This window comes from Pseudophryne corroboree, chromosome 3 (assembly GCF_028390025.1).
Source record: "Pseudophryne corroboree isolate aPseCor3 chromosome 3, aPseCor3.hap2, whole genome shotgun sequence".
NCBI classification, from domain to species: domain Eukaryota; kingdom Metazoa; phylum Chordata; class Amphibia; order Anura; family Myobatrachidae; genus Pseudophryne; species Pseudophryne corroboree.
In genome coordinates, this window is record NC_086446.1 from 5579284 (window position 1) to 5651372 (window position 72089).

At 46.7% G+C, this 72089-nt stretch overlaps 2 non-coding genes and 1 pseudogene across 2 annotated transcripts; all 3 read left to right on the plus strand.

The window, feature by feature from the left end:
- Positions 1–20114: 20114 nt before the first annotated feature.
- On the plus strand, positions 20115–20230 carry LOC134899970 (U6 spliceosomal RNA; annotated as a pseudogene).
- A 972-nt stretch (positions 20231–21202) lies between these two features.
- Positions 21203–21317, plus strand: LOC134899916 (U5 spliceosomal RNA). Its single transcript, XR_010173460.1, has one exon. It is a non-coding gene; the product is annotated as a U5 spliceosomal RNA (small nuclear RNA).
- A 593-nt stretch (positions 21318–21910) lies between these two features.
- Positions 21911–22016, plus strand: LOC134899967 (U6 spliceosomal RNA). Its single transcript, XR_010173492.1, has one exon. It is a non-coding gene; the product is annotated as a U6 spliceosomal RNA (small nuclear RNA).
- The last annotated feature ends 50073 nt before the right edge of the window (positions 22017–72089 follow it).

Genomic DNA, 72089 nt, shown 5'->3' on the forward strand with positions numbered 1-72089 from the left:
ATAGCACTTCTGTGCTTCTTATTAACCCTATTAACTCTCACCTGTGTGCTGACCTGGGGTAGCCGACCTGTGCCGACATTATGGGGTCCTGCACCCCGGACCCATACCTAATATTAGGGACCCCCAGTAACGGAGAGGCCTTGTCGATCGGCCTGGGGGCTTAACCCTATATCTGCAGATATACGCAACCAAGACCTCCGTATTATCTGACTATTATGTAGGAATATTATTCACTCAGTGTGCATTAGGGAACCATTGTTTTTTCCTTCACAGAATTACCCCTCCCTTTTAGCACCTGAGTGACATCACTATCTGATTGAGCAGTTCACCATTTTTTTGCATTGTATTGAGAGGCATGAACGGGTCAGCATTAGGAGGGATTGCTGACTCTAGACTGCCATAGGGGGAAGTCAGGGGTATCCCCAGGTAAGCTGGCTCTCAGATGCTGTAGGAGCCATTACCATGTGGCCTTACACTGGGAATTCAACCCAGACATATTTGGAATTATTTATGGGGTGGGTGTGGGGTGTGGTGGCCCCTGTGTCGGTATCGCTGGGCTGCTTCAGGTCGGCACACCCTAACACTTTATTAACACTTATGAGTTTCCCTATCACTTTGTATATATTTTTGTATTATTTTAATCACACCACTCACATAGCACTTCTGTGCTTCTTATTAACCCTATTAACTCTCACCTGTGTGCTGACCTGGGGTAGCCGACCTGTGCCGACATTATGGGGTCCTGCACCCCGGACCCATACCTAATATTAGGGACCCCCAGTGACGGAGAGGCCTTGTCGATCGGCCTGGGGGCTTAACCCTATATCTGCAGATATACGCAACCAAGACCTCCGTATTATCTGACTATTATGTAGGAATATTATTCACTCAGTGTGCATTAGGGAACCATTGTTTTTCCTTCACAGAATTACCCCTCCCTTTTAGCACCTGAGTGACATCACTATCTGATTGAGCAGTTCACCATTTTTTTGCATTGTATTGAGAGGCATGAACGGGTCAGCATTAGGAGGGATTGCTGACTCTAGACTGCCATAGGGGGAAGTCAGGGGTATCCCCAGGTAAGCTGGCTCTCAGATGCTGTAGGAGCCATTACCATGTGGCCTTACACTGGGAATTCAACCCAGACATATTTGGAATTATTTGTGGGTGTGGGGTGTGGTGGCCCCTGTGTCGGTATCGCTGGGCTGCTTCAGGTCGGCACACCCTAACACTTTATTAACACTTATGAGTTTCCCTATCACTTTGTATATATTTTTGTATTATTTTAATCACACCACTCACATAGCACTTCTGTGCTTCTTATTAACCCTATTAACTCTCACCTGTGTGCTGACCTGGGGTAGCCGACCTGTGCCGACATTATGGGGTCCTGCACCCCGGACCCATACCTAATATTAGGGACCCCCAGTAACGGAGAGGCCTTGTCGATCGGCCTGGGGGCTTAACCCTATATCTGCAGATATACGCAACCAAGACCTCCGTATTATCTGACTATTATGTAGGAATATTATTCACTCAGTGTGCATTAGGGAACCATTGTTTTTTCCTTCACAGAATTACCCCTCCCTTTTAGCACCTGAGTGACATCACTATCTGATTGAGCAGTTCACCATTTTTTTGCATTGTATTGAGAGGCATGAACGGGTCAGCATTAGGAGGGATTGCTGACTCTAGACTGCCATAGGGGGAAGTCAGGGGTATCCCCAGGTAAGCTGGCTCTCAGATGCTGTAGGAGCCATTACCATGTGGCCTTACACTGGGAATTCAACCCAGACATATTTGGAATTATTTATGGGGTGGGTGTGGGGTGTGGTGGCCCCTGTGTCGGTATCGCTGGGCTGCTTCAGGTCGGCACACCCTAACACTTTATTAACACTTATGAGTTTCCCTATCACTTTGTATATATTTTTGTATTATTTTAATCACACCACTCACATAGCACTTCTGTGCTTCTTATTAACCCTATTAACTCTCACCTGTGTGCTGACCTGGGGTAGCCGACCTGTGCCGACATTATGGGGTCCTGCACCCCGGACCCATACCTAATATTAGGGACCCCCAGTGACGGAGAGGCCTTGTCGATCGGCCTGGGGGCTTAACCCTATATCTGCAGATATACGCAACCAAGACCTCCGTATTATCTGACTATTATGTAGGAATATTATTCACTCAGTGTGCATTAGGGAACCATTGTTTTTTCCTTCACAGAATTACCCCTCCCTTTTAGCACCTGAGTGACATCACTATCTGATTGAGCAGTTCACCATTTTTTTGCATTGTATTGAGAGGCATGAACGGGTCAGCATTAGGAGGGATTGCTGACTCTAGACTGCCATAGGGGGAAGTCAGGGGTATCCCCAGGTAAGCTGGCTCTCAGATGCTGTAGGAGCCATTACCATGTGGCCTTACACTGGGAATTCAACCCAGACATATTTGGAATTATTTATGGGGTGGGTGTGGGGTGTGGTGGCCCCTGTGTCGGTATCGCTGGGCTGCTTCAGGTCGGCACACCCTAACACTTTATTAACACTTATGAGTTTCCCTATCACTTTGTATATATTTTTGTATTATTTTAATCACACCACTCACATAGCACTTCTGTGCTTCTTATTAACCCTATTAACTCTCACCTGTGTGCTGACCTGGGGTAGCCGACCTGTGCCGACATTATGGGGTCCTGCACCCCGGACCCATACCTAATATTAGGGACCCCCAGTGACGGAGAGGCCTTGTCGATCGGCCTGGGGGCTTAATCCTATATCTGCAGATATACGCAACCAAGACCTCCGTATTATCTGACTATTATGTAGGAATATTATTCACTCAGTGTGCATTAGGGAACCATTGTTTTTTCCTTCACAGAATTACCCCTCCCTTTTAGCACCTGAGTGACATCACTATCTGATTGAGCAGTTCACCATTTTTTTGCATTGTATTGAGAGGCATGAACGGGTCAGCATTAGGAGGGATTGCTGACTCTAGACTGCCATAGGGGGAAGTCAGGGGTATCCCCAGGTAAGCTGGCTCTCAGATGCTGTAGGAGCCATTACCATGTGGCCTTACACTGGGAATTCAACCCAGACATATTTGGAATTATTTATGGGGTGGGTGTGGGGTGTGGTGGCCCCTGTGTCGGTATCGCTGGGCTGCTTCAGGTCGGCACACCCTAACACTTTATTAACACTTATGAGTTTCCCTATCACTTTGTATATATTTTTGTATTATTTTAATCACACCACTCACATAGCACTTCTGTGCTTCTTATTAACCCTATTAACTCTCACCTGTGTGCTGACCTGGGGTAGCCGACCTGTGCCGACATTATGGGGTCCTGCACCCCGGACCCATACCTAATATTAGGGACCCCCAGTGACGGAGAGGCCTTGTCGATCGGCCTGGGGGCTTAACCCTATATCTGCAGATATACGCAACCAAGACCTCCGTATTATCTGACTATTATGTAGGAATATTATTCACTCAGTGTGCATTAGGGAACCATTGTTTTTTCCTTCACAGAATTACCCCTCCCTTTTAGCACCTGAGTGACATCACTATCTGATTGAGCAGTTCACCATTTTTTTGCATTGTATTGAGAGGCATGAACGGGTCAGCATTAGGAGGGATTGCTGACTCTAGACTGCCATAGGGGGAAGTCAGGGGTATCCCCAGGTAAGCTGGCTCTCAGATGCTGTAGGAGCCATTACCATGTGGCCTTACACTGGGAATTCAACCCAGACATATTTGGAATTATTTATGGGGTGGGTGTGGGGTGTGGTGGCCCCTGTGTCGGTATCGCTGGGCTGCTTCAGGTCGGCACACCCTAACACTTTATTAACACTTATGAGTTTCCCTATCACTTTGTATATATTTTTGTATTATTTTAATCACACCACTCACATAGCACTTCTGTGCTTCTTATTAACCCTATTAACTCTCACCTGTGTGCTGACCTGGGGTAGCCGACCTGTGCCGACATTATGGGGTCCTGCACCCCGGACCCATACCTAATATTAGGGACCCCCAGTGACGGAGAGGCCTTGTCGATCGGCCTGGGGGCTTAACCCTATATCTGCAGATATACGCAACCAAGACCTCCGTATTATCTGACTATTATGTAGGAATATTATTCACTCAGTGTGCATTAGGGAACCATTGTTTTTTCCTTCACAGAATTACCCCTCCCTTTTAGCACCTGAGTGACATCACTATCTGATTGAGCAGTTCACCATTTTTTTGCATTGTATTGAGAGGCATGAACGGGTCAGCATTAGGAGGGATTGCTGACTCTAGACTGCCATAGGGGGAAGTCAGGGGTATCCCCAGGTAAGCTGGCTCTCAGATGCTGTAGGAGCCATTACCATGTGGCCTTACACTGGGAATTCAACCCAGACATATTTGGAATTATTTATGGGGTGGGTGTGGGGTGTGGTGGCCCCTGTGTCGGTATCGCTGGGCTGCTTCAGGTCGGCACACCCTAACACTTTATTAACACTTATGAGTTTCCCTATCACTTTGTATATATTTTTGTATTATTTTAATCACACCACTCACATAGCACTTCTGTGCTTCTTATTAACCCTATTAACTCTCACCTGTGTGCTGACCTGGGGTAGCCGACCTGTGCCGACATTATGGGGTCCTGCACCCCGGACCCATACCTAATATTAGGGACCCCCAGTGACGGAGAGGCCTTGTCGATCGGCCTGGGGGCTTAACCCTATATCTGCAGATATACGCAACCAAGACCTCCGTATTATCTGACTATTATGTAGGAATATTATTCACTCAGTGTGCATTAGGGAACCATTGTTTTTTCCTTCACAGAATTACCCCTCCCTTTTAGCACCTGAGTGACATCACTATCTGATTGAGCAGTTCACCATTTTTTTGCATTGTATTGAGAGGCATGAACGGGTCAGCATTAGGAGGGATTGCTGACTCTAGACTGCCATAGGGGGAAGTCAGGGGTATCCCCAGGTAAGCTGGCTCTCAGATGCTGTAGGAGCCATTACCATGTGGCCTTACACTGGGAATTCAACCCAGACATATTTGGAATTATTTATGGGGTGGGTGTGGGGTGTGGTGGCCCCTGTGTCGGTATCGCTGGGCTGCTTCAGGTCGGCACACCCTAACACTTTATTAACACTTATGAGTTTCCCTATCACTTTGTATATATTTTTGTATTATTTTAATCACACCACTCACATAGCACTTCTGTGCTTCTTATTAACCCTATTAACTCTCACCTGTGTGCTGACCTGGGGTAGCCGACCTGTGCCGACATTATGGGGTCCTGCACCCCGGACCCATACCTAATATTAGGGACCCCCAGTGACGGAGAGGCCTTGTCGATCGGCCTGGGGGCTTAACCCTATATCTGCAGATATACGCAACCAAGACCTCCGTATTATCTGACTATTATGTAGGAATATTATTCACTCAGTGTGCATTAGGGAACCATTGTTTTTTCCTTCACAGAATTACCCCTCCCTTTTAGCCCCTGAGTGACATCACTATCTGATTGAGCAGTTCACCATTTTTTTGCATTGTATTGAGAGGCATGAACGGGTCAGCATTAGGAGGGATTGCTGACTCTAGACTGCCATAGGGGGAAGTCAGGGGTATCCCCAGGTAAGCTGGCTCTCAGATGCTGTAGGAGCCATTACCATGTGGCCTTACACTGGGAATTCAACCCAGACATATTTGGAATTATTTATGGGGTGGGTGTGGGGTGTGGTGGCCCCTGTGTCGGTATCGCTGGGCTGCTTCAGGTCGGCACACCCTAACACTTTATTAACACTTATGAGTTTCCCTATCACTTTGTATATATTTTTGTATTATTTTAATCACACCACTCACATAGCACTTCTGTGCTTCTTATTAACCCTATTAACTCTCACCTGTGTGCTGACCTGGGGTAGCCGACCTGTGCCGACATTATGGGGTCCTGCACCCCGGACCCATACCTAATATTAGGGACCCCCAGTGACGGAGAGGCCTTGTCGATCGGCCTGGGGGCTTAACCCTATATCTGCAGATATACGCAACCAAGACCTCCGTATTATCTGACTATTATGTAGGAATATTATTCACTCAGTGTGCATTAGGGAACCATTGTTTTTTCCTTCACAGAATTACCCCTCCCTTTTAGCACCTGAGTGACATCACTATCTGATTGAGCAGTTCACCATTTTTTTGCATTGTATTGAGAGGCATGAACGGGTCAGCATTAGGAGGGATTGCTGACTCTAGACTGCCATAGGGGGAAGTCAGGGGTATCCCCAGGTAAGCTGGCTCTCAGATGCTGTAGGAGCCATTACCATGTGGCCTTACACTGGGAATTCAACCCAGACATATTTGGAATTATTTATGGGGTGGGGGTGGGGTGTGGTGGCCCCTGTGTCGGTATCGCTGGGCTGCTTCAGGTCGGCACACCCTAACACTTTATTAACACTTATGAGTTTCCCTATCACTTTGTATATATTTTTGTATTATTTTAATCACACCACTCACATAGCACTTCTGTGCTTCTTATTAACCCTATTAACTCTCACCTGTGTGCTGACCTGGGGTAGCCGACCTGTGCCGACATTATGGGGTCCTGCACCCCGGACCCATACCTAATATTAGGGACCCCCAGTGACGGAGAGGCCTTGTCGATCGGCCTGGGGGCTTAACCCTATATCTGCAGATATACGCAACCAAGACCTCCGTATTATCTGACTATTATGTAGGAATATTATTCACTCAGTGTGCATTAGGGAACCATTGTTTTTTCCTTCACAGAATTACCCCTCCCTTTTAGCACCTGAGTGACATCACTATCTGATTGAGCAGTTCACCATTTTTTTGCATTGTATTGAGAGGCATGAACGGGTCAGCATTAGGAGGGATTGCTGACTCTAGACTGCCATAGGGGGAAGTCAGGGGTATCCCCAGGTAAGCTGGCTCTCAGATGCTGTAGGAGCCATTACCATGTGGCCTTACACTGGGAATTCAACCCAGACATATTTGGAATTATTTATGGGGTGGGTGTGGGGTGTGGTGGCCCCTGTGTCGGTATCGCTGGGCTGCTTCAGGTCGGCACACCCTAACACTTTATTAACACTTATGAGTTTCCCTATCACTTTGTATATATTTTTGTATTATTTTAATCACACCACTCACATAGCACTTCTGTGCTTCTTATTAACCCTATTAACTCTCACCTGTGTGCTGACCTGGGGTAGCCGACCTGTGCCGACATTATGGGGTCCTGCACCCCGGACCCATACCTAATATTAGGGACCCCCAGTGACGGAGAGGCCTTGTCGATCGGCCTGGGGGCTTAACCCTATATCTGCAGATATACGCAACCAAGACCTCCGTATTATCTGACTATTATGTAGGAATATTATTCACTCAGTGTGCATTAGGGAACCATTGTTTTTTCCTTCACAGAATTACCCCTCCCTTTTAGCACCTGAGTGACATCACTATCTGATTGAGCAGTTCACCATTTTTTTGCATTGTATTGAGAGGCATGAACGGGTCAGCATTAGGAGGGATTGCTGACTCTAGACTGCCATAGGGGGAAGTCAGGGGTATCCCCAGGTAAGCTGGCTCTCAGATGCTGTAGGAGCCATTACCATGTGGCCTTACACTGGGAATTCAACCCAGACATATTTGGAATTATTTATGGGGTGGGGTGTGGTGGCCCCTGTGTCGGTATCGCTGGGCTGCTTCAGGTCGGCACACCCTAACACTTTATTAACACTTATGAGTTTCCCTATCACTTTGTATATATTTTTGTATTATTTTAATCACACCACTCACATAGCACTTCTGTGCTTCTTATTAACCCTATTAACTCTCACCTGTGTGCTGACCTGGGGTAGCCGACCTGTGCCGACATTATGGGGTCCTGCACCCCGGACCCATACCTAATATTAGGGACCCCCAGTGACGGAGAGGCCTTGTCGATCGGCCTGGGGGCTTAACCCTATATCTGCAGATATACGCAACCAAGACCTCCGTATTATCTGACTATTATGTAGGAATATTATTCACTCAGTGTGCATTAGGGAACCATTGTTTTTTCCTTCACAGAATTACCCCTCCCTTTTAGCACCTGAGTGACATCACTATCTGATTGAGCAGTTCACCATTTTTTTGCATTGTATTGAGAGGCATGAACGGGTCAGCATTAGGAGGGATTGCTGACTCTAGACTGCCATAGGGGGAAGTCAGGGGTATCCCCAGGTAAGCTGGCTCTCAGATGCTGTAGGAGCCATTACCATGTGGCCTTACACTGGGAATTCAACCCAGACATATTTGGAATTATTTATGGGGTGGGTGTGGGGTGTGGTGGCCCCTGTGTCGGTATCGCTGGGCTGCTTCAGGTCGGCACACCCTAACACTTTATTAACACTTATGAGTTTCCCTATCACTTTGTATATATTTTTGTATTATTTTAATCACACCACTCACATAGCACTTCTGTGCTTCTTATTAACCCTATTAACTCTCACCTGTGTGCTGACCTGGGGTAGCCGACCTGTGCCGACATTATGGGGTCCTGCACCCCGGACCCATACCTAATATTAGGGACCCCCAGTGACGGAGAGGCCTTGTCGATCGGCCTGGGGGCTTAATCCTATATCTGCAGATATACGCAACCAAGACCTCCGTATTATCTGACTATTATGTAGGAATATTATTCACTCAGTGTGCATTAGGGAACCATTGTTTTTTCCTTCACAGAATTACCCCTCCCTTTTAGCACCTGAGTGACATCACTATCTGATTGAGCAGTTCACCATTTTTTTGCATTGTATTGAGAGGCATGAACGGGTCAGCATTAGGAGGGATTGCTGACTCTAGACTGCCATAGGGGGAAGTCAGGGGTATCCCCAGGTAAGCTGGCTCTCAGATGCTGTAGGAGCCATTACCATGTGGCCTTACACTGGGAATTCAACCCAGACATATTTGGAATTATTTATGGGGTGGGTGTGGGGTGTGGTGGCCCCTGTGTCGGTATCGCTGGGCTGCTTCAGGTCGGCACACCCTAACACTTTATTAACACTTATGAGTTTCCCTATCACTTTGTATATATTTTTGTATTATTTTAATCACACCACTCACATAGCACTTCTGTGCTTCTTATTAACCCTATTAACTCTCACCTGTGTGCTGACCTGGGGTAGCCGACCTGTGCCGACATTATGGGGTCCTGCACCCCGGACCCATACCTAATATTAGGGACCCCCAGTGACGGAGAGGCCTTGTCGATCGGCCTGGGGGCTTAACCCTATATCTGCAGATATACGCAACCAAGACCTCCGTATTATCTGACTATTATGTAGGAATATTATTCACTCAGTGTGCATTAGGGAACCATTGTTTTTCCTTCACAGAATTACCCCTCCCTTTTAGCACCTGAGTGACATCACTATCTGATTGAGCAGTTCACCATTTTTTTGCATTGTATTGAGAGGCATGAACGGGTCAGCATTAGGAGGGATTGCTGACTCTAGACTGCCATAGGGGGAAGTCAGGGGTATCCCCAGGTAAGCTGGCTCTCAGATGCTGTAGGAGCCATTACCATGTGGCCTTACACTGGGAATTCAACCCAGACATATTTGGAATTATTTGTGGGTGTGGGGTGTGGTGGCCCCTGTGTCGGTATCGCTGGGCTGCTTCAGGTCGGCACACCCTAACACTTTATTAACACTTATGAGTTTCCCTATCACTTTGTATATATTTTTGTATTATTTTAATCACACCACTCACATAGCACTTCTGTGCTTCTTATTAACCCTATTAACTCTCACCTGTGTGCTGACCTGGGGTAGCCGACCTGTGCCGACATTATGGGGTCCTGCACCCCGGACCCATACCTAATATTAGGGACCCCCAGTGACGGAGAGGCCTTGTCGATCGGCCTGGGGGCTTAACCCTATATCTGCAGATATACGCAACCAAGACCTCCGTATTATCTGACTATTATGTAGGAATATTATTCACTCAGTGTGCATTAGGGAACCATTGTTTTTTCCTTCACAGAATTACCCCTCCCTTTTAGCACCTGAGTGACATCACTATCTGATTGAGCAGTTCACCATTTTTTTGCATTGTATTGAGAGGCATGAACGGGTCAGCATTAGGAGGGATTGCTGACTCTAGACTGCCATAGGGGGAAGTCAGGGGTATCCCCAGGTAAGCTGGCTCTCAGATGCTGTAGGAGCCATTACCATGTGGCCTTACACTGGGAATTCAACCCAGACATATTTGGAATTATTTATGGGGTGGGTGTGGGGTGTGGTGGCCCCTGTGTCGGTATCGCTGGGCTGCTTCAGGTCGGCACACCCTAACACTTTATTAACACTTATGAGTTTCCCTATCACTTTGTATATATTTTTGTATTATTTTAATCACACCACTCACATAGCACTTCTGTGCTTCTTATTAACCCTATTAACTCTCACCTGTGTGCTGACCTGGGGTAGCCGACCTGTGCCGACATTATGGGGTCCTGCACCCCGGACCCATACCTAATATTAGGGACCCCCAGTGACGGAGAGGCCTTGTCGATCGGCCTGGGGGCTTAACCCTATATCTGCAGATATACGCAACCAAGACCTCCGTATTATCTGACTATTATGTAGGAATATTATTCACTCAGTGTGCATTAGGGAACCATTGTTTTTTCCTTCACAGAATTACCCCTCCCTTTTAGCACCTGAGTGACATCACTATCTGATTGAGCAGTTCACCATTTTTTTGCATTGTATTGAGAGGCATGAACGGGTCAGCATTAGGAGGGATTGCTGACTCTAGACTGCCATAGGGGGAAGTCAGGGGTATCCCCAGGTAAGCTGGCTCTCAGATGCTGTAGGAGCCATTACCATGTGGCCTTACACTGGGAATTCAACCCAGACATATTTGGAATTATTTATGGGGTGGGTGTGGGGTGTGGTGGCCCCTGTGTCGGTATCGCTGGGCTGCTTCAGGTCGGCACACCCTAACACTTTATTAACACTTATGAGTTTCCCTATCACTTTGTATATATTTTTGTATTATTTTAATCACACCACTCACATAGCACTTCTGTGCTTCTTATTAACCCTATTAACTCTCACCTGTGTGCTGACCTGGGGTAGCCGACCTGTGCCGACATTATGGGGTCCTGCACCCCGGACCCATACCTAATATTAGGGACCCCCAGTGACGGAGAGGCCTTGTCGATCGGCCTGGGGGCTTAACCCTATATCTGCAGATATACGCAACCAAGACCTCCGTATTATCTGACTATTATGTAGGAATATTATTCACTCAGTGTGCATTAGGGAACCATTGTTTTTTCCTTCACAGAATTACCCCTCCCTTTTAGCACCTGAGTGACATCACTATCTGATTGAGCAGTTCACCATTTTTTTGCATTGTATTGAGAGGCATGAACGGGTCAGCATTAGGAGGGATTGCTGACTCTAGACTGCCATAGGGGGAAGTCAGGGGTATCCCCAGGTAAGCTGGCTCTCAGATGCTGTAGGAGCCATTACCATGTGGCCTTACACTGGGAATTCAACCCAGACATATTTGGAATTATTTATGGGGTGGGTGTGGGGTGTGGTGGCCCCTGTGTCGGTATCGCTGGGCTGCTTCAGGTCGGCACACCCTAACACTTTATTAACACTTATGAGTTTCCCTATCACTTTGTATATATTTTTGTATTATTTTAATCACACCACTCACATAGCACTTCTGTGCTTCTTATTAACCCTATTAACTCTCACCTGTGTGCTGACCTGGGGTAGCCGACCTGTGCCGACATTATGGGGTCCTGCACCCCGGACCCATACCTAATATTAGGGACCCCCAGTGACGGAGAGGCCTTGTCGATCGGCCTGGGGGCTTAACCCTATATCTGCAGATATACGCAACCAAGACCTCCGTATTATCTGACTATTATGTAGGAATATTATTCACTCAGTGTGCATTAGGGAACCATTGTTTTTTCCTTCACAGAATTACCCCTCCCTTTTAGCACCTGAGTGACATCACTATCTGATTGAGCAGTTCACCATTTTTTTGCATTGTATTGAGAGGCATGAACGGGTCAGCATTAGGAGGGATTGCTGACTCTAGACTGCCATAGGGGGAAGTCAGGGGTATCCCCAGGTAAGCTGGCTCTCAGATGCTGTAGGAGCCATTACCATGTGGCCTTACACTGGGAATTCAACCCAGACATATTTGGAATTATTTATGGGGTGGGTGTGGGGTGTGGTGGCCCCTGTGTCGGTATCGCTGGGCTGCTTCAGGTCGGCACACCCTAACACTTTATTAACACTTATGAGTTTCCCTATCACTTTGTATATATTTTTGTATTATTTTAATCACACCACTCACATAGCACTTCTGTGCTTCTTATTAACCCTATTAACTCTCACCTGTGTGCTGACCTGGGGTAGCCGACCTGTGCCGACATTATGGGGTCCTGCACCCCGGACCCATACCTAATATTAGGGACCCCCAGTGACGGAGAGGCCTTGTCGATCGGCCTGGGGGCTTAACCCTATATCTGCAGATATACGCAACCAAGACCTCCGTATTATCTGACTATTATGTAGGAATATTATTCACTCAGTGTGCATTAGGGAACCATTGTTTTTTCCTTCACAGAATTACCCCTCCCTTTTAGCCCCTGAGTGACATCACTATCTGATTGAGCAGTTCACCATTTTTTTGCATTGTATTGAGAGGCATGAACGGGTCAGCATTAGGAGGGATTGCTGACTCTAGACTGCCATAGGGGGAAGTCAGGGGTATCCCCAGGTAAGCTGGCTCTCAGATGCTGTAGGAGCCATTACCATGTGGCCTTACACTGGGAATTCAACCCAGACATATTTGGAATTATTTATGGGGTGGGTGTGGGGTGTGGTGGCCCCTGTGTCGGTATCGCTGGGCTGCTTCAGGTCGGCACACCCTAACACTTTATTAACACTTATGAGTTTCCCTATCACTTTGTATATATTTTTGTATTATTTTAATCACACCACTCACATAGCACTTCTGTGCTTCTTATTAACCCTATTAACTCTCACCTGTGTGCTGACCTGGGGTAGCCGACCTGTGCCGACATTATGGGGTCCTGCACCCCGGACCCATACCTAATATTAGGGACCCCCAGTGACGGAGAGGCCTTGTCGATCGGCCTGGGGGCTTAACCCTATATCTGCAGATATACGCAACCAAGACCTCCGTATTATCTGACTATTATGTAGGAATATTATTCACTCAGTGTGCATTAGGGAACCATTGTTTTTTCCTTCACAGAATTACCCCTCCCTTTTAGCCCCTGAGTGACATCACTATCTGATTGAGCAGTTCACCATTTTTTTGCATTGTATTGAGAGGCATGAACGGGTCAGCATTAGGAGGGATTGCTGACTCTAGACTGCCATAGGGGGAAGTCAGGGGTATCCCCAGGTAAGCTGGCTCTCAGATGCTGTAGGAGCCATTACCATGTGGCCTTACACTGGGAATTCAACCCAGACATATTTGGAATTATTTATGGGGTGGGTGTGGGGTGTGGTGGCCCCTGTGTCGGTATCGCTGGGCTGCTTCAGGTCGGCACACCCTAACACTTTATTAACACTTATGAGTTTCCCTATCACTTTGTATATATTTTTGTATTATTTTAATCACACCACTCACATAGCACTTCTGTGCTTCTTATTAACCCTATTAACTCTCACCTGTGTGCTGACCTGGGGTAGCCGACCTGTGCCGACATTATGGGGTCCTGCACCCCGGACCCATACCTAATATTAGGGACCCCCAGTGACGGAGAGGCCTTGTCGATCGGCCTGGGGGCTTAACCCTATATCTGCAGATATACGCAACCAAGACCTCCGTATTATCTGACTATTATGTAGGAATATTATTCACTCAGTGTGCATTAGGGAACCATTGTTTTTTCCTTCACAGAATTACCCCTCCCTTTTAGCACCTGAGTGACATCACTATCTGATTGAGCAGTTCACCATTTTTTTGCATTGTATTGAGAGGCATGAACGGGTCAGCATTAGGAGGGATTGCTGACTCTAGACTGCCATAGGGGGAAGTCAGGGGTATCCCCAGGTAAGCTGGCTCTCAGATGCTGTAGGAGCCATTACCATGTGGCCTTACACTGGGAATTCAACCCAGACATATTTGGAATTATTTATGGGGTGGGTGTGGGGTGTGGTGGCCCCTGTGTCGGTATCGCTGGGCTGCTTCAGGTCGGCACACCCTAACACTTTATTAACACTTATGAGTTTCCCTATCACTTTGTATATATTTTTGTATTATTTTAATCACACCACTCACATAGCACTTCTGTGCTTCTTATTAACCCTATTAACTCTCACCTGTGTGCTGACCTGGGGTAGCCGACCTGTGCCGACATTATGGGGTCCTGCACCCCGGACCCATACCTAATATTAGGGACCCCCAGTGACGGAGAGGCCTTGTCGATCGGCCTGGGGGCTTAACCCTATATCTGCAGATATACGCAACCAAGACCTCCGTATTATCTGACTATTATGTAGGAATATTATTCACTCAGTGTGCATTAGGGAACCATTGTTTTTTCCTTCACAGAATTACCCCTCCCTTTTAGCACCTGAGTGACATCACTATCTGATTGAGCAGTTCACCATTTTTTTGCATTGTATTGAGAGGCATGAACGGGTCAGCATTAGGAGGGATTGCTGACTCTAGACTGCCATAGGGGGAAGTCAGGGGTATCCCCAGGTAAGCTGGCTCTCAGATGCTGTAGGAGCCATTACCATGTGGCCTTACACTGGGAATTCAACCCAGACATATTTGGAATTATTTATGGGGTGGGTGTGGGGTGTGGTGGCCCCTGTGTCGGTATCGCTGGGCTGCTTCAGGTCGGCACACCCTAACACTTTATTAACACTTATGAGTTTCCCTATCACTTTGTATATATTTTTGTATTATTTTAATCACACCACTCACATAGCACTTCTGTGCTTCTTATTAACCCTATTAACTCTCACCTGTGTGCTGACCTGGGGTAGCCGACCTGTGCCGACATTATGGGGTCCTGCACCCCGGACCCATACCTAATATTAGGGACCCCCAGTGACGGAGAGGCCTTGTCGATCGGCCTGGGGGCTTAACCCTATATCTGCAGATATACGCAACCAAGACCTCCGTATTATCTGACTATTATGTAGGAATATTATTCACTCAGTGTGCATTAGGGAACCATTGTTTTTTCCTTCACAGAATTACCCCTCCCTTTTAGCACCTGAGTGACATCACTATCTGATTGAGCAGTTCACCATTTTTTTGCATTGTATTGAGAGGCATGAACGGGTCAGCATTAGGAGGGATTGCTGACTCTAGACTGCCATAGGGGGAAGTCAGGGGTATCCCCAGGTAAGCTGGCTCTCAGATGCTGTAGGAGCCATTACCATGTGGCCTTACACTGGGAATTCAACCCAGACATATTTGGAATTATTTATGGGGTGGGTGTGGGGTGTGGTGGCCCCTGTGTCGGTATCGCTGGGCTGCTTCAGGTCGGCACACCCTAACACTTTATTAACACCTATGAGTTTCCCTATCACTTTGTATATATTTTTGTATTATTTTAATCACACCACTCACATAGCACTTCTGTGCTTCTTATTAACCCTATTAACTCTCACCTGTGTGCTGACCTGGGGTAGCCGACCTGTGCCGACATTATGGGGTCCTGCACCCCGGACCCATACCTAATATTAGGGACCCCCAGTGACGGAGAGGCCTTGTCGATCGGCCTGGGGGCTTAACCCTATATCTGCAGATATACGCAACCAAGACCTCCGTATTATCTGACTATTATGTAGGAATATTATTCACTCAGTGTGCATTAGGGAACCATTGTTTTTTCCTTCACAGAATTACCCCTCCCTTTTAGCACCTGAGTGACATCACTATCTGATTGAGCAGTTCACCATTTTTTTGCATTGTATTGAGAGGCATGAACGGGTCAGCATTAGGAGGGATTGCTGACTCTAGACTGCCATAGGGGGAAGTCAGGGGTATCCCCAGGTAAGCTGGCTCTCAGATGCTGTAGGAGCCATTACCATGTGGCCTTACACTGGGAATTCAACCCAGACATATTTGGAATTATTTATGGGGTGGGTGTGGGGTGTGGTGGCCCCTGTGTCGGTATCGCTGGGCTGCTTCAGGTCGGCACACCCTAACACTTTATTAACACTTATGAGTTTCCCTATCACTTTGTATATATTTTTGTATTATTTTAATCACACCACTCACATAGCACTTCTGTGCTTCTTATTAACCCTATTAACTCTCACCTGTGTGCTGACCTGGGGTAGCCGACCTGTGCCGACATTATGGGGTCCTGCACCCCGGACCCATACCTAATATTAGGGACCTCCAGTGACGGAGAGGCCTTGTCGATCGGCCTGGGGGCTTAACCCTATATCTGCAGATATACGCAACCAAGACCTCCGTATTATCTGACTATTATGTAGGAATATTATTCACTCAGTGTGCATTAGGGAACCATTGTTTTTTCCTTCACAGAATTACCCCTCCCTTTTAGCACCTGAGTGACATCACTATCTGATTGAGCAGTTCACCATTTTTTTGCATTGTATTGAGAGGCATGAACGGGTCAGCATTAGGAGGGATTGCTGACTCTAGACTGCCATAGGGGGAAGTCAGGGGTATCCCCAGGTAAGCTGGCTCTCAGATGCTGTAGGAGCCATTACCATGTGGCCTTACACTGGGAATTCAACCCAGACATATTTGGAATTATTTATGGGGTGGGTGTGGGGTGTGGTGGCCCCTGTGTCGGTATCGCTGGGCTGCTTCAGGTCGGCACACCCTAACACTTTATTAACACTTATGAGTTTCCCTATCACTTTGTATATATTTTTGTATTATTTTAATCACACCACTCACATAGCACTTCTGTGCTTCTTATTAACCCTATTAACTCTCACCTGTGTGCTGACCTGGGGTAGCCGACCTGTGCCGACATTATGGGGTCCTGCACCCCGGACCCATACCTAATATTAGGGACCCCCAGTGACGGAGAGGCCTTGTCGATCGGCCTGGGGGCTTAACCCTATATCTGCAGATATACGCAACCAAGACCTCCGTATTATCTGACTATTATGTAGGAATATTATTCACTCAGTGTGCATTAGGGAACCATTGTTTTTCCTTCACAGAATTACCCCTCCCTTTTAGCACCTGAGTGACATCACTATCTGATTGAGCAGTTCACCATTTTTTTGCATTGTATTGAGAGGCATGAACGGGTCAGCATTAGGAGGGATTGCTGACTCTAGACTGCCATAGGGGGAAGTCAGGGGTATCCCCAGGTAAGCTGGCTCTCAGATGCTGTAGGAGCCATTACCATGTGGCCTTACACTGGGAATTCAACCCAGACATATTTGGAATTATTTGTGGGTGTGGGGTGTGGTGGCCCCTGTGTCGGTATCGCTGGGCTGCTTCAGGTCGGCACACCCTAACACTTTATTAACACTTATGAGTTTCCCTATCACTTTGTATATTTCTTTATCATCCACTAGGGGTCACTGGAGTACTCTTGGGATATGGACGGGCGTAGCCGAACAAAGGCACTGAATATTCAGATTTAGGACTCTCCCCCCCTCCATATCCCCAAGTACCTCAGTGTACTTTGCCAGTGTTTTTTTCGGTGCTCACAGATGAACATCGGCTTGTGGCAATGGCCACTTTTCAGAAGATTTTTATTTTTATTTTTAATTTTTACACTTCCCATCCCAGTTTATGGCAAAACATGGGTCCGGGATGGTGCCGCTGCAAGGCAGCGGATGGCGTGTCGGTCCTCACAAAGAGCACCCTCACAGCCACAGGCGCTATAAGGAAGCGCATGGCGTGTCGGTCCTCACAAAGAGCACCCTCACAGCCACAGGCAGCCATTGTCCCCTGCAAGCTGAACGGTGCTTACAGAAAGAAGATCCGTTACAGCCAGGATGAGACAAAGAGCTGGAAGAAGGGAGAAGCTGGAGGCTGAAACGTAGCTTACAGACAGAAGCTCGTCACAGCCAGGAAAGCAAGGTATGTGTGTCAGGGCGGTCAGCTCACGCTGCCGCCCTGCTGTGTGTATTATACTGTAAGCTGGTCTGATAGTTGGGGAAAATGAGATACGCGCAGAGCGGCCGCACGTCACTCAGACGCCGGCCGCTCTCACTGCTCTGATGGCCCGGCACCGCTACACGCCGCTGTGACTCTCCCTGCGCTCAACAGAGCGGCCGCACGTCACTCAGACGACGGCCGCTCTCACTGCTCTGATGGCCCGGCGCCGCTACACGCCGCCGTGACTCTCCCTGCGCTCAACTAAGCAGAGCGGCCGCAGGTCACTCAGACGACGGCCGCTCTCACTGATCTGAGGGCCCGGCACCGCTACACGCCGCCGAGACTCCCCTGTACTAAAGAGCGGCCGCATGTCACTAAAGGACGCCGGCCACTCTTCCAGACAGACACCGCATACTGCTGTAGGAAGCAGCTGCCGGACGGCTCCCCGGTGCTAGATTCAGGCTCTCCTGCTCTCCCTGCACCCGATCTCCGTAGGCTGCAGGTAACAGGGGGATGCAGGGGGGGGGGAGGGGGAATAATACCCATAGCAGCAGCAAAGGCTGCATGGGTTCAAAATAGACAAGCAGCGCAGCACTTTAAAAATGTAGCTGTGTACTGTGTATTATATGTTTCTGCAGGTTTATATATATAATATATAATGAAGCTTTGCCTGGCAGAACTTTCTATAATATCAGTATGAACTGTGATTATATGTGTAAACACTTTGTATATATATATATATAATATATATATGAGGCTTTGCCTGGCAATAGGTTATCAGTGGATACCCTATTGCAAGTTTAACCATGTTTTCTGTTATTTTTGGTTAAGGCTGCAAGAACACTGCAGGCAGTGTTCATATTAATTGACTAATTGCATATATTTTACTGTATCCAACACCTGGGTTATCACTGTATAATAGGCTATTAAGCATAGTAACTGTATAATAGGCTATTAAGCCTATATTAAAACTGCAGCAGGTAACCTGTACTGTGATTTTCTGTGAAAGCATGGCATGACGGCCATTTTAATCATTGCTGGTTTTCCAGTTATAATTCCAGACCATACACCTCTACTCCACAAGGAGGCGCAGGGGTGTTAGTGGAATTTTTAATTCAGGATAATTCTAGAACATTCCTGCCCTACATCTTTAAGCCACCAGAAGGCGCAGGGGTGTTAGTAGGAATTTGGTTCGGGTTTCATGCCCATGTGAACTGCTTTTCACATAAAGAACACTTTAGTTTCCTAATAAATATGCTGTTCAGCAATAACGTATATATATAGATATATATGCCATATAGTAATGTTATTAAGCGTGCAAGTGTCTGTCTGTTGCCTATTATGATGTCTGTCTACATAGCGAATAAGGCTCTAGTGCAGACTAAAAATGTTAACATTGGCAATTCAAGTTAAAACAGCGGTAATCGGAGTCTCAGAATAACTCCGCCAGCGCTAACAAAAGACAATCTTTCCAAAGTGACAATTTTCCTTTGGGTACCAGAGTGTTTATTTCACTAGTCTTATAATTTAATGCACGCTTCTATGTCAAATCTCACACCGATAACTACGAGTGAGAAGGGTACATTAGTCCAGCACTCAGATAGTGCGGGGTTTTGGACAACCATAAATAATCGTTTCCAAAAGGACGCGATCCGCCATTGGTATATGCGTTTCTGTCAAACATTATAAAAACCACAGATACATTTGGGTCACTAGAATCTATGTATGAAACCATGCCGATCACGGTTAAAAGAAGCTGCAGAGTATATCTGTAAAGCTTCTGCTAACGCCGGTTATTTTCATTGTCACTAGTTACGCGCGACAAGGCCAGAGCTTGTTTGCTCCTAAATTTGATATATGTGTAACGACATTTTATCCCTTTAGGATATTCTGCAATTAGCGCATACAATTTACTTGTAACAGCGTTTTATTCCTTTATAAGAAACAGTCACGCCTTGTAACGAGTGCTTGCTTCGGCAGCACAAAATTGGAATGATACAGAGAAGTTTAGCAAAGCCCCTGCGTAGCATGGCCTCTGCGCAAGGTTGACATGCAAATTCTTGAAGCGTTCCATATACAGGACGTTACAGTCAGCAAGCCAGTGGTTGATGACCTCTTTTACAATTGTGGAAGTGCGTCTTTTCATGTTACATTTGCGAGGTTTCATGACTTCAACTCATATATGTCTCAGCTATTTACAGCTTGGAGTACAAAACTGCTTCTGTCGAACGGTTTGGCAGGTTGTCATTTAGTCTTTGCTGGTTTATAAACCAGGCAATAGTACACCAACAGAGTCAAAGTTACTTATTCCCCTCTGTTTGAGCAAAATCAAACAGCTCCGTTCCAATATCAATCAGCAAGTCATTTACTACAGTTAGAAAAAGGATTTTCTGCAGTTAGTTTTTGCTTATTGAAGACACAAAATTGTATAATTGCATTTGATCTTCACAATGCGTATTTACCCAGTCCGGTTTCTTCATCACAGGTTTGAGCGTTTGCAAATCGCCACAACCATTAACCATTTCATTTCTACCGTTGCTTATCGCTTCCGGTATTTACCAAAGTGATGTTGGAATGATAGCTCATCTCACATAAGAACTATGTATCAACAAAGTTCCTATATCTTGCGCTACTAAGGTATACTGCGGTAGCAGATTAAGTAACAATCACATCTAAGTCTGTCTAAACGATGTCAATTCCTAGGTAAGATTATAAATACGGTAAATCAAAGACTTTTACCTACTACACCAGCAACAACAAAAGTACACGTACACTAGCGGTACATTGGTGTATTCACTTATTAAGAATAAAGATGTGTTTTCAATTTAGTTCGCCACCCTTCATTCGCTTTTCCCACAAAGGGACAAGGGTGCGTATACTCTGGATGACAGTCACAGAGAGTCAGGATTTGTCGTTATAAGGTTCTAAAACACGACAGCTTGCTGTCGATAAATGTACTAGAACTCTGTGCATTTTACAATGCAATAGATAAATGTCCTAGAACTCTGTGCATTTTACAATGCAATAAATTGCTTTCAGTCTGACCAGGGATAGACTCTGGTTTCTCTTCAGAACAAATAAATCTTTCGCTTTTTACTAAAGATTTCTGTATAGAGGGACAACCGTGAGTTTCATGTAATTTTGTTTTTCATGCCTGGCTCACGCTGCCCTTAAGCAGTCAAACAAAGCAATGGCAGTTGCATACTCAACAACCAATGAGAACCAATAAGCCGCATGGCAAGGCGGTAGGTAACTCAAATCTTCAATGGCTCAGAACGCCATTATGTGAAAATGTCAAAAGATCAATCCGTGAGTGGACATCTGTTACACAGACGATCTCACCCGTCAGGGTTTGGATCTTAAAAACTGGACATTAAATCCAGAGGTGTTTCAGATGTGAGTCCACAGAAGGGGGTTACCCTCAAGTATACATGAGGGCATCTCGCCACAATTACAAAAGCTCAGTATGTGTACATCACATTCATGGGGTCATTCAGCATCGTGTATCTGGCTTCACCAATTTCCGCTTCTTTCTTCGTTGCCAAAACGGATCAGAAGACAGTTCGTCACAGTCATACTGGTGGTATCTCATGGGTTTCAGAGAAGTTTGCTTCTCGAATTTTCAAGGAATACTTGCACACGATCTTGGCCCGCTCATAATACGTCCAACCTGTTACATCAGGGAACGTTCTTTTACCCATAGTTACCTATGTACCTATTATCTATGTACCGCAGCTGCGGTTGACGGGGTGAGGGTTCAGTGCTCGCTTCGGCAGCACATATACTAAAATTGGAACGATACAGAGAATATTAGCATGGCCCTGCCCAAGGATGACACGCAAATTCGTGAAACGTTCCATAAGACCGCCCTCTTAAAAAAATAGAGCATTACAGTATCGGTTATACCAACCATGTAACGAAATAGTAAGCCGCTTAAGGCAGCTCATTATTAAAACATTTCGTGTACTTACATAGGTTGTAAACCTCGGAAGTTTCCAACATCATACTTCAAGTACCCGTATTCGGTTAAACGGGATGGGATGGAAAACTGCGTTCATCTGCACTAACAGTGCAGGTATCTGTGTGGTAAACGTATTTTCAAAGACGTTTGCCTCTATTTGCGTCTGTAAACATCTTTCTACAAGGTGTCACCAAAGTTCAGACTCTATTTATCCCACCTACAGCGCCAGGCGATTTGAGGTTGGCTTCAGATTTATTACAGTTTTCATATTTTGGAAACAAATGAGAATTAAGTTTCTCACTTTGGAAAACATTTTTCTTCTAGCCTTGCCTTCGGCAAGGGTGCTTCGGCAAGGGTTTTGTTTTCATATTTGGGTGCCTTGTATTCCAAGCCACCGTATTTGAGTTTCTCATGACAAAGCAGATCTTCGGACGAAATCCGTTTTCGTATTCTTCACATCAATATACCAATAGTGGTTCCTGTGTGGACAGCACATTCTTGAATTCTGAATGTGGTACACGCGTTACGCGTTTATATATGTACCGAACGTCTACAGTACGTGATATGAATACGTTGTTTGTTCTATATGATACTGCAAACTGGGGTTAGCCAGTTTCTCAGCAGACATTATCCAGTTGGATAATAATGACTACAAGTCAGACTTACTTTAAGGCTAAGTTACAATCGCCTACGTCAGTAATAGTTCATCCCACAGGTTCTGTGGGAATGTCAGACCCAACGGGTCGTGGAGCGTCTACGACGCGGCTACATAGCCTTCAGTGCACCACGTTTGTGCACGTTTATACGTTATTAATGGGGGCGCCATCAGCATTTAGCTTTGGCCTGCCTACTGTTACAAGTATCAAACAGCTCTCCCGCCCACGAGGGAAGCTTTGGTACGTCCCAAGAGTACTCCAGTGACCCCTAGTGGATGATAAAGAAAATAGGATTTTGGTACTTACCAGGTAAATCCTTTTCTTTGAATCCATAGGGGGCACTGGACGCCCACCCAGAGCAGTTTTACCTGGGTTGTTTTAAGCTCAAGGGAGCTTAGTGAACAAAATTTTACTTGTGTGGTATTAAGCTCAAAGGAGCTTATGGTAACACATTTTCACCGATTGGTTCAAATTATAAAGTTCTATCGGTTAAGGTGTCAACTGTTTAGTTGACAATAAGGTTACAGGTCAACTTTGTGGTTGTCTGTTATGTTATAGGGATTCTCCATTGTCAATCCTCTCTATATCCTGTTCGCTCAGTAAAAAACACTGGCAAAGTACACTGAGGTACTTGGGGATATGGAGGGGGGGAGAGTCCTAAATCTGAATATTCAGTGCCTTTGTTCGGCTACGCCCGTCCATATCCCAAGAGTACTCCAGTGCCCCCTATGGATTCAAAGAAAAGGATTTACCTGGTAAGTACCAAAATCCTATTATTTTTGTATTATTTTAATCACACCTTCTTATTAACCCTATTAACTCTCACCTGTGTGCTGACCTGGGGTAGCCGACCTGTGCCGACATTATGGGGTCCTGCACCCCGGACCCATACCTAATATTAGGGACCCCCAGTGACGGAGAGGCCTTGTCGATCGGCCTGGGGGCTTAACCCTATATCTGCAGATATACGCAACCAAGACCTCCGTATTATCTGACTATTATGTAGGAATATTATTCACTCAGTGTGCATTAGGGAACCATTGTTTTTTCCTTCACAGAATTACCCCTCCCTTTTAGCACCTGAGTGACATCACTATCTGATTGAGCAGTTCACCATTTTTTTGCATTGTATTGAGAGGCATGAACGGGTCAGCATTAGGAGGGATTGCTGACTCTAGACTGCCATAGGGGGAAGTCAGGGGTATCCCCAGGTAAGCTGGCTCTCAGATGCTGTAGGAGCCATTACCATGTGGCCTTACACTGGGAATTCAACCCAGACATATTTGGAATTATTTATGGGGTGGGTGTGGGGTGTGGTGGCCCCTGTGTCGGTATCGCTGGGCTGCTTCAGGTCGGCACACCCTAACACTTTATTAACACTTATGAGTTTCCCTATCACTTTGTATATATTTTTGTATTATTTTAATCACACCACTCACATAGCACTTCTGTGCTTCTTATTAACCCTATTAACTCTCACCTGTGTGCTGACCTGGGGTAGCCGACCTGTGCCGACATTATGGGGTCCTGCACCCCGGACCCATACCTAATATTAGGGACCCCCAGTGACGGAGAGGCCTTGTCGATCGGCCTGGGGGCTTAACCCTATATCTGCAGATATACGCAACCAAGACCTCCGTATTATCTGACTATTATGTAGGAATATTATTCACTCAGTGTGCATTAGGGAACCATTGTTTTTTCCTTCACAGAATTACCCCTCCCTTTTAGCACCTGAGTGACATCACTATCTGATTGAGCAGTTCACCATTTTTTTGCATTGTATTGAGAGGCATGAACGGGTCAGCATTAGGAGGGATTACTGACTCTAGACTGCCATAGGGGGAAGTCAGGGGTATCCCCAGGTAAGCTGGCTCTCAGATGCTGTAGGAGCCATTACCATGTGGCCTTACACTGGGAATTCAACCCAGACATATTTGGAATTATTTATGGGGTGGGTGTGGGGTGTGGTGGCCCCTGTGTCGGTATCGCTGGGCTGCTTCAGGTCGGCACACCCTAACACTTTATTAACACTTATGAGTTTCCCTATCACTTTGTATATATTTTTGTATTATTTTAATCACACCACTCACATAGCACTTCTGTGCTTCTTATTAACCCTATTAACTCTCACCTGTGTGCTGACCTGGGGTAGCCGACCTGTGCCGACATTATGGGGTCCTGCACCCCGGACCCATACCTAATATTAGGGACCCCCAGTGACGGAGAGGCCTTGTCGATCGGCCTGGGGGCTTAACCCTATATCTGCAGATATACGCAACCAAGACCTCCGTATTATCTGACTATTATGTAGGAATATTATTCACTCAGTGTGCATTAGGGAACCATTGTTTTTTCCTTCACAGAATTACCCCTCCCTTTTAGCACCTGAGTGACATCACTATCTGATTGAGCAGTTCACCATTTTTTTGCATTGTATTGAGAGGCATGAACGGGTCAGCATTAGGAGGGATTGCTGACTCTAGACTGCCATAGGGGGAAGTCAGGGGTATCCCCAGGTAAGCTGGCTCTCAGATGCTGTAGGAGCCATTACCATGTGGCCTTACACTGGGAATTCAACCCAGACATATTTGGAATTATTTATGGGGTGGGTGTGGGGTGTGGTGGCCCCTGTGTCGGTATCGCTGGGCTGCTTCAGGTCGGCACACCCTAACACTTTATTAACACCTATGAGTTTCCCTATCACTTTGTATATATTTTTGTATTATTTTAATCACACCACTCACATAGCACTTCTGTGCTTCTTATTAACCCTATTAACTCTCACCTGTGTGCTGACCTGGGGTAGCCGACCTGTGCCGACATTATGGGGTCCTGCACCCCGGACCCATACCTAATATTAGGGACCCCCAGTGACGGAGAGGCCTTGTCGATCGGCCTGGGGGCTTAACCCTATATCTGCAGATATACGCAACCAAGACCTCCGTATTATCTGACTATTATGTAGGAATATTATTCACTCAGTGTGCATTAGGGAACCATTGTTTTTTCCTTCACAGAATTACCCCTCCCTTTTAGCACCTGAGTGACATCACTATCTGATTGAGCAGTTCACCATTTTTTTGCATTGTATTGAGAGGCATGAACGGGTCAGCATTAGGAGGGATTGCTGACTCTAGACTGCCATAGGGGGAAGTCAGGGGTATCCCCAGGTAAGCTGGCTCTCAGATGCTGTAGGAGCCATTACCATGTGGCCTTACACTGGGAATTCAACCCAGACATATTTGGAATTATTTATGGGGTGGGTGTGGGGTGTGGTGGCCCCTGTGTCGGTATCGCTGGGCTGCTTCAGGTCGGCACACCCTAACACTTTATTAACACTTATGAGTTTCCCTATCACTTTGTATATATTTTTGTATTATTTTAATCACACCACTCACATAGCACTTCTGTGCTTCTTATTAACCCTATTAACTCTCACCTGTGTGCTGACCTGGGGTAGCCGACCTGTGCCGACATTATGGGGTCCTGCACCCCGGACCCATACCTAATATTAGGGACCCCCAGTGACGGAGAGGCCTTGTCGATCGGCCTGGGGGCTTAACCCTATATCTGCAGATATACGCAACCAAGACCTCCGTATTATCTGACTATTATGTAGGAATATTATTCACTCAGTGTGCATTAGGGAACCATTGTTTTTTCCTTCACAGAATTACCCCTCCCTTTTAGCACCTGAGTGACATCACTATCTGATTGAGCAGTTCACCATTTTTTTGCATTGTATTGAGAGGCATGAACGGGTCAGCATTAGGAGGGATTGCTGACTCTAGACTGCCATAGGGGGAAGTCAGGGGTATCCCCAGGTAAGCTGGCTCTCAGATGCTGTAGGAGCCATTACCATGTGGCCTTACACTGGGAATTCAACCCAGACATATTTGGAATTATTTATGGGGTGGGTGTGGGGTGTGGTGGCCCCTGTGTCGGTATCGCTGGGCTGCTTCAGGTCGGCACACCCTAACACTTTATTAACACTTATGAGTTTCCCTATCACTTTGTATATATTTTTGTATTATTTTAATCACACCACTCACATAGCACTTCTGTGCTTCTTATTAACCCTATTAACTCTCACCTGTGTGCTGACCTGGGGTAGCCGAACTGTGCCGACATTATGGGGTCCTGCACCCCGGACCCATACCTAATATTAGGGACCCCCAGTGACGGAGAGGCCTTGTCGATCGGCCTGGGGGCTTAACCCTATATCTGCAGATATACGCAACCAAGACCTCCGTATTATCTGACTATTATGTAGGAATATTATTCACTCAGTGTGCATTAGGGAACCATTGTTTTTTCCTACACAGAATTACCCCTCCCTTTTAGCACCTGAGTGACATCACTATCTGATTGAGCAGTTCACCATTTTTTTGCATTGTATTGAGAGGCATGAACGGGTCAGCATTAGGAGGGATTCCTGACTCTAGACTGCCATAGGGGGAAGTCAGGGGTATCCCCAGGTAAGCTGGCTCTCAGATGCTGTAGGAGCCATTACCATGTGGCCTTACACTGGGAATTCAACCCAGACATATTTGGAATTATTTATGGGGTGGGTGTGGGGTGTGGTGGCCCCTGTGTCGGTATCGCTGGGCTGCTTCAGGTCGGCACACCCTAACACTTTATTAACACTTATGAGTTTCCCTATCACTTTGTATATATTTTTGTATTATTTTAATCACACCACTCACATAGCACTTCTGTGCTTCTTATTAACCCTATTAACTCTCACCTGTGTGCTGACCTGGGGTAGCCGACCTGTGCCGACATTATGGGGTCCTGCACCCCGGACCCATACCTAATATTAGGGACCCCCAGTGACGGAGAGGCCTTGTCGATCGGCCTGGGGGCTTAACCCTATATCTGCAGATATACGCAACCAAGACCTCCGTATTATCTGACTATTATGTAGGAATATTATTCACTCAGTGTGCATTAGGGAACCATTGTTTTTTCCTTCACAGAATTACCCCTCCCTTTTAGCACCTGAGTGACATCACTATCTGATTGAGCAGTTCACCATTTTTTTGCATTGTATTGAGAGGCATGAACGGGTCAGCATTAGGAGGGATTGCTGACTCTAGACTGCCATAGGGAGAAGTCAGGGGTATCCCCAGGTAAGCTGGCTCTCAGATGCTGTAGGAGCCATTACCATGTGGCCTTACACTGGGAATTCAACCCAGACATATTTGGAATTATTTATGGGGTGGGTGTGGGGTGTGGTGGCCCCTGTGTCGGTATCGCTGGGCTGCTTCAGGTCGGCACACCCTAACACTTTATTAACACTTATGAGTTTCCCTATCACTTTGTATATATTTTTGTATTATTTTAATCACACCACTCACATAGCACTTCTGTGCTTCTTATTAACCCTATTAACTCTCACCTGTGTGCTGACCTGGGGTAGCCGACCTGTGCCGACATTATGGGGTCCTGCACCCCGGACCCATACCTAATATTAGGGACCCCCAGTGACGGAGAGGCCTTGTCGATCGGCCTGGGGGCTTAACCCTATATCTGCAGATATACGCAACCAAGACCTCCGTATTATCTGACTATTATGTAGGAATATTATTCACTCAGTGTGCATTAGGGAACCATTGTTTTTTCCTTCACAGAATTACCCCTCCCTTTTAGCACCTGAGTGACATCACTATCTGATTGAGCAGTTCACCATTTTTTTGCATTGTATTGAGAGGCATGAACGGGTCAGCATTAGGAGGGATTGCTGACTCTAGACTGCCATAGGGGGAAGTCAGGGGTATCCCCAGGTAAGCTGGCTCTCAGATGCTGTAGGAGCCATTACCATGTGGCCTTACACTGGGAATTCAACCCAGACATATTTGGAATTATTTATGGGGTGGGTGTGGGGTGTGGTGGCCCCTGTGTCGGTATCGCTGGGCTGCTTCAGGTCGGCACACCCTAACACTTTATTAACACTTATGAGTTTCCCTATCACTTTGTATATATTTTTGTATTATTTTAATCACACCACTCACATAGCACTTCTGTGCTTCTTATTAACCCTATTAACTCTCACCTGTGTGCTGACCTGGGGTAGCCGACCTGTGCCGACATTATGGGGTCCTGCACCCCGGACCCATACCTAATATTAGGGACCCCCAGTGACGGAGAGGCCTTGTCGATCGGCCTGGGGGCTTAACCCTATATCTGCAGATATACGCAACCAAGACCTCCGTATTATCTGACTATTATGTAGGATTATTATTCACTCAGTGTGCATTAGGGAACCATTGTTTTTTCCTTCAGAGGCCAGGATGTAACAGAGGAAAGTAAACAGAAGGTACAATGACAGGGAAATTGGTTAAGGTCCTGATTGTCACCTGTGGAGGAGCATCTTCAGAGAGAGGTTATCTGGCCCTCAAATCTGTTTCCTGTGTGACCATATAAGGATCATAGATGGGTTAAACAGGGTTATCCATGATACCTTGTAACCTCATACACAGACTGGCATCCTCCTACAATAACATGACAGCACAACTGTATTTACCTGAGTAAGATTATAGTTGAGAATATATAGGCTAATGGATGAACACACACATGGGGTAATAGTGACACAAGCCAGAAAGATAATGGAACAAATGGAATAAAAAGTAGACGCTATAAAGATTGAATACATAAATACGGTTTCTCATACGTCCTAGAGCATGCTGGGGATGCTTCAAGAACCATGGAGTGTAGACGGGATCCGCAGGAGACATAGGCACACTTTAAGACTTTGGGTGTGAACTGGCTCCTCCCTCTATGCCCCTCCTTCAGACTCCAGTTTAAATTCTGTGCCCAGTGAGACTGGTCACACACAGGGGAGCTCTACTGAGTTTCTCTGAAAAGACTTTATGTTAGGTTTATTATTTTCAGGGAGACCTGCTGGCTACAGGCTCCCTGCAGCGTGGGAGTGAGGGGAGAGAAGCAGACCTACTTCTCTGAGTTTCAAGGCTCTGCTTCTTAGGCTACTGAACACCATTAGCTTTAGAGGGTCTGATCACTTGGTACGCCTAGCTGCTCGTTCCCGGAGCCGCGCCGTCACCCCCCTTACAGAGCCAGAAGAAAGAAGCTGGGTGAGTAAAAGAAGAGAAGAAGACTTCAGTGACGGCAGAAGACTTCAGTGTTGAGGTACCATGCCATGCTCCCACACACACAGCGGCACTGGCAGGGCGCAGGGGGGGCGGGGGGGTGTCCTGGGCAGCATGAACACTGAAGTTTTAAACTGGCTAATAAGTATATTAAAAGTGCCCAGGCACTAAATATAGACCCCCGCCAGTATAATTTATGTAGTTTTGAGCGGGATTGAAGCGCACCGGTGAGGGGGCGTGGCTTAGCCCTCACAGCTCTCTCCAGCGCCATTTTCTCCTTACAGAGACGCTGGTCCTTCCTAAACACTGCTGTATAGTTCAGAGTGAAAAATTAGGTGGGGCACAGTTGTTTGGTGTACTATAAATTGAAATAAACACACTATATCATAGGCGCTGGGGAAAATGAGCTGGTAAACTCATTCTGTATTTCCATGACAATGTACTGGTGTCTATCCCTTATAGCCAGTGTAATGTCGGTGGGTGTTTGGTACACGTGTGTCGGCATATTTGAGGCTGAGGGCTCTGCCACAAAGGGAATGACTGTCGGTGCTGTCGACTCCTAATAGTACTTGGTACATGTAAATATGTCAACATGTCAGTAGAGGTATATTTTTCCCAAGAGAAACCTATATGGGAGACACAGACGTGGGGGGTGTCCCTGTCAGCACCAATAATATCTGACTGGATGGATATGGAACATGATAATGTGATGCATATCAGATAAAGCTATACCTATATGTAAGATGTATGTATAGTAAGATTATATAGGTCTGTGCCACGATCACAGACGTGATAATATTTATGGAGGGAGTCGTATTCATAGAATGGATTTCTCTCAGACCCCTCAGGGTCGCAAAAATTTTATTTTACCCAGTTATTACTCCCTGAGATCGACTCGAATAATCTTTCTTGGGTCGACCATAATGTTTCCTGATCAGATCCTCAAAAATTGGCATTCATTACCTGTTCATACACATAGGGACCTTGCTGTTCCTGACAAAAAATATGTATACGTATTAGATATGTAGATGTATATGTGTGTGTATGTGTATATATATATATATATGTGTGTATAGGTGCATTGGAAGGTAAATATATATGTATATAAAGATATTTATAATGAATGCTGAGGTAAAGTTTTTCCTTCTCAATATATAGAAGGTGAGAGTCACCCCCTTTCTGCACGGGGCCCTGTCACAAAGGATCGTATGCAGGAAGATATGTGATACTCTAATTATGTGTCCACATGTACGTTGATTATACTAGCATTACATGCGCATGGGGGAGTAGTTGTATGCAACTTAAATAGAGTCATGTCTATATCATTGCAGCATACTGCCGTGCGACTACAAGGGATATAGGACTCGTTTTCGCGGGCCACTTCCATGGCGGTCTCGACTAGGAGGGCGTTGTGGATTCACCAATGGAATGGTGAGGCTGACTCCGAGAAGAACTGGAGTCTCTTCCCTATGAAGGTGAAACCTGGTTTGGGGATGGCCTTGTTTAGTTGATCTCGGCAGATACCACTGGTAAGTCTACCTTCTTGCCCTATGTTCCCTCACGACGGTTGGTGACGCATTTTTGTAGGATGCAGTCATTTCGACCGAATAGATACGGTTTTCCCTTCCTTTGCAGGTAGAGAAAGGTAAAAAAGGTAAGAGGTCAGCAGCCTTTTCAAGTTCGCAGAAGTAGAAATCATCCTCTGTTTCTTCCACATCCACCGCAGGTCGCTGGGACTATCTTGCGGGAGCCCACACCGGTGGGACCACGTCTAATACTCTTCAGTCAGTCCTGGAACGGACATGGACCAGTGAATTTAAGAATAGAGTCCAAAGGGGGACACGCTGGAGTTTCCAGACGATTCCCCTCACTGATTTTTCTAAATCTCCTCTGGACGGGGAGGTAGTATGCGCGCCATACTGAGTCAGGATCAGGTAAATGTCCTGCTGTCCCGGTCATAAAAAAAAGAAGAAGCTGTTATTCAAGCTTTTTCGTGCTTCTGAGGCCGGAAGGCCGGGTCAGAACAATCCCAAACAATTTCTACTTAAGAAGTTGAACTACAAGATGGAATCTCTCGGGGCAGGGATCTCCAATCTGTTAAAGGAGAAAGCGGGTCTAAATACGGCTCTTCCGCATTGGGCTTACCTGGGTTTGCTATTCAGGATTGTCAGTGCCAATTCACCGGAGTGATGGCGGTATGAGGATTTCCTTCAATAGTAAAAGCATTTTCTCTAACGTCCTAGTGGATGCTGGGGACTCTGTAAGGACCATGGGGATAGACGGGCTCCGCAGGAGACATGGGCACTTTAAGAAAGAATTTAGGTTCTGGTGTGCACTGGCTCCTCCCTCTATGCCCCTCCTCCAGACCTCAGCTTGATACTGTGCCCAGACGAGCTGGGTGCTTTTCAGTGAGCTCTCCTGAATTTGCTGAGAGAAAGTATTTTGTTATTTTTTTTTTTTCAGGGAGATCTGCTGGCAACAGACTCCCTGCATCGTGGGACTGAGGGGAGAGAAGCAGCCCTACTCTCTGAAGCTAGGTCCTGCTTCTTAGGCTACTGGACACCATTAGCTCCAGAGGGATCGTACGCAGGATCTCACCCTCGCCGTCCGATCCCAGAGCCGCGCCGCCATCCCCCTCGCAGAGCCGGAAGACAGTAGCCGAGTGAGTATGAGAAGCAAGAAGACTTCAAATCGGCGGCAGAATCCTCCAGTCTTCACTGAGGTAACGCACAGCACTGCAGCTGTGCGCCATTGCTCCCACACACCTCACATACTCCGGTCACTGTAAGGGTGCAGGGCGCAGGGGGGTGCGCCCTGGGCAGCATTTGGATCCTCTTTTGGCAAAAGTACATATATACAGTTGGGCACTGTATATATGTATGAGCCCACGCCAAGAAAATTCATATTTAAGCAGGACAGAAGCCCGCCATCGAGGGTGCGGGGCTTCTTCCTCAGCACTCACCAGCGACAATTTTTCTCCACAGCTCCGCTGAGAGGAAGCTCCCCAGGCTCTCCCCTGCAGATTCACTGTAGAAGAGGGTAAAAAGAGAGGGGGGGCACATAAATTAGGCGCAAAAAACACAATATAAACAGCAGCTACTGGGTTAACATTAAGTTACTGTGTTATTCCTGGGTTATAGAGCTGGGGTGTGTGCTGGCATACTCTCTGTCTCTCCAAAGGGCCTTGTGGGGAAACTGTCTTCAGAAAGGGTTCCCTGTGTGTGTGGTGTGTTGGTACGCTTGTGTCGACATGTCTGATGAAAAAGGCTATGTGGAAGCAGATCGGGAGCAAGTGAATGTGGTGTCTCCGCCGACGGTGCCGACACCTGATTGGATGGATATGTGGAAGGTTTTAAATGATAATGTTAATTCCTTGCATAAGAGGTTAGATAAAGCGGAAGCCTCAGGACAGTCAGGGTCCCAACCCTATGTCGCAGAGGCCGTCAGGGTCTCAGAAGCGCCCACTATCCCAAATTGTTGACACAGATACCGACATGGATTCTGACTCCAGTGTCGATGACGATGAGGCAAAGTTACAGCCTAAGTTGGCTAAATCACTCCGATATATGATTATAGCAATTAAGGATGTTTTGCACATCACAGAGGAAACCCATGTCCCTGACACAAGGGTTTATATGTATAAGGGAAAGAAACCGGTATCCGGACTCCAGGTCGACAACAAAAAGGTCGACACACCTTAGGTCGACGCCAATTGGTCGACACACCTTAGGTTGACATGGACAAAAGGTCGACATGGGAAAAGGTCGACATGAGTTTTTTATGTTTTTTTTATTTTTTCGAACCTTTTCATACTTAACGATCCACATGGACTACGATTGGAACGGTAAAGTGTGCCGAGTGAAGGCACCATGCCCGAAGCATGGCGAGCCATGCGAGGGGACGCGGTGCACTGATTGGGGTTCCCGGTCACTCTAAGAAGAAAACGACACCAAAAAAACATAAAAAACTCATGTCAACATTTGTCCATGTCGACATTTGTCCATGTCGACATTTTGTCCATGTCGACCTTTTGTCCATGGCGACCTAAGGCGTGTCGACCAATTGGCGGCGACCTAAGGTGTGTCGACCTTTTTGTTGTCGACCCTGAGTCCCAGACCCAAAGAAACCTGAGGTAACTTTTCCCCCCTCACACGAACTGAATGAGTTGTGTGAAAAAGCTTGGGAATCTCCAGATAAAAGAATGCAGATTTCCAAATGGATTCTTATGGCGTATTCTTTCCTGCCAACGGACAGGTTACGATGGGAATCTTCCCCTAGGGTGGACAAAGCTTTAACACGCTTATCCAAAAAGGTAGCCCTGCCGTCCCAGTATACGGCTACCCTTAAGGATGCTGCTGATCGCAAACAGGAGGGTACCCTGAAGTCCATTTATACACATTCAGGTACCTTGCTCAGACCGGCGATAGCGCGACGGCCTGGGTCTGTAGTGCAGTAGCAGCATGGACTGATACCTTATCAGAGGAGTTGGATACCCTAGATAGGGATACTGTTTTATTGACCCTGGGGCATATTAAAGATGCTGTCCTTTATATGAGAGATGCTCAAAGAGACATTAGTCTACTGGGTTCTAGAATAAATGCTATGTCAATTTCTGCCAGAAGGGTCCTGTGGACTCGGCAATGGACAGGTGATGCCGACTCAAAAAGGCATATGGAGGTTTTACCTTATAAGGGTGAGTAATTGTTTGGGGAGGGTCTCTCGGACCAGGTCTCCACAGCTACTGCTGGAAAGTCAAATTTTTTGCCATATGTGTCCTCACAGCCTAAGAGAGCACCGTATTATCAAATGCAGTACTTTCGATCACAGAAAAACAAGAAAGTCCGAGGTGCGTCCTTTCTTGCCAGAGGCAGGGGCAGAGGAAAGAAGCTGCACAATGCAGCTAGTTCCCAGGAACAGAAGTCCTTCCCGGCCTCAACAAAATCCACCGCATGACACTGGGGCTCTACAGGCGGAGCTAGGCCCGGTGGGGGCGCGTCTTTGAAATTTCAGCCACAAGTGGGTTCAATCCCAGTTGGATCCATGGGCAATAGAGATTGTGTCTCAGGGATACAAGCTGGAATTCGAGGAGATGCCCCCTCACCGATACCTCAAATCGGCCCTGCCAGCTTCCCCCCACGAGAGGGAAATAGTGTTAACTGCAATTCACAAATTGTATCTTCAACAGGTGGTGGTCAAGGTTCCCCTCCTTCAACAAGGAAGGGGTTATTATTCAACCATGTTTGTAGTCCCGAAACCGGACGGTTCGGTCAGACCCATATTGAATTTAATATCCCTGAACATATACCTGAAAAGGTTCAAGTTCAAGATGGAATCGCTGAGAGCGGTCATCGCAAGCCTGGAAGGGGGAGATTTTATGATGTCTCTGGACATAAAGGATGCATACCTTCATGTCCCCATTTATTCACCTCATCAGGCGTACCTCAGATTCGTGGTACAGGATTGTCATTACCAATTTCAGACGTTGCCGTTTGGTCTCTCCACGGCACTGAGAATATTTACCAAGGTAATGGCGGAAATGATGGTACTCCTGCGGAAGCAAGGGTCACAATTATCCCATACTTGGACGATCTCCTCATAAAAGCGAGATCAAGAGAGCAGTTGCTGATCAGCGTAGCACTTTCTCTGGAAGTGTTACGGCAACATGGCTGGATTCTAAATATTCCAAAGTCGCAGTTGGTTCCTACGACTCCTCTGTCTTTCCTGGGCATGATTCTAGACACAGACCAGAAAAGGGTTTATCTCCCGATGGAGAAAGCTCAGGAACTCATGACACTGGTCAGGAACCTATTAAAACCAAAACAGATGTCAGTGCATCACTGCACTCATGTCCTGGGAAAGATGGTGGCATCATACGAGGCCATTCCCTTCGGCAGGTTCCATGCGAGGACTTTTCAATGGGACTTACTGGACAAGTGGTCCGGATCACATCTTCAGATGCATCGGTTAATCACCCTATCCCCCAGGGCCAGGGTGTCACTCCTGTGGTGGCTGCAGAGCGCTCACCTTCTCGAGGGCTGCAGAATCAGCATTCAGGACTGGGTCCTGGTGACCACGGACGCAAGCCTCCGAGGTTGGGGTGCAGTCACACAGGGAAGAAATTTCCAAGGTCTGTGGTCAAGTCAAGAGACTTGCCTTCACATCAACATCCTGGAACTAAGGGCCATATACAATGCCCTACGTCAAGCGGAGACCCTGCTTCGCGACCAACCGGTTCTGATTCAGTCAGACAGCATTACCGCAGTGACTCATGTAAACCGCCAAGGCGGCACAAGGAGCAGAGTGGCGATGGCGGAAGCCACCAGAATTCTTCGCTGGGCGGAGAATCACGTAAGCGCACTGTCAGCAGTGTTCATCCCGGGAGTGGACAACTGGGAAGCAGACTTCCTCAGCAGACAAGACCTACACCCGGGAGAGTGGGGACTTCATCAGGAAGTCTTCGCACAGATTACAAGTCGGTGGGAACTGCCACAGGTGGACATGATGGCATCCCGCATCAACAAAAAGCTACAGAAGTATTGCGCCAGGTCAAGAGACCCTCAGGCGATAGCTGTAGATGCCCTGGTGACACCGTGGGTGTTCCAGTCGGTCTATGTATTTCCTCCGCTTCCTCTCATACCCAAGGTGCTGAGGATAATAAGAAAAAGAGGAGTGAGAACAATCCTCATTGTTAAAGATTGGCCACGAAGGACTTGGTATCCAGATCTGCAGGAAATGCTCACAGAGGACCCGTGGCCTCTTCCTCTAAGACAGGACTTGTTGCAACAGGGGCCCTGTCTGTTCCAAGACTTACTGTGGCTGCGTTTGACGGCATGGCGGTTGAACGCCGGATCCTAGCAGAGAAAGGCATTCCGGATGAGGTCATTCCTACGCTGATAAAGGCTAGGAAAGACGTGACAGCTCAACATTATCACCGTATATGGCGAAAATATGGTGCTTGGTGTGAGGCCAGGAATGCTCCTACGGAGGAATTCCAGCTGGGCCGTTTCCTTCACTTCCTACAGTCCGGAGTGAATTTGGGCCTAAAATTGGGTTGCATTAAGGTCCAGATTTCGGCCCTATCCATTTTCTTTCAAAAGGAGTTGGCTTCTCTACCTGAAGTTCAGACGTTTGTAAAGGTAGTGCTGCATATTCATCCCCCTTTTGTGCCTCCAGTGGCACCTTGGGATCTTAACGTGGTGTTGAGTTTCCTGAAATCCCACTGGTTTGAACCACTCAAAACGTTGGAGTTGAAATATCTCACGTGGAAGGTGGTCATGCTATTAGCCTTGGCTTTGGCTAGACGTGTGTCAGAATTAGCAGCTTTGTCACATAAAAGCCCCTATCTGGTTTTCCATATGGATAGAACAGAATTGCGGACCCGTCCACAATTTCTGCCGAAAGTGGTTTCATCTTTTCATATGAACCAACCTATTGTGGTGCCTGTGGCTACTCGTGACTTGGAGAATTCCGAGTTGCTTGATGTGGTCAGGGCTTTGAAGGTTTATGTGGCCAGAACGGCTAGGGTCAGAAAAACAGAGTCGTTGTTTATCCTGTGTGCATCCAACAAGCTTGGTGCTCCTGCTTCAAAGCAAACGATTGCTCGCTGGATCTGTAACACGATTCAGCAGGCTCATTCTGCGGCTGGATTGCCGCTGCCAAGATCAGTTAAGGCCCATTCCACAAGGAAGGTGGGCTCTTCTTGGGCGGCTGCCCGAGGGGTCTCGGCATTACAACTTTGCCGAGCGGCTACTTGGTCAGGTTCAAACACTTTTGCAAAGTTCTACAAGTTTGATACCCTGGCCGAGGAGGGCCTTGTGTTTGCTCAATCGGTGCTGCACAGTCATCCGCACTCTCCCGCCCGTTTGGGAGCTTTGGTATAATCCCCATGGTCCTTACGGAGTCCGCAGCATCCACTAGGACGTTAGAGAAAATAAGATTTTACTCACCGGTAAATCTGTTTCTCGTAGTCCGTAGTGGATGCTGGGCGCCCGTCCCAAGTACGGAATTCTTCTGCAATACTTGTATATAGTTATTGCTTCAATAAGGGTTATGTTATGGTTGCATCAGGGTTGACCTGATGCTCTGTTGTTTATCATACTGTTAACTGGTTGTTTTCACATGTTATACGGTGTGATTGGTGTGGCTGGTCTGAATCTTGCCCTGGATTAACAAAATCCTTTCCTTGTACTGTCAGCTCTTCCGGGCACAGTTTCTCTAACTGAGGTCTGGAGGAGGGGCATAGAGGGAGGAGCCAGTGCACACCAGAACCTAAATTCTTTCTTAAAGTGCCCATGTCTCCTGCGGAGCCCATCCATCCCCATGGTCCTTGCGGAGTCCCCAGCATCCACTACGGACTACGGAGAAATAGATTTACCGGTAAGTAAAATCTTATTATTACTCTGTACTGGGACGCTCTCCTGCGTACGGGGAGGGCAAGAACAAGTGGTGCAAAATGTTGTTTTATCCCTGAAGGATCTTCAACAAGGTGGTTGGCTCCGGAACTTGCCAGAATCACGGTTGATCCCAACGACGCGGTTGTCGGTGTTGGGAAAAATGTTAGATACAGAACTGTTGAGAGTTTGTTTCTTCCAATGGAAAGAGCTCTGAAGATCCAGAGTCGGGTCAGATCTACAACAGTGTCAATCCATCAATACGTTCCATTGATGAAAAAGAGGGTTGCGGCCTACAAGGCCATTCAGTGAGCAGTTTAAATGCCCCAGAGTGTTTTTTAGCGGACCAATTGGACATGGGGTCCGGGTCTCACCTGCACATGCACCGGAAAATAATCTTATCTTCCAGGACCAGAATTTCTCTCCTGTGGTGGCTGCTCAGTTCTCACCTCCTAGAGGGACGAAGGTTCGGGATCCAGGATGGGATCCTGGTGTCCATGGATTCAAGTCTCCAGGGCTGGAGAGCAGTCATTCAGGGGGAAACAAATTCCATGGAAAATGGTCAAGCCAGGAAGCTTGTCTGCACATAAACATTCTGGAACATCTTGTTTGTGGTCTGCCCGTCTTAATTCAGTCGGACAACATAACAGCAGTGGCGTACGTAAACCGCCAGGGCGGAACGAAGAGCAGAGCGGCAATGGCAGAAGCCACAAAAGTTTTCAGCTGGGCGGAAAAGCATGTAAACGCTCTGTCAACGATCTTCATTTCGGGTGTAGACAACTGGGAACCAGACTTCCTCAGCAGACACGATCTCCATTTAGGAGAGTGGGGCCTTCATCAAGAGGTCTTTGCAGAAGTGTCAAGTCGTTGGAGAATTCCTCAAATAGACATGTTGACGTTTCGCCTCAGCAAGAAACTTCAAAGATATTGTTCCAGGTCGAGGGACCCTCAAGTAATAGAGGTGGATGCCCTAGTGACACCGTGGGTGTTTCAGTCGGTCTAGGTGTTCCCTCCACTTCCACTCATTCCAAGGTGATAAAGATCATAAGAGGAAAAAGGGTTCAGGCAATACTCATTGTTCCAGACTGGCCAAGGAGGGCCTGGTATCCAGATCTTCAGGAGTTGCTCATAGAAGATCCCTGGCCTCTTCCTCTTCGAGAGGTCCTGTTACAACAGGGGCTGTGCGTGTATCAAGACTTACCACGGCTGCGTTTGATGGCATGGCGGTTGAACACCAAATACTAGCCCGGAAGGGTATTCCCAGTGAAGTCATTCCCACACTTCTTCAGGCTAGAAAAGAAGTAACGGCTTAGCATTACCACCTTATTTGGAGAAAATATGTGTCTTGGTGTGAATCCAAGAAAGCTCCTACAGAGGATTTTCCGCGGGGGCGGTTGCTCCATATTTTGCAAGCAGGTGTGGATGCGGGCCTAAAGTTAGGCTTCATTAAAGTACAAATTTCGGCCTTATCAATTCTCTTTCAGAAGGAATTGGCCTCCTTTCCAGAAATACAGATGTGAAGATACGGGGTTCTTCTAATCACTCAGACACAGAGCCGATGAAACCAAAGTGATGGTTTATTTCTCACAGCACACAGGAATAGATAATTCACAGGAAACAGACGTAAATATAGCCCAGAAACAGTATACAGGTAGCAGTCCAGATAGTAAGTCCCAGTAGAGGATTTAGGTCCACAGTAATTCCACACAGAAGTTCCAGATACACAGGTCCACACAGCAGAACTATCACTGAGTCCACAGAGCAGTGATAGCAGATTAGTCCAGGCAGTAAGTACATATAAGTCCACACAGCACTGGTGATGCCTTCCACAAGGTACCCTGGCAGAGAATCACCCCTTAGCCAAAGTCCTGCGACTAACATCAGGAGCTGACCTGCGCAACCTCTTTTAAAACCTTCCAAATGCCCATCATGCCGCACTCACCTGGGGAGGAGACGCAGGTTCCTGATTGGTGGTATCCCACCTCAGGTATTTCCCTACACCCTCCCACAGCTGGCCTTCTCCTGCTGACCACACGCTGGGTCAGGCTCCGCATTGTCTGTGAGGGACCAGGATGGAACAGAGGACAGTTAACAGAAGGAACAATGACAGGGAAATTGGTTTAAGTCCTGATTGTCCCCTGTGGAGGAGAAGCTTCAAAGAGACATTACCTGGTCCTCAAATGTATTTCCTGTGTGACCATATAAGGATCACAGGATGGACTCAATAGGCATAGCAATGATAACCTGTAATAACCTCATACCAGACTGGCATCCTCCTACAATAACATAACATGGCAGCACTAGGTGCCAGGTCACAGCCCACCTGTATTTACCTGGGTAAGATTATAGTACAGAATATATAGGCTAATGGATGAACACACACATGGGGTAATAGGGACACAAGTCAGAGAGACATGGGAACAAGGAATAAAAAGTACATTAAACGCTATAAAGATTGAAATGCCATAAATACAGTTTTACCCTCTGTCTCATATCTTTACAACAGACCTTCTTGAAAGGCGTGCTGCACATCCAACCTCCCTTTGTGTCCCCTTTGGCTCCATGGGATCTTAATGTGGTGTTGCAGTTCCTGCAATCTCATTGGTTTGAACCTTTACGTAAGGTTGCATTAAAATTTCTTACTTGGAAAGTAGTCATGTTGTTGGCCTTAGCATCCGCAAGGCGGGTATCTGAATTGGCGGCTTTGTCTCACAAAAGCCCCTATTTAATCTTCCATGCTGATAGAACAGAGTTGAGAACTCGTCAGCAATTTCTGCCAAAAGTGGTTTCACGTAAACCAGCCTATTGTGGTGCCAGTGTCTACTGACACCTTGGCGGAATCGAAGTCTCTCGATGTGGATAGAGCTTTAAAAATCTATGTCGCCAGAAGGGCTCATAATGGGAAAACAGAGGCTCTGTTTGTCCTATGGGCTCCCAACATGATTGGGGCAACTGCTTCCAAGCAGGCTATTGCGCGCTGGATCTGTGCTGCGATTCAGCAGGCTCATTCTACGGCAGGATTGCTGTTACCAAAATCGGTAGAGGCCCATTCTACTAGAAAGGTGGGCTCATCCTGGGCGGCTGGCCGAGGAGTCTTGGCATTACAGCTTGGCCGAGCTACTACTTGGCCGGGATCAAACACCTTTACGAAGTTTTACAAGTTTGATACCCTGGCTGATGAGGACCTCTTGTTTGGTTAATCGGTGCTGCAGAGTCATCCGCACTCTCCCGCCCATTCCAGAGCTTTGGTATAAACCCCATGGTTCTTCAAGCATCCCCAGCATCCTCTAGGACGTATGAGAAAATAGGATTTTAATACCTACCGGTAAATCCTTTTCTCTTAGTCCATAGAGGATGCTGGGCGCCCGTCCCAGTGCGTACTGTATCTGCAGTTATTGGGTATGGTTACACACATGGGCCCTCATTCCGAGTTGTTCGCTCGCAAGCTGCTTTTAGCAGCATTGCACACGCTAAGCCGCCGCCTACTGGGAGTGAATCTCAGTTTCTTAAAATTGAGACCGAAAGATTTGCAATATTGCGAAAAGACTTCTCTGTGCAGTTTCTGAGTAGCTCGAGACTTACTCTGCCAGTGCAATTAGTTCAGTGCTTGTCGTTCCTGGTTTGACGTCACAAACACACCCAGTGTTCGCCCAGACACTCCTCCGTTTCTCCAGCCACTCCCGCATTTTTCCCAGAAACGGTAGCGTTTTTTCACACACACCCATAAAACGGCCAGTTTCCGCCCAGAAACACCCACTTCCTGTCAATCACATTACGATCACCAGAACGAAGAAAAAACCTCGTAATGCCGTGAGTAAAATACCTAACTGCATAACAATTTTACTTGGCGCAGTCACAGTGCGAACATTGTGCATGCGCAATAAGCGGAAATTAGTTGCGATGCGAAGAAAATTACCGAGCGAACAACTCGGAATGACCACCATGGTGTGTTGTGTTTAAGTCAGCCTGTTGCTGACGATATACAGGCCATAGCATGCGTTGTGCTGTTATTGGTTGTGTTTACGCACACAGGTTGTGTTACGCTTTATGTCAGCGTATTGCTGCATATTCATGCCGTCGGCTGGTGTTCTATTGAATGCCACATTCTGCGACATACTGAGGTGTGAGCTGTTAAGATGCTCACCGTGGTTTAACAATAAATTCTTTCCTCGAAATGTCCGTCTCCCTGGGCAGTTACTTAAACTGGAGTCTGGAGGAGGGGCATAGAGGGAGGAGCCAGTTCACACCCAATCAAAGTCTTAAAGTGTGCCTATGTCTCCTGCGGATCCCGTCTATACCCCATTGTTCTTGAAGCATCCCCAGGATCCTCTACGGACTAAGAAAAGGATTTATCGGTAGGTATTAAAATCCTATTTTTAGCCCCTGTCTCATATCTTTACATTCCTTCCTCTACTTTTTAATACCTTGTTCCGACGTGTTGAGGAAACATTACAAACCAGGTGCAGGGGAGAGAATCTAATGCGTGTGTGTACCACCTGAGTCCCACAGGGTGACGTGACACTAGACCCATGTGGTAAGAGGCAGTATTGTTAGACAACCAGCAAGGACAACATTATAATATGACATATCCACTTTATCAGCAGGGGATTTAGCAATTCAGATGTTGGGTATCCCCACTCTGCAACATTGCAAACTTTTACACCCGGACCACCTATTGGGCAGTGCCGTAACTAGGCATTTTAGCACTGTGTGCAAGATAGGGGCAGGGCGCGCCAAAAATATATAGGGACGTGACTTCATGGGGAAGGGGCGTGGCCACAAAATAATAACAATTCATACCATGGTGCACAGTAGTCTCCATTATTCAAATTACGCTGCACAATCGCGCCACTACACCAGGTAGAGCCCCTTTTACACATTACGGCAGACAGTACCCCTTTTTACATATTACGGCAGACAGCCCCTTTTTACAAATGACGGTAGACAGTGTCCCCTTTTTATACATTACGGCAGACAACGTCCCCTTTTTACACATTATGGCAGACAGCGTCCCCTTTTTACACATTACGGCAGACAGCGTCCCCCTTTTTACACATTACGGCAGACAGCGTCCCCTTTTTACACATTACGGCAGACAGCATCCCCTTTTCTCTTATGTCCTAGAGGATGCCGGGGTCCATATTAGTACCATGGGGTATAGACGGGTCCACCAGGAGCCATTGGAACTTTAAAGAGTTTAATAGTGTGGGCCTGGAGGAGGGTCAGGTGGGGGCAAGACTCTGGCAGTTCAGCCACTTCTGGGTGTCGTCTGGCCTGGACCCCTGGGTACTGGATATAGTGTCCTGAGGGTACAGACTGGAGTCTCAAAATCCCCCACCTCACTGTTTCTTCAAGTCAGGCTTGCCAGCTCTGCAGGCAGACAAAACAGTTCTTCTGGAGGCCATCAGAAGACTGGTGGTGTCAGAGGTCCTTGTTCCAGTTCCCCCTCAGCAGTGGAACAAGGGCTATTATTCGAACCTTTTTGTGGTACCAAAACCGGATGGTTCGGTACAGCCTATTCTAAACTTAAAGTCTTTGAACCCTTATCTCAGGGAGTTCAAATTCAAGATGGAATCTCTGAGAGCTGTCATCTCAGTACTGACGGAGGGGGAGTTCCTGGTGTCTCTAGACATCAAGGATGCTTAACTCCACATTCCCATTTGGTCGCCGCATCAGGCATATCTCAGGTTTGCACTGTTGGATGATCACTATCAGTTCCAGGCACTGCTGTTTGGCCTCTCTACAGCACCAAGGATCTTCACCAATGTGATGGCTGAGATGATGGTTCTCCACAAACGGGGTGAACATAATTCCATATCTGGACGATCTCCTGATCAAGGCATCGTCCAGGGAGAGATTGTTGCGATCCATCACGCTCACGACACAGCTGCTCAGGAAGCACAGCTGGATCCTGAACCTTCCGAAGTCTCATCTGGAACCGACAAGGAGGCTGTCTTTCCTGGGAATGATCCTTGACACGGAAGTGCAGAGAGTATTTCTCCCGGTGGAGAAAGCGTTAGTGATTCAAACAATGGTCCAGGATGTCTTAAAGCCTACACATGTATAGGGAAAGAGAAGACAAAAGAATTCCTTTTTGGGAGCACTCTTATTTGAAAATGACAATTAATCAAAACAATATAGGGTAAGTAATGTGATAATGAATAATCTAAAACATAACATTTATTCTGTTCCTTTAAAATATCGACCTGTGTGGTCCAAAAATAATTAAGATCTCTATCTAAATTTCTAAATAAGAGATAGAAAGGTGAAATATAGGTTAAAATAGTGAGAGTAAGCAGCATAGTGCTATCAGGTGAAAGTGTAGGTGATCATCTTGATGATATCCACAGTGCCTGGTATTCCTAAGTGGTCTCCCCTCAAAGTACTAGCCAGGTCTATCCTATCAGCTTCCGAGATTGAAGATCGGGCTACTTTCAGGATAGTACGACCTTGAACAGTGAAGATAATAAATGAAGGAAGAGAGAACCCACTTCTGCTGTCTGTACTCTGCTACACGTCACTGGATAAATTGGCCCCAGGCTTTTCCAGATGAGAGAGTGTTGGAAGAGAGAGCCATAACCAGTCTAAAGGTGGAATGATTCATTAGATATCAAGGTGATGTTCCACTTTCAATATAAGAAAGAAAGAGGACACTTCTGCTTTCTGTTGTGGCAGCAAAGTGTATGCTGAAAAGGACAAGGCCCTTGACAGCACTGCTGTCAACCAGATGAGAGAGTGATAGAAGGAAGTAGGAAGAGGTACAGCTCAATTAAATTGAATATTTGAGATGATAAATATGAATTATATTATTTCATTCGTTTGAGAACATGGAAGAGAACATCCCAATTGCATATATAATTGATCACCTCTAAATTTGAAGAACAAATATACACAATGACATCAGTAAATAGGCTAATAATTCTAAATAGCACATGAGATGGGGTTCTAAGTCTAACACATTAGTTCAATTGCGTATATTATATCCTAAGCAATTAAATGATCAAACCGGAGTAGCAGTGTCTATGGAAATAAGCAGGATCATATTCACCTGAAACACATTATTTAATAATAGGTCATAAGTAGCACAATGACCCTGGTCTCTCAAGGGCCCTACACACTTAAAGATTATCTGTCCAATCTTTCTGGTTGGAACAAAAATCTGGTAATGTATGGGAGCAAATGACAATTGACCATTTGCTCTCAAATACTGGAAAACAGACAAAAATGGTCTTTTAGACAAAGTAGTTAAGTTTCTTTCATTAAACCAATTTATCTGAACAACAGCTTTTGTCTATTTTCTGGATTTTGTGAGCAAATGATTGATTGTCATTTGCTCCCAGACGTTGCCAGATTTTCTTTCCAATCAGCCAGATTGGACAGATAATCTTTAAGTGTTTAGGGCCTATCACATAGAAGTGTTAAAATGAAACAATGTTGCTAATGAAGTCATCCAACATTAGATCTACAGAATCATTCAAAGACAAAGATTCATAGGTTTTCTATCAACAAGTCTGTAAACTGAACCTATATGCATTCTGACAAGTAAAAAATGGTAATCATTGATACTGAGTATTCATGAAAAAAGGGTATCTGCACATATAAATCCTTAATTATACTCATGAACTATCACAAGGTTGCAGAAGGTATATCATCAGAACGAAAGAGGAAGTTTATAGGAATAATTCAGAGAATCAATTTCTGCTGATAAAGCTATACATTGGATATGTAGAAATTCTGACACATTAGATTACTAATCAAAAATGTAAAGCAGTCGTAAAACAGAACTTTTTACAGAAAGGTAAATTGCAACATATGTAACAAATGTAACAGAGCACCTCCATGATAATTTATAGGATACAACAGGGAGATATTCTTAACTGGCATTGGTATTAAATATATGCACTAATAGATTCAAGTATCCTGCAATAGGATATATATATGTATAAATCCCTGGTAAATAGTCCTCAAATATTGGTGTGAGATGTGAGGGGAGGGAGGGGGAAACAAGACAAATATAGCCGAGGGTGAGCACTAGCAGGTGACGGACATCACATTACCAGACGCCGCTCCAAACCAATTTGGATACCGGCGTTGTCAGTCTCCTCTGCCGCTCCAGGCCAGCCTGCCTCCACTTTCCATATACACCTCACACGGGCTGAGGTGCAGCGGCCGCCCAGTCAAGTCTGGAGACTTCACTACACATAAATATACTGGAACTAAGGGCCATTTACAACGCCCTGAGTCAAGCAGAGCCCCTGCTTCAAAACCAACCAGTTCTGATTCAGTCAGACAACATCACGGCGGTCGCCCATGTAAACCGCCAGGGCGGCACAAGAAGCAGGATGGCAATGGCAGAAGCCACAAGGATTCTTCTATGGGCGGAGAATCACGTGCTAGCACTGTCAGCAGTGTTCATTCCGGGAGTGGACAACTGGGAAGCAGACTTCCTCAGCAGGCACGACCTCCACCCGGGGGAGTGGGGACTTCATCAAGAAGTCTTCACACAGATTGTAAATCGCTGGGAACTGCCACAGGTGGAGATGATGGCGTCCCGCCTCAACAAAAAATAAAAAAAATATTGCACCAGGTCAAGGGACCCTCTGGCGATAGCCGTGGGTGTTCCAGTCGGTTTATGTGTTCCCTCCTCTTCCTCTCATACCCAAGGTACTGAGGATAGTAAGAAAGAGAGGAGTAAGAACTATACTCATCGTTCCGGATTGGCCAAGAAGAACTTGGTACCCAGAACTACAAGAAATGATTTCAGAGGACCCATGGCCTCTGCCTCTCAGACAGGACCTGTTACAACAGGGGCCCTGTCTGTTCCAAGACTTACCACGTGTCACAACTGAGGGCCTGAGCTGACGGGAGGCAGCCTCAGTTGTAGGGGCTGATATGTAACGGAACCTGGGAGGTTGTATCAGCCCCTAGACATGTAAGTAACATGTAGAATAACTGCCCGAAGGCGTGACCACGACAACCAGGATAAAAGTCAATGATGTTTATTATGACAAACTCCGTAACACAGCAGCAGTAAAAGGAAACATAAAAGTCAACAGAGGATAAACACAATTCCTGGGTACTACAGGGTGGCAAGGGCCACAGGCACTGGTAGTGTGAGACAGTTCTAATAATCTTCTAGTTGGAAAGTCCTTACCAGGCCTGACTGTAGCTATGGAGAGAACCCAGGATCGTACCAGCTGGTGTTCCAGGAAAGGCTGGGCTGCTGAAGATAAAACGGCTGCTGTGGATACTGGCTGGAACCAGACTGTTGTTGGTACGGAGTGGATACTGGCTGGAACCAGTTAAATAATAAACGAACTTGAGAGCGATGAAATAATAATACCGGTGGAGAGTGGTAAACTGCAGAAAGGACACCGGCCCTTTAAGAGAAGCTGTACACTGCTGGAAGCTGGGCTGGAAGCAGGTGATTGATAATGAAGTTTGGAGTTTGAGAGCGGTGAAATAATAATACCGGTGGAGAGTGGTAAACTGCAGAAAGGACACCGGCCCTTTAAGAGAAGCTGTACACTGCTGGAAGCTGGGCTGGAAGCAGGTGATTGATAATGAAGTTTGGAGTTTGAGAGCGGTGAAATAATAATACCGGTGGAGAGTGGTAAACTGCAGAAAGGACACCGGCCCTTTAAGAGAAGCTGTACACTGCTGGAAGCTGGGCTGGAAGCAGGTGATTGATAATGAAGTTTGGAGTTTGAGAGCGGTGAAATAATAATACCGGTGGAGAGTGGTAAACTGCAGAAAGGACACCGACCCTTTAAGAGAAGCTGTACACTGCTGGAAGCTGGGCTGGAAGCAGGTGATTGTTGTAACTGGAAACAGGTGAGTCCAGAATGGATCGGAGAGTCAGGCTACACCGCAGATGGAATGCTGGTGCGGGTCTCTGTAGCAGAAGTCTGGAGGCAGGAGCTGGAACCTGGAAGACAACCACAGGAGAGAGACAAACTAGAACTAGGTTAGACAACCAAAGCACTGACGCCTTCCTTGCTCAGGCACAGCTTACTTATACCTGCAGCAAGGAAGGGGTTGGCTAGGCAATTATGCAAATCAACAATACAGACAGCAGATTGGTGGAAATGATCAGATGACAAAATCCAAGATGGCTGCGCCCATGCAGACACTTGGAGGGAAGTTTGGTTTGTAATCTATGTGAGAATTGAAACAGTAATGGCGACGCCGGCCACAGGAGACAGGAGACGCCAGACTGACAAGCGCACATTTAACCACGCGGGCACAGCGGAGGCCGCGGCTGATGAAATCACCACTCTGACATTCTGCTTGTGGAAACTCAGGAACAGCGGGATCCGGTCCTGGAACGCTGAGCCAGCCTTAGGAGGCATCTGAAGGGCAAGTAATGGCGTCCAGATACCCGGATCGTGACAGCACCACCCCCTTTAGGAGTGGCCCCAGGACACTTCTTAGGCTTTAAAGGAAACTTTGCGTGGAAATTTCGGACCAAGGCAGGAGCATGGACGTCTGAGGCATTGGTCCAAGAGCGTTCTTCAGGACCATACCCCTTCCAGTCAATGAGGTATTGTAACTGACCATAACGGAAACGTGAGTCCAAAATCTTGGCCACCTCGTACTCGACTCCCCGTTGAGTCTGAACTTTGGGAGCTGGAGGAAGTGCGGAATGAAACCGATTCAGGATCAGCAGTTTCAACAAAGAAACATGAAATGACCTGGGTATTTTCAAGAAGGATGGTAACTGTAATCTGTAGGCAACAGGATTGATGACTTGTTCAATCTTGAAGGGTCCGATGTAGCGAGGTGCAAATTTCATGCTGGGAACTCTCAACCTCAAATTCTTCGTGGACAACCACACACGATCACCCACCTTGAGAGCAGGAACCGCTCTACGCTTCCTATCGGCAAACTTCTTATACCTGAATGAGGCTTTAAGCAGGGCTGCGCGGACGTTCCTCCAGTTATTTGAAAACTGACGCAAGGTGACATCCACTGCTGGAACAGAAGTTGCGGGAAGCGGTTGGAATTCTGGGACTTTAGGGTGGAATCCATAATTAATGAAGAATGGTGTAGAAGAAGATAAGGAATGGTATTGATTGTTGTGGCTGAACTCGGCCCAAGGAAGGAGTTGAACCCAGTCATCTTGAGAGGAAGACGCACATATACGGAGGAAGGCCTCCAAGTCCTGATTCACCCTCTCGGTTTGACCATTGGTCTGAGGATGGTAAGCCGTGGAAAACTTTAACTTGACTTGGAGGGCTTGACACAAACTTCGCCAAAATTTGGCTACAAATTGTACTCCACGATCCGAGATGATCTCTTCAGGAAGACCGTGAAGTCGGAAGATCTCTTGTATAAACACTTGAGCCAACTTGGAAGCTGACGGAAGACCGGTGAGAGGAATGAAATGTGCCATCTTGGTGAACCGGTCAACTACCACCCAGATGGTATTAAACTTGTTGCAGATAGGTAGATCGGAAACAAAGTCCATCGACAAATGGGTCCATGGTCGACGGGGAACAGATAATGGAACCAGTTGCCCCGCAGGCGACTGGCGGGAGACTTTGTGTTGGGCACACTTTGGGCAGGAGGCAATAAATTCCATAACGTCCTTCTTCAGAGTTGGCCACCAGTAGGACCTAGAAATAAATTCAAGGGTTTTCTGAATGCCTGTATGTCCAGCAAAACGGGAAGCATGGGCCCAAAGCATGAGCTTCTTCCTTAGAACTGGCTTAACAAAACTTTTCCCTGGTGGAGACGTAGAGTCCATCCCTACCGTGGAGAATGCCAACGGATTAATAATAGGATGCTTGTCTGCAGACTCGGACTCATTTTCTTGCTCCCATGAGCGGGAAAGGGCATCGGCCTTACGATTCTGAGAACCTGGACAGAACTGGAGTTTAAAGTCAAACCTAGAGAAGAAAAGTGCCCATCTGGCCTGACGAGGATTCAGACATTGTGCGCCTTTGAGATATAAAAGATTTTTGTGGTCGGTAAGTATGGTGATTGAGTGGGAAGCTCCCTCCAACAGGTATCTCCACTCCTCCAGAGCGAGCTTGATGGCTAGCAACTCCTGATCGCCAATGGCATAGTTGCGCTCAGCTGGGGAGAACTTCCGGGAGAAGAAACTGCAAGGATGTAGATGTCCATCTTTGGCCCTCTGGGATAACACTGCTCCTACTCCTACGGAGGAGGCATCTACCTCTAAGATAAAAGGAGAGTCGGTGTCGGGCTGTTTCAGAACTGGTGCAGAGATGAACTGTTGCTTCAGAAGGTGAAAGGCCTGTGTAGCTTCCTCGGACCACTTGGACGGATTAGCACCTTTCTTGGTTAATGCAGTGATAGGCGCCACAATGGTGGAAAAGTCTCGTATAAATTTTCTATAATAATTGGCGAACCCTAAGAACCTCTGGACCCCTTTGAGGCTTAAGGATATAGGCCAATTCTGGATTGCTTGGAGTTTCTCAGGATCCATCTCTAGTCCGGAACCGGACACAATGTAACCTAGAAACTGAATGGTTTTAACTTCAAACACACACTTCTCCAATTTACAATAGAGGTGATTGACACGGAGACGGGAAAGAACCTCTTTTACCCAGAAACGATGATCTTCGAGATTATTAGCAAAGATGAGGATGTCGTCTAGATAAACCACGACATGGCGGTACAAGATGTCCCTGAAGATCTCATTCACGAAGTGCTGGAAGACTGCTGGAGCGTTGCTCAATCCGAAGGGCATGACGAGGTACTCATAATGTCCGTCACGGGTGTTAAAGGCGGTCTTCCACTCGTCACCCTCACGGATTCGGATGAGATTGTAGGCACCCCTCAAGTCCAGCTTTGTGAAAATGGTTGCACCACTAACTCTATCAAAGAGCTCGGTAATCAGGGGTAAAGGGTATCGGTTCTTGACGGTAATGTCGTTCAGACCTCTGTAGTCGATGCACGGACGCAGACCACCGTCTTTCTTCTTAACGAAGAAGAAGCCTGCGCCGGCTGGAGAAGAAGATGGTCGGATGAAACCCTTCGCCAGGTTCTCTTTGATGTACTCTTCCATGGAGTGTGTCTCAGGCAGAGACAACGGATAAGTTCGGCCTCGCGGTGGTCTCTATGAGGAGGAAGGATATCAGCAGAGGCTTTACTGAACACGTCCGTGAAGTCTTGATATGGAGGAGGCGGAACATCAGATGACCTGGGGAAGGAAGAACAAACAGGAAGAACTTTGGCTAAACAAGTCTCAGCACAGGAGGGACCCCATGCCAGTATTTGCGTAGTCGTCCAGTCAATTGATGGGTTGTGGAGACGGAGCCATGGAAGGCCTAAAACCACTGGATGTGTGGCTCTTGGAATCACTAAAAAAGAAATATACTCAGAATGAAGAACTCCCACTCTCAGACGAACTGGAAGAGTCCTTAAGGAAATGACTGCGTCAAAAATCTTGCTGCCATCCACAGCAGTCAAAGAGATGGACGAGGACAGTCTCTCGGTGGGTAGGGACCACCGTTTAACATAAGCTTCGGTTATGAAATTCCCAGCTGCTCCGGAATCAAGGAGGGCAATGACGTTCCTGTAACGTTGAGCAATTTGGAGCGACACTGGGAGGTTACAGTCATGAGGAGATGGAGAGGAGATCATTACTCCTAGCCGGCCCTCTCCTTGGCGAGCTAGGATCTGGAGTTTCCCGGACGTTTGGGACAGGCATTGATAGTGTGCGACGGAGCTGCACAGTAGAGACAGAGAGACTCAGAGAGACGTCTTCGGCGCTCAGCGGGAGATAGACGGGAACGACTAATTTGCATAGGCTCATCCTTGGATGGAGATGGTTGACGAGGAGGAGGAGCAGAAGATTTAGGAGTAGATGATCTTCCTCGCTCGGTTGCTCTCTCTCTGAAACGTAGATCAACCTTCGTGCAAAGAGAAATTAGCTCATCCAACTTAGAGGGCAAGTCTCTGGTAGCTAACTCATTGTTATGCACACCAGTGCCTGCAGGAAAGTACTGGTGTCAGAACTGTTATGCACTCCAGTGTCTGCAGGAATGTACTGGTGTTTGAACTGTTATGCAAAACAAATGGACTCACAGACAAACTGGGGAATATGACATAACGTACACAGAAGGTGATAGGGTAACAAAATACACACAAAGTGAACAGAGAAGCCCAGAGGCTAAGGAACTGGGTATCTCCCTTGTATTAGAAATGCTCAGATGGGAAAAGCAAGATGTTTTGTTTTAATACGTAGAGAACCCGAAATGCTGTTGCTAAGGGCAACAGCAAAACCCTAAAGGGTTACCAACGGGTGTGGCAGTAAACTCCTTGGTCAGAGATGGAATAATAGACACAAGGAGAGTCTCCACAATCCTAATTCTCACTTGCAGTGCACAGGTTTTAGCTTACTGCCACTAAACTGACCCCTGACACCTAGCACAGTGAGACAGGATTAGACAGGCAAGTCTTAGAATACAGCCGCAAACTTGCTAAGTTCACAGAGTAGTAACAGAACCCCAGCAAGCTAAATGACTGACTCCAGTCTTACTGCTAGGTCTGGATTGGCAGAGTGTAATACCAAATCCCCAGGCCTATTTGCAGTAAGCAACAAACAAATACAAAGCTACACAGTACTGGCTAACTTTCATGAACTGACTAACCAACAAAGATTCAGCAGCATCTGCTTACCCTGAAAAGAGGCCTTATAAAGCAGGTTCTGTCCACGCCCCACTCAGACCTCACAGACTGTGAGCACAAAAACCAGCACCGGATCCCCTGCCGTGCACAGAGCCTATAACCACTGCACAGCAAAAGACCCGAACCGGAGTATCAGCTGCGCTCAGGTTAATCCACTAGCACTTGTCTCCCGGTTGCCATGACGACGTGGCAGCACAGGGCAGGAGACCCTAACAGTACCCCCCCTCTGACGAGGGGTCAAAGAACCCCTACCACCGGGTTTATCAGGGAACTGCGAGAAGAAAGAGCGTATCAGTCTGGGGGCATGAAGATCACAACTGCGCACCCACGACCGCTCCTCCGGGTTATACCCCTTCCAGTGCACCAAAAATGACAGCCGACCCCGAACCACCTTGGAGTCAAGAATCCTTTCAACAACAAACTCCCTCTGGCCACGTATCAGAAGAGGGGAAGGTCTTCCACTGGAAGAAGGATTACTAATCGCCCGTTTTAAAAGGGAACAATGAAATGTTTTATTGATACCCAAAGAACGGGGCAGATCTAACTGAAATGCCACCGGATTGATAACCCTGGTGATCTTATAAGGGCCGATGAACCGGGGCCCTAACTTATGAGATGGCTGTCTCAACTTCAAATTCTTGGTAGACAACCAGACGAAGTCTCCTAATTTGAAGCTGCAGGGTCTTTTCCGCTTATCAAAAACCCTTTTGGTCACTAATGACACAGACACAAGGGCTTTCTTCACTTTCCGCCAAATACCTCTAAGGACCGAAACCACAGAGGAACCACCAGGCGTGGAGTCCAGGGGGTCAAAAGAATTGGCCTTAGGATGATGCCCATACACACAAAGGAAGGGAGAGATCCCTGTAGCAGAGTGAGCCGCGTTGTTATAGGCAAACTCCGCCATGGACAGATGAGCAACCCAGTCAGTCTGACACTTGGAGACATAACACCTGAGGAACTGCTCCAAGGACTGGTTCACCCTTTCAGTCTGCCCATTAGACTGCGGATGGTAGCCTGACGACAAGCTGACAGAAATCTGGAGATCGGAACAAAATGCCCTCCAGAATTTGGCCACAAACTGGGATCCGCGGTCAGAGACCACATCAAGTGGCAACCCGTGGAGACGCACAACATGCAGCATAAATAATTCAGACAGGCGTCTGGCTGATGGCAGCCCAACCAGTGGAACGAAGTGCGCCATCTTCGAAAACCTGTCGACGACAACCCAGATGGCTGTCATCCCCGAGGATTTGGGCAAGTCCACCACAAAATCCATTGAAATGTGGGTCCATGGCTTAGATGGGATAGAGAGTGGATGTAATGGGCCAACAGGAACCCCTCTAGGAGTCTTATTTCGGGCACAGATGTCACATGCCCGAACCCACTGATCCACATCCTTAGCCACCGAGGGCCACCACACCGCCCTAGATAGCAACTCCCGAGTTCTGGCAATACCCGGGTGACCTGCCGACTTCTTGGCATGGAATTCCAGGAACACTCGCTGTCTTAACCTAGGAGGCACAAACAAAAGACCTACCGGAAGGTCTGGAGGAGCCTGCTCCTGTGCTCTAAGGACTAATGATAAGAGGTCCTGGGTAATGCCCACTTTAATACATGATGGGGAAACAATGGGCAACGGCTCCTCGGTGGTCTCCTGGATTGGAGCAAAACTCCGCGAGAGCGCATCAGCCTTGATGTTTTTTGACCCAGGGCGATATGTTATCAAAAAATTAAAGCGAGCAAAAAACAAAGCCCATCGTGCCTGCCTGGCATTGAGACGCTTCGCTGACTCTAAATATGCCAGATTCTTATGGTCAGTGAGAATTGAGACCACAAACTTAGCCCCCTCAAGCCAGTGTCTCCACTCCTCGAGTGCATCCTTAATAGCCAACAATTCCCGGTTACCCACGTCATAATTAATCTCGGCAGGCGAAAATTTACGGGAAAAGTAAGCACAGGGATGAAGGCGATTATCAGACACTCCCATCTGAGAAAGCACTGCCCCAATACCCATCTCAGAGGCATCCACCTCCACCACAAAAGGACGCTCTGGATCTGGGTGTCGCAGCACCTTGGCCGAAACAAATGCCCTTTTGAGACGGGCAAAAGCCGCTTTAGCCTCACAAGACCAGTGAGCAACATCCGCCCCTTTCTTAGTGAGTGCCACCAAGGGCGCCACTATAGACGAAAATCCAGCGATAAATCGTCTATAAAAATTCGCAAAGCCCAGGAAACGCTGAAGTGCCTTCAAACTAGTGGGCTGCACCCAATCCAGGACTGCCTGTACCTTGGAACCCTCCATTTGGAAACCTTCTGGGGAGATAATATATCCTAGAAATGCGATTTGCTGAACTTCAAATTCGCACTTCTCCAGCTTCGCCCCAAGCCGGTGGTCTCTGAGTTTCTGGAGGACTAAGCGTACATGCTTCCGATGTTCCTCCAGGGAATGGGAGAAGATTAGGATGTCATCTAAGTATACAACTAAGAATCTATCCAAATATTCCCTGAGCACATCATTCATGAAATCCTGGAAGACTGCCGGGGCATTACAGAGCCCAAAAGGCATCACCAAATATTCATAATGCCCTGAGTGGGTATTAAAGGCAGTCTTCCATTCATCCCCCTCTCTTATTCGGATTAGATTGTACGCACCGCGTAGGTCAATCTTAGAAAAAATGGTGGCAGTACAAAGCTGGTCAAACAAGACCGAAATGAGAGGCAGTGGGTATGAGTTTTTAATCGTGATACGGTTCAATTCCCTGAAGTCGATGCAGGGTCGCAACGAACCGTCCTTTTTACCCACGAAGAAGAACCCCGACCCAACTGGAGACTGTGAAGGTCTGATAAATCCCTTAGCCAAGTTCTCCTGAATGTACTCTGCCATAGCCTGAGTCTCAGGACGTGACAGGGAGTACAACCTGCTCTTGGGAAGCTTAGCATTTGGCAACAAATCAATGGCACAGTCATAGGGGCGATGGGGAGGTAGTACCTCTGCAACTTTTTTGGAGAACACGTCCGCAAAATCTGCATAACACCCTGGCAATCCTGGCAAACTTAGCTGCGAGAGCCTGACTGGAAGGCTCAAGCAACTCCTGAAACAATCAGTACCCCAACTAAGAATCTCCCCAGAGACCCAGTCAAATTGAGGATTGTGGGCCCTTAACCAGGGTAACCCCAACACCAATGGGGCAAAAGTACAGACAGTCACATAAAAGGACAATTTTTCAGAGTGTGTGGCTCCAATAAACAAAGAAATCTGGCTAGTGCAAGAGGTAATTTTACCTTGGGATAATGGTTCCCCGTTTAACCCACAAATCTCAATTTCCGATGCCAAGGGTACTAAGGGAACAGAGTGTTTCAGGGCGAATTGGCGGTCCATAAAAACCCCGTCGGCCCCACTGTCCACAAAGGCCTCAGTCTTGACAGTTTGACCGAGGATCTTCAAGGTCACCGGAATGATAAAAGTCTTCTTGGGAAATTCTGACTTCTGGCCTGACAGGATATTTCCCATCACCCTCAGGCCCTGAAGTTTTCCGGCTTTTCTGGGCATGATACTACCACATGACCTTTATTCCCACAGTACAAACACAACCCCTGCTGTCTCCTCCGCGTCTTCTCACGCGAGGAGAGGCGGGTAGCCCCAATCTGCATAGGCTCCTCAGAAAATTCCTCAGAGTCTGAGGTTCCCTTGGGAAGGAAGGAAATCTCAGTCTCCCTTTCAAGCCTACGCTCTCTCAGCCGTCTATCCACCCGGATGGATAACTGCATGAGCTGATCCAAGCTATCAGGCAAGGGATATTGTACCAGTTGGTCCTTTATCTGGTTAGAAAGACCTCTTCGGTACTGGTGTCTCAGGGCTGGGTCATTCCACTGGGTATCATGGGCCAACCTCCGAAACTCCGTACAGTAAACCTCAACTGGCCTTCGCCCTTGCTTAAGGATCGAAATCTGAGCCTCGGCTGAGGCCGTCTTGTCAGGGTCATCATACAACATGCCCAGTGCCGTAAAAAAAGCATCAACACTTTTAAGCGACGGACAGTCAGGCTGCAACCCATATGCCCAGACCTGTGGGTCTCCTTGTAGCAAGGAAATCACTATGCCCACCCGCTGAATCTCCGACCCAGAAGACTGAGGCCTAAGCCGGAAGTATAGCTTGCAGCTCTCCTTGAAACAAAAGAACTGCGAGCGATCTCCAGAAAAACGATCCGGGAGATTTACTTTCGGCTCCTTAACCCCTGCAGGTGCTGCTGCTGCGGGAGCTCCGCCAGCAGCCTGGGAGGTGTGCATTTTAATGAACAAATCATTAAATTGTCGAGTCAGGACCTGCACCTGATCGACCACCTGTTGCAACGTATTTTGAGGGGTATGCTCCATATTCCCACAAAATTTCAACAGGAGTATTAGGCTGCTGAATATGTTATGCACACCAGTGCCTGCAGGAAAGTACTGGTGTCAGAACTGTTATGCACTCCAGTGTCTGCAGGAATGTACTGGTGTTTGAACTGTTATGCAAAACAAATGGACTCACAGACAAACTGGGGAATATGACATAACGTACACAGAAGGTGATAGGGTAACAAAATACACACAAAGTGAACAGAGAAGCCCAGAGGCTAAGGAACTGGGTATCTCCCTTGTATTAGAACTGCTCAGATGGAAAAAGCAAGATGTTGTGTTTTAATACGTAGAGAACCCGAAATGCTGTTGCTAAGGGCAACAGCAAAACCCTAAAGGGTTACCAACGGGTGTGGCAGTAAACTCCTTGGTCAGAGATGGAATAATAGACACAAGGAGAGTCTCCACAATCCTAATTCTCACTTGCAGTGCACAGGTTTTAGCTTACTGCCACTAAACTGACACCTAGCACAGTGAGACAGGATTAGACAGACAAGTCTTAGAATACAGCCGCAAACTTGCTAAGTTCACAGAGTAGTAACAGAACCCCAGCAAGCTAAATGACTGACTCCAGTCTTACTGCTAGGTCTGGATTGGCAGAGTGTAATACCAAATGCCCAGGCCTATTTGCAGTAAGCAACAAACAAATACAAAGCTACACAGTACTGGCTAACTTTCATGAACTGACTAACCAACAAAGATTCAGCAGCATCTGCTTACCCTGAAAAGAGGCCTTATAAAGCAGGTGCTGTCCACGCCCCACTCAGACCTCACAGACTGTGAGCACAAAAACCAGCACCGGATCCCCTGCCGTGCACAGAGCCTATAACCACTGCACAGCAAAAGACCCGAACCGGAGTATCAGCTGCGCTCAGGTTACTCCACTAGCACTTGTCTCCCGGTTGCCATGACGACGTGGCAGCACAGGGCAGGAGACCCTAACACTCATCCTTGATGCGTTCTGATAAGCCATGCCAGAATGCAGCATACAGGGCCTCGTCGTTCCATGCCAGTTCGGATGCCAGGATTTTAAACTGTATAAGATACTGTCCCACAGTACGTGTTCCCTGGCGTAAACGGAGAATCTCAGATGAAGCAGATGTTATCCGGCCTGGCTCGTCGAAGATGCGCCTGAATGTAGCTACAAAGTCAGTATAGGAGGATAGCAGGGGATCAGACTTCTCCCATAAAGGTGATACCCAGTCAAGGGCTGAGCCACTGAGAAGGGAGATGATATAGGCAATTTTGGTACGGTCACTGAAGAAATTGCCAGGTAGAAGCTCAAAGTGGATTTCACATTGATTGAGAAATCCCCTGCAGAACCTTGGAGATCCATCAAATTTTGCTGGCGTTGGAAGATGAAGATGTGGACTGGAAATGGGTAAGGTGGGTGGGGTTACAGCTGGTGTCACTGTAGTGGACGCACCGGACGTGCCAGGTCCACGGAGGGTCGTTTGAATCCCATCCAGCCGTGTAGAGAGATCCTGGAGACAGCGGATGATGTGGCCCTGTGCAGCCTCCTGATGTTCAAGTCGGGCTGCCAGTTCTTGCATCGGCCTGGCCGCTTGATCCTGGTCTCCGGCTGGATTCATTAGGTCAGTGCTTACTGTCACAACTGAGGGCCTGAGCTGACGGGAGGCAGCCTCAGTTGTAGGGGCTGAGATGTAACGGAACCTGGGAGGTTGTATCAGACCCCTAGACATGTAAGTAACATGTAGAATAACTGTCCGAAGGCGTGACCACGACAACCAGGATAAAAGTCAATGATGTTTATTATGACAAACTCCGTAACACAGCAGCAGTAAAAGGAAACATAAAAGTCAACAGAGGATAAACACAATTCCTGGGTACTACAGGGTGGCAAGGGCCACAGGCACTGGTAGTGTGAGACAGTTCTAATAATCTTCTAGTTGGAAAGTCCTTACCAGGCCTGACTGTAGCTATGGAGAGAACCCAGGATCGTACCAGCTGGTGTTCCAGGAAAGGCTGGGCTGCTGAAGATAAAACGGCTGCTGTGGATACTGGCTGGAACCAGACTGTTGTTGGTACGGAGTGGATACTGGCTGGAACCAGTTAAATAATAAACGAACTTGAGAGCGATGAAATAATAATACCGGTGGAGAGTGGTAAACTGCAGAAAGGACACCGGCCCTTTAAGAGAAGCTGTACACTGCTGGAAGCTGGGCTGGAAGCAGGTGATTGATAATGAAGTTTGGAGTTTGAGAGCGGTGAAATAATAATACCGGTGGAGAGTGGTAAACTGCAGAAAGGACACCGGCCCTTTAAGAGAAGCTGTACACTGCTGGAAGCTGGGCTGGAAGCAGGTGATTGATAATGAAGTTTGGAGTTTGAGAGCGGTGAAATAATAATACCGGTGGAGAGTGGTAAACTGCAGAAAGGACACCGGCCCTTTAAGAGAAGCTGTACACTGCTGGAAGCTGGGCTGGAAGCAGGTGATTGTTGTAACTGGAAACAGGTGAGTCCAGAATGGATCGGAGAGTCAGGCTACACCGCAGATGGAATGCTGGTGCGGGTCTCTGTAGCAGAAGTCTGGAGACAGGAGCTGGAACCTGGAAGACAACCACAGGAGAGAGACAAACTGGAACTAGGTTAGACAACCAAAGCACTGACGCCTTCCTTGCTCAGGCACAGCTTACTTATACCTGCAGCAAGGAAGGGGTTGGCTAGGCAATTATGCAAATCAACAATACAGACAGCAGATTGGTGGAAATGATCAGATGACAAAATCCAAGATGGCTGCGCCCATGCAGACACTTGGAGGGAAGTTTGGTTTGTAATCCATGTGAGAATTGAAACAGTAATGGCGACGCCGGCGACAGGAGACGCCAGACTGACAAGCGCACATTTAACCACGCGGGCACAGCGGAGGCCGCGGCTGATGAAATCACCACTCTGACATTCTGCATGTGGAAACTCAGGAACAGCGGGATCCGGTCCTGGAACGCTGAGCCAGCCTTAGGAGGCATCTGAAGGGTAAGTAATGGCGTCCAGATACCCGGATCGTGACACCACGGCTGCGTTTGACGGCATGGCGGTTTAACGCCGGATCCTAATGGAAAAGGGCAATCCAGATGAAGTGATTCCTATGCTGATAAAAGCTAGGAAGGATGTGACAGCAAAACATTATCACCGCATATGGCGGAAATATGTTGCTTGGTGTGAGGCCAGGAAGGCCCCAACAGAGGAATTCCAGCTGGGTCGATTTCTGCACTTCCTACAGTCAGGGGTGACTATGGGCCTAAATTTGGGGTCCATAAAGGTCCAGATTTCGGCCCTATCTATTTTCTTTCAAAGAGAACTGGCTTCACTGCCTGAAGTTCAGACGTTTGTTAAGGGAGTGCTGCATATTCAGCCCCCTTTTGTGCCTCCAGTGGCACCTTGGGATCTTAACGTTGTGTTGGATTTCCTGAAATCACACTTGTTTGAGCCACTTAAGACCGTGGAGCTAAAGTATCTCACGTGGAAGGTGGTCATGCTGTTGGCCTGAACTTCAGCTAGGCGTGTGTCAGAATTGGCGGCTTTGTCATGTAAAAGCCCATATCTGATCTTCCATATGGACAGGGCAGAATTGAGGACTCGCCCCCAATTTCTCCCAAAGGTGGTATCAGCGTTTCAGTTGAACCAACCTATTGTGGTGCCTGCGGCTACTAGGGACTTGGAGGATTCCAAGTTGCTGGACGTAGTCCGGGCTTTGAAAATGTATGTTTCCAGGACGGCTGGAGTCAGGAAAACTGACTCGCTATTTATCCTGCATGCACCCAACAAGCTGGGTGCTCCTGCTTCAAAGCAAACTATTGCTCACTGGATCTGTAGCACGATTCAGCTGGCACATTCTGCAGCTGGACTGCCGCATCCTAAATCAGTAAAAACCCATTCCACAAGGAAGGTGGGCTCTTCTTGGGCGGCTGCCCGAGGGGTCTCGGCTTTACAGCTTTGCCGAGCTGCTACTTGGTCGGGTTCAAACACATTTGCAAAATTCTACAAGTTTGATACCCTGGCTGAGGAGGACCTTGAGTTTGCTCATTCGGTGCTGCAGAGTCATCCGCACTCTCCTGCCCGTTTGGGAGCTTTGGTATAATCCCCATGGTCCTTACGGAGTTCCCAGCATCCACTAGGACGTCAGAGAAAATAAGAATTTACTCACCGGTAATTCTATTTCTCGTAGTCCGTAGTGGATGCTGGGCGCCCGTCCCAAGTGCGGACTTTCTGCAATACATGTATATAGTTATTGCTTAATAAAGGGTTATTGTTATGAGCCATCCGTTAAATGAGGCTCAGTTGTTGTTCATACTGTTAACTGGGTATGGTTATCACAAGTTGTACAGTGTGATTGTTGTGGCTAGTATGAGTCTTACCCTGGATTCCAAATCCTTTCCTTGTTGTGTCAGCTCTTCCGGGCACAGTTTCCTTAACTGAGGTCTGGAGGAGGGGCATAGAGGGAGGAGCCAGTGCACACCAGATAGTACCTAATCTTTATTTTAGAGTGCCCAGTCTCCTGCGGAGCCCGTCTATCCCCCATGGTCCTTACGGAGTTCCCAGCATCCACTACGGACTACGAGAAATAGAATTACCGGTGAGTAAATTCTTATTATTTATATTATACCTAGACAAAAATGTGATGGTATAAAATGAATGTTGTTGTAAACTAGGACTGTATATGGAAGTGTACATGTGACTAAGTGAATGTGAACAAAAGGGGAAGTGAACATCTATATGAAAAACTATGTGAAAAAGAAGACCAAAAGAATTATGTGACTTACTAGAACACATATTCTAAGTGGGACTACTAAGAAGGGGTGCATTGAAATATGTGTGGATTGGTGTGAAGTGAGATAGAGTGTACCCAAAAAGAGGAAAAGAAAAGAAAAAGGAAATAGTATCTGAAAAACCTGAAGAATATATATAAGATATAATGTATTCGTGCCATGTAATGGTGTTAAGTACTATATTGGTAGAAAGTATCTCTCTCTCTCTCTCTCTCTCTCTCTGTCAGGACCATTAGGATCAGAGAAAATTACTTGAGAAACACAAAATCATTTATGTTCTCATTCAAACCTCCTGGTATCAGTGAATGGAGCTTGAAAATCCACTCTGATTCTTTCTTCTGTAATCTATTCATTAGATCACCTCCTCTTAGGCCCATTTTAAGGTGTTCCAGGCCAAAAATTCTTAGATCTTGAGTCCTACTATTATGGGTTTGAAGAAAGTGTTTTGCAACGGTGGTCAAGGTCTTAAATTTGGATGCATCTGATCTGGCATTACGAACATTACCCACATGTTCCAGTGCTCTAACTTTAAGCATACGTGAAGTCATGCCCACATATTTCAGATCGCAAGGGCATGTAATGCAATAGATTACATTTTCTGTCCTACAATTAAAGTAATCCTTAATCTGGATGGGTTGATTATATCTATCCACAATAACTGCTTGATTGTGAATATGAGAGCAGGCCTTGCAATTCCCACAAGGGTAACTGCCCTGTAGGGATGTGTGAGATCTAGATGATTGTGAGAAATGACTCTTCACCAATTGATCTCTGAGGTTGGGTGCTTGTCGCCAGCTCATGTTTATCTTGTCACCTATATGTTCGGATAGATCATCATCCATTTTCAATATATGCCAATGATTTTGTAAAATTTGGCTGGCTTCTTTCCAACTTCCACAGAAATCACCAATAAATCTCATCACCCCTGTTTTTGGTTCTGGATTCTTTTTGTCCAGGAATATCAAGGATTCACGTTGTACCTTACTCACATCATATTGGGCTTTCTTAATCAGACGGTTACTGTAGCCCCGTTCCTTGAGTCGGCTACTCAGTTCCACACACTTAGATCGAATACTTTGTTCATCTGAACAGTTCCGTTTGAGCCGAAGGAATTCACCCTTAGGGATATTCCTAATGGTCGGTGGGAAATGTGCACTTGAGGAGTGGAGAAGGCTATTAGTCGATGTTTCTTTCCTAAAGATCTCTGTAGCAATCTTATTATTATCATCTCGATAAATCCTGAGATCTAGGAAAGAGATGCTCGCTCTGCTGCTGGTATAGGTGAATTTCAAATTGATATCATTGTTGTTAAGGGTTTGAATGTATTCTTCCAATTTGGTTTCTGGACCATCCCATATCATGAAGATATCATCTATGAAACGCATCCATGTGATGATATGATTGGTATAATGCTCTTGATTGTCGTTAAAGACAAATTCTCACTCCCACCAGCCTAAGAACAAGTTAGCATATGCGGGGGCGCAAGCTGCCCCCATTGCGGTACCCCTTAATTGAATATGGAAATGGTTATTTAACAGGAAGTAATTATGATGTAATACAAACTCCAATAATTCCAACAGGAATTCCTGAAATTCACCTATTCCTTCTACTGATAAGAAATATCTTACTGCCATGACCCCCAGATCATGTTGTATAGAGGTGTACAGTGCCTCAACATCGAGGCTCACCAACACATATGATTCCTCCAAATGTACATCATGAACCTTTTTTAGTACATCGGTAGTATCCTTGATGTATGAAGGAAGAGTCAGAACGTGATGTCTGAGATGTACATCCAGAAAGCAGCTAGCTTTCTCTAGGAGGCCCCCATTACCTGATATAATGGGCCTTCCAGGAGGATGTTTGACATTTTTGTGTACTTTAGGCAGGTAAGTAAAAGGTTGGTGTTCGGGGGTGTGGTGTGGCTAGATATTCCCATTCTCCTTTTGTGATGATTCCCAATTGCAGATGTCTATCAATTATTCTCTTATATTTTATAAGAAAATTTTGAGTAGGGTCAAACAGAGTGATTTTATAGCAGGAAGTATCATTCAATTGGCGGCTGGCTTCTTTCAAATAGAGATTAATTGGCCAGATAACAATATTGCCACCTTTGTCTGATGGCTTGATTAGAATGTCATCCCAGCTTCGAATTTGTGGACCCAGGCCGCAGCCGGACATACCCTGCTTGCTGGAAATCACATGTACTACAATACACAATGGCCATTATCCTCTGCTGAGGGAGACCACTGGAGGCACTGACGGCGGGGTCCGGGTTACTCGCGTTCCTCCACTAGACCTCCAGGGCTGTAATATGTATCTGATAGTGGGAGACACTTGTAAAGGCCGGGTCAGCCCTGGGATTTATGTCGGCATAGGGTAGGTGGCATTAGCCCCTCCCCAGCCCAGGGCGGGATTCCTCTTGAGGATTTTCCCGCCTTTTGAGCTGTTACCTCTACCCTCCTCCCGCAGTGAGATGCTCAGCAGCCATTGTTACACTAGCCTGCCACAGCAAGTCTCAGGAGCCGGGTCTAGTCTCCTGTATACTTCTGCAATGGGCCAGGTTATACAGCACTTACCCTACCAGCCTCTGAGGCTTGTATAGTTGATTCAGTGCCCAGTTGTTATGCTTTGTATGTGACTTGTTGCCAGCTACTGCGGAAACCCTGCTCAGCTGGTTTATCCCCTCAGGCAGCAGAGGGGTCCTGTATTGATCTCTGTTATATACAGACAGGACATCCCACCAGCACCTGTACAGGAACCACCTTGGACACCTTCCTTATCTCAGGTTATGATGCAGCCAGTTGATTGCATGTCAGTTCCTACTCTGTCTCCTGCCATGGGGTTTCCTCAGCAATTACAACCTGCCTGGTAGACCCTCCTATACATCCTCTCTGGAGGATACTTCCACTCTGTGCAGAGTTTGGCTCAAACATTTGTTGCTTTTCAGCAAATGTTACAAGAAGACAGACCGTTTGGCCGCCAGAGCGCAGAGATGTGCTGTAGCTTCATCAGTCTGTGCAGGCTTCAGATTCTGAGGTATTGTCTGATCAGGAGGCAGATGATACATAGGTCTCTGATCCTGAATCCTCTGTTCAGGAAAATCATCGCTCTAAGTGGATGTTTCCGGTTCTAGGGCACATAGAGTAAGAGGAGCCGGCTCCAAAGCTTAAAAGTTCCAGTGTTTAAAAAGAAAGTCGTAAAAGCAGAATTTCCTCAGTTGGATCATTTTACCGAACTCATGCGGGAAGCCTGGATTACGCCTAACAAGCTACCTGAAAGGCTTATGTCCTTTATCCCCTTCCGGCAGGACAGTGTACTAAGGGAGAGGTTCCCCCTTTGGTAGATGCTTATGTGGTGCAAGCAGCAAATCTTCCTGTCTTGGCCAAGAAAGACATGAGAAGTGTGGAGCTGTTTGTCTGGTATGCACTCAGCAGAGCAAATACAGCCATTCTGTCATCCACAAGAATACAAACCAAATGTGGTCAGGAGCATGCCTTGGTAGAAGCTCTACATTATCCTACCTCAAGGATGCAACTGACAGGAAAATAGAAACTTTCTTCAAGTCTACTTACAGGCGGGCGCCATTACATGCCCAGCTATGGCTTCGGCCTAGGTAGCTAAAGGGCTGGGTGGATGTGCTTGAAGACAGCCTCCCATCAGATGCTACTAGGGAACAACTGTCCCACAATGAGGAAGCAGCTTGTGATACAGGAGTGCTTGCTTCTGAAGGGTCTGCGACCTGCGTGGCAGCTTAGCAAGCAAACCGTGCTACAACGTCCGGCTGTAAAGTTGAACGACAAACCCTCTACTACTCAACCTCAAGGCACTCAACAAGTTTATGTGGGCGCTCAGGTTTCGCTGGAAATCCTCCCCTCCATTATCCTGGCAATGGAGCCTGGGGACTTATGGCCTCCCTGGATATTCAGGATACGTACATTCATGTGCCTATAACTTCCAACAGTGGTACCTCAGGTTTTTCCCCTCCAGCAGCATTATCAATTTCAGGCCCTTTCCTTTGGACTGGCCATGGCCCCTCAGGTCTTTATCAAAATTATGGCATCCAGGGCCGCACATCTTAGGCATCAGGGGGCTTGAATTCTTTCTTATCTAAGACCTACTGGTTTTAGCACAGTCTCCGGAAGTCCTACAACAGCAGTCCATCTGACCATTACCTTACTGCATGCGTTCGGCTGGGATATCAACTGGAAGAAGTCCTCCCTGTCACCTACTCAAGGGATGTTACATCTAAGAGCCATCCTACATTCTCAGGTCCAGAGGCTTTTCCTACCAGCAGACAACAGCTCTTCATATTCAAATGTGCAAGTTCTTCGGCACCGGGGAGTGTCCATGCAGGTATTGGTGGATCATGGTCTTCTTCTTTGACATGGTGGAGTACAGTATGCCCAATTTCACTCCAGACCTCTTCAATCATACGATCCATGGAGGTCCGGCTCTCCCACTTGTGGTGGCTACAGATGTCCCACTTAGAAAAGAGTCATCTCTTTTTGGGTTCTGGATTGGGTACTCCTCAACATGGATGCCAGAATCCACAGGTGGGGAGCAGTGACCAGTCAGCGGTCCTTTCAGAGATGTTGGACGGTCCAGGCAAGGTGCCTTCCCATCAACATACTGGAGCTCCTAGCAGTGTACACAGCACTCAGTCTGATGCTAGACCTTCACCATGGTTGACCTGTTCAGGTCCAATCCGACAATGCAACGACTGTAGCCTACCTCAACCATCAGGGAGGCATGTAGAGGCTGACCGCCATGAGAGAAGTGACTCACATCCTCACTTGAGCAGAACACATCAGTGGTGTTCATCCCAGGAGTCCACAACTGGGAAGCGGACTTCCTAAACAGTCAGAACATACACTCCGGTGAGGGGGCTCAACATCCTGAGGTATTTCAGGTCCTACTGGACAAGCAAGGCCTACCGGACATGGATCTCATGGCCTCATGTCATGACCGCAGGCTGCCTGTGTACAGTCCAGGACCAGGGATCCCGCAGCTGCCTTCATAAATGCTGTGGTAGTGCGGTGGAGCTTCAGTCTGGCATAAATCTTCGCTCCAGCCACACGCCTTCCAAGAGTTTGCAAGTTTAAGAGGAAAGAAGGCACAGTGCTTCTCAAAGCTCCAGGCTGGCCTAGGCGACATTGGTTTGCAGACCTGTAGAATCTCTCAATAGACATTTTCGACTTCCTCTGTGACCAGACTCAGGGTTCGTGTTACACCCAGGTCTGGCTCGTCTATCTTTGAGACATCCCTCTTAAGATCGAAGGGCTTCTCATGGTCAGTCATTCAGATGATGCTCAAGGCTCGTAATCCTACCTTAGCTGGATTTACTACAGGATTTGTCACACTTACATTTGGTGATGTTCCCCCAGCGGCTATAATCCTACTACCTTTAGAGTGGTGTGATAGCAATCTATTAAGGAGATACGACAGGATCAGATGAAAAAGCATATATGGCTTATTCACATCTAGGCCCAGATGGTTGTCAGCAGAGTACACAGGCACAGTGAGACAATTTGAGTTACAGAGATCACAGTTTATATAGTATACAATACACATTACATCAGAAATGGCTACATGACAGAGAACACAATCTGTCTTTATTACTGTCTTCAAAATACGATACTTATTCATAATTATGAGCCTGGAAAGACCCACGGGCAATCACTTAGGGGCCACAAGTTAGTAATAGAGCACTATCCACCACTCTCAGCCCCCTAATGACGGAAAGAGGCCCTTATCAGCAAGACATGCACAGAAAGCATAATTAGTAAGAAACAGGTGCAGGGAGAGATCATCACTTTTATACACTGTTCAGTATATAGGATTCCTGCACCCAGAATTACATTGATACATCAAGCTTTAACTCTATGGGGGTCATTTCGAGTTGTTCGCTCGTTGCCGATTTTCGTTATGTTGCGAAAAGACGCTAACTGCGCATGGTACTGTTATTTAACTAAGAACTTAGCAAATTTACACATGATCGAGCGAAGTTATTTCATCGTTCGAGTGATCGTAATGTGATTGACAGGAAGTGGGTGTTTCTGGGCGTCAACTCAGCGTTTTCACGGCGTTTGCAGAAAAACGCAGGCGTGCCAAGTAAAAACGCGGGCGTGGCTGGAGAAACGGAGTGGCTGGCCGAACGCAGGGCGTGTTTGTGACGTCAAACCAGGAACGAATGACTGAACTGGTCGCAATCTGTGAGTAGGTCCGGAGCTACTCAGAAACTGCTAAGAATTATTTATTCGCTATTCTGCTAATCTTTCATTCGCTATTTTGCTAAGCTAAGATTCACTCCCAGAGTGCGGTGGCTTAGCGTGTGCAATGCTGCTAAAAGCAGCTAACGAGCGAACAACTCGGAATGAGGGCCCATATGCATTCAGTCCCAGTATAAGGTGTCCAAATTTCTCTGACAGTGGTGATAATCACTTTCTCCCATACAGGCATGGGCTTAGGCCTCTGTATGTGTCCCTCTAGGTACAGGTATCTGCCCTGTCAGTTGGGTTCCAGCGAAAGATTACTTACCTACAGTACCTGACGTGAAGTCCTTTTTTAAGGGAGTTGTACACATTCAACCTCCATTTGTCACTCAGGTGACTCTGTGGAATTTGTCCTTAGTTCTCTAGGCCTTACACCACCGTTTGACATGGAAAACACGTGTCGCTACACCTATTTGGTTTTCAATCCGGAAAGAACCTCCCTTAGAGCTAGGTCCATCTAGCTTTCTACAGTGGCCTACAAAGTTCATATGAATGAAGAGATTGTAGTACAGGTTGAGTATCCCATATCCAAATATCCGAAATACGGAATATTCCGAAATACGGACTTTTTTGAGTGAGAGTGAGATAGTGAAACTTTTGTTTTTTGATGGCTCAATGTACACAAACTTTGTTTAATATACAATGTTATTAAAAAATATTGTATTACATAACCTTCAGACTGTGTGTATAAGGTGTATATGAAATATAAATGAATTGTGTGAATGTAGACACACTTTGTTTAATGCACAATGTTATAAAAACTATTGGCTAAAATGACCTTCAGGCTGTGTGTATAAGGTGTATATGTAACATCAATGCATTTTGTGCTTAGATTTAGGTCACATCCCCATGATATCTCATTATGATATGCAATTATTCCAAAATACGGAAAAATCCCATATCCAAAATACCTCTGGTCCCAAGCATTTTGGATAAGGGATACTCAACCTGTATATATTTTGTGACAAGGATCACAAACACGGAGACTCAGATGAACACTTTCTGTGTTTATTTTGCACAGCAGGTCACCACATAGCAAGTTACATCCATATGCAGTCGGTATTACGTATACTTCAGATTTATGTGGCTCAAACCAAATCTCTTTGTAGATCAGATACTCTAATTGTGTTTTACGGATTTCATAAAAGAGGCTCAGTGATCGCAAAAACGCGCTATGCCGCGTATTTTACCCAGAAACGGCCGCCCGGGACTCACATTTAGAAGATGAGCGGGTCCCACAGGACGTGCTCATCTGGATATGTTTGCATCGCGCCAGCCAGTCAGCAGGAGGTGACTGGCTGTTTCCTCAGCCAATCACCGCCTGCAGTGTCTCCCGCCAGTTCGCCCGCTTTGAATCCTGCTCCCCTCTGCGCGCTGACCTGGGCTGCGCCGCCAGCACATGAATCTGTGCTGCAGCGCTGACAGACTGGCCCCGCTCATCTGGCTCCACCTCCTCCCCGCTGCAGCACCAAGAGACTGGCCACGCTCACCAGGCAACGCGCCATCCTCTGCAGCGGTGAGTACCGCTCCGTATCTACCCTCCCTCCTCAGCAGCATGTGTGCCCGGGCTGCAGTAGGCTGCGTGTTGTCATTGGTGAATGCTCTTGCTGAAGGTTTCACGTAACACTGGGGGGGGGACTGAAGGTCATAAGTGGTTACTGCAATGTGCCTCAGTGCTCTACCTGCTGCAATGTGTATAACGTGCTCTACCTGGTGCAATGTGTATAACGTGCTCTACCTGGTGCAATGTGTATAACGTGCTCTACCTGGCGCAGTGTGTATAACGTGCTCTACCTGGCGCATTGTGTATATCGTGCTCTACCTGGCACAATGTGTATAATAACGTGATCTACCTGCTGCAATGTGTATAACGTGCTCTACCTGGTGCAATGTGTATAACGTGCTCTACCTGGCGCAGTGTGTATAACGTGCTCTACCTGCTGCAATGTGTATAACGTGCTCTACCTGGTGCAATGTGTATAACGTGCTCTACCTGGCGCAGTGTGTATAACGTGCTCTACCTGGCGCAGTGTGTATAACGTGCTCTACCTGGCGCATTGTGTATATCGTGCTCTACCTGGCGCAATGTGTATAATAACGTGCTCTACCTGCTGCAATGTGTATAACGTGCTCTACCTGCTGCAATGTGTATAACGTGCTCTACCTGGCGCAATGTGTATAACGTGCTCTACCTGCTGCAATGTGTATAACGTGCTCTACCTGCTGCAATGTGTATAACGTGCTCTACCTGCTGCAATGTGTATAACGTGCTCTACCTGCTGCAATGTGTATAACGTGCTCTACCTGCTGCAATGCGTATAACGTGCTCTACCTGCTGCAATGTGTATAATGTGCTCTACCTGCTGCAATGTGTGTAACGCGCTCTACCTGCTGCAATGTGTGTAACGTGCTCTACCTGGTGCAATGTGTATAACGTGCTCTACCTGCTGCAATGTGTATAACGTGCTCTACCTGGTGCAATGTATATAACGTGCTCTACCTGGTGCAATGTGTATAATGTGCTCTACCTGGCGCAATGTGTATAATAACGTGCTCTACCTGGCGCAATGTGTATAATTACGTGCTGATAATGTCAATTATTATCTTTAAACATAAAGCTATACACTATTACGGACTGAGTCCGCTATTTGCGCACTGAGTGCCATAGGGGTACACACTTAGCGTAGCAGACACTGCGCCGTGAGAGTGAGACACAAGCGGCGCAGACGCTCACTGAATGATATACAGTAAACCTTGTTGATAAAACACAGTAAGAATATACTTATACTCTAAACCTTAGTAGTCAAATACTGCAATGATGTAACGCCTAAAAACCTTAACAATGTGTATGCTGTTAGAGCGATTAAGACGCTAAGAGAGCCCTTTGCAGGAAAATGAAGACACACACCGGGTTTTGGTTATAACCACAGCAGCTCTAACACCGCAGTAGATTGATTTCTAATAAAAAGGTAAAACAATACAAGTCATACACTACAAACTAACAAGTAAATCTAAACAGAGTAATGGAGAATAATGGCTACAGAGAAATATACATACGTGAGAATGTTTCGCCGGCGCAACCTGAATTCAGTCCTCAGCTATCAGGGAGAAAGCCTTCAGAGTCTTGTGTGTCCAAGCCTGCTGCAAGCTCTGTTTATTCATTAGCTCAAGACATAATACAATAGACACTATGTGCTCTTCTTCCATTGGTTAGGGGGTGGGACATGTCCTGCACCAGGGACCATTGGTTAGTTCAAGAAGTGGGCGATGGCTAGGACTTGGGATGTGGAGTTCCCTCCCGATAATCAGTTTAAACCCATCACATTAAACATAAATCTGGTATTATTAATATCTTAATGAGGTAAGTTTTTACAATGTTCTTATTCCCACCAGATTAATGTTCACGTGACTCTGAACAATATGAACCCACATATGATATTACTATCTATTTCAATCTTCAAGATATTCATATATCCACATATTCATATATATATATATATATATATATACACACACATTCCTGCTATTATAATTTGTTAGGAATTATATATTTATTCACTTATATATAAATGAATACCTCTATCTCCATGGATTTTGGACTAGGGTTTGTTAGTATTCTAAATTCCTCTCTGTCTGGTTATGTTGTGGAAAGCTATTGTTTCTGATCTTCCAAACATACTCTGCTCCTGGTCATTTGTT